This window comes from Felis catus, chromosome A3 (assembly GCF_018350175.1).
Source record: "Felis catus isolate Fca126 chromosome A3, F.catus_Fca126_mat1.0, whole genome shotgun sequence".
NCBI lineage: Eukaryota > Metazoa > Chordata > Mammalia > Carnivora > Felidae > Felis > Felis catus.
The window spans coordinates 30,602,712-30,658,296 of NC_058370.1; the positions used below are offsets into that span (position 1 = coordinate 30,602,712).

Below are 55,585 nucleotides of genomic sequence, written 5' to 3' on the forward strand. Positions count from 1 at the left end.
TAATTCCCTGGAGAGTCATCCAAATTGTATGTATCAGTAGTTCATGACTTTTTATTGCTGAGTAGTATTCCACAGTTTATGGAACCATTCACCGATTGAAAGACTCTCAATTGGTTTCATTTTGAGCTATTATGAATAGTAAAAACATTACAATAGTGATGAACCTTTATGTACAGGTTTTTGTGTGAACATAAGTTCTCTGGGATAAATGCCCAGGAGTGTCATTGCTGAGTCATATGGAATTTTATAAGAAACTGTCAAATTGTTTTCTAGAGTGGCTGTACCATTTGCTATTCCCGCCAGCAATGTATCAGTAATCCAAATTCTCTGCATTCTTACCAGCATTTTGTGTGCCACAACTTTTTATTTTAGCCATTCTGGTAGGTGTGTAGTGATATCTCATTGTGGCTAATGATGTTGAACATGTTCTTTTCATTTCCCCAGTGGCTAATGATGTTGAACATTTTTTTTCATGTGCTTGTTAACCATCTGTAGAACTTCTTTGGTGAACCGCTTGGCCAATCTTTTGCTCATTTTCTAACTGGATTATTTGTGGGGGTTTTGTTTGTTTTTGATTTTTTACTGCTGAATTTTCAGAGTTCTTTATATATTCTAGACACTAGTCTTTTGTTGGATATGTAGCTTAAAAATATTTTCTCCCAGGCTGTGGCTTTTATTTTCATCCCCTTAAAGGTTCCTTCACAGAGTTTTTAATTTTGATGAAGCCCAATTTATCAAATATTCCTTTTATGGATTATACTTTTGATGTCAAATTATGAACCCTTTATCTGGCCTTAGATCCTAAAGATTTTCTCCTAAGATTTTTTCTAAAATTTTACATTTAAGTTCATGATTCATTTTGAGTTAATTTTTGTACAAGGTACGATATTATGTTAAAGGGTTTTTTTCCTTTCTTTCTTTTCTTTTTCTCTTTCTTTTCTCTTTTTCTCTCTCTTCTTTCTTTCTTTCTTTCTTTCTTTCTTTCTTTCTTTCTTTCTTTTTTTGTTATTGTTGTTTGCCTTTGGATGTCAAATTGTTCTAGCACCATTTGTTGAAAAGGCTACCCTTCCTCTGTTGAATTGGTTTTGCATCTTTGTAAAAGGTGAATTGGGCATATTTGTGTGACTCTACTTCTGGGTTCTCTCTTCTGTTCCATTGACCTATATATCTATCCCTATGCCAATACCACAAAGTCTTTTTTGTTGTTGTTGTTGTTAAACTTTTTTTTTTTTAAGTAGGCTTCACACCGAGCAGGAGCCCAACTCAGGGCTTGAACTCAAGACCCTGAGATCAAGAGTCAGATGCTTAACCAACTGAGCCACCCAGGCACCCTGATAAAAATCTTAATTACTATAGCTATATAATAACTTTAAATTTGGTATACTAATTTCTCTTGATATTTCTTCTTTTACATATTTGTTTTATCTGTACCAGGTCCTGTGCCTTTCCATATAAATTTTATATTATTTTCCCCAGGTTCTTTGAGATGTAATTGACATATAACATTGTATACGTTTAAAGTATAAAACATAGTGATTTTATATATGTATATATTGTGAAATGATTACCTGAATAAGATTAATTAACACTTCCATAACCTCATATAGTTATATTTTGTATGTATGGTGAGAACTTTTAAAATCTACTATCTTAGCAGCTTCCAAATATATAATACAGTATTTTAACTACAGTCACCCTGATGTACATTAGATCACCAGAGCTTATTCATTTTATAACTCTCACTTTCTCCTCCTTCTCTTCTCCCACTTCCCCTTCTGCTGCTTCTTCCAGTCTTTGTCCAGTTTTGGTATCAGAATAACACTGGCCTCGTAAAATGAGTTGGAAAATGTCTTTTCCAGAAGACATTGTATAAATTGGTATTACTTCTTTAAATGTTTGTTAGAATTCTGGAAAATTCTGGAAATGTCTTTTCCAGAAGTCATTGTATAACTTGGTGTTAATTCTTCTTTAAATGTTTGTTAGAATTCTGGAAAATTCTGGAAAATGTCTTTTCCAGAAGACATTGTATAAATTGGTGTTAATTCTTCTTTAAATGTTTGTTAGAATTCCCATAGGGACCTGGATATTTCTTTTGCAGGAGTTTTTAAATTATGGATTAATTTTATTTAATGTGGGGCACCTGGGTGGCTCAGTCGGTTAAGCGTCTGACTTCAGCTCAGGTTACAATCTTGCTTGCGGTTTGTGGGTTCGAGCCCTGTGTCGGGCTCTGTGCTGATAGCTTGGAGCCTGGACCCTGCTTCAGATTCTGTGTCTTTCATGCTCTCTCTGCCTCTTCCCTACTTGCAGTCTGTCTCTCTCTAAAATAAATGAACATTTAAAAAAATTTTAATTTATTTAATGGTTATAGGATTACCCAAATTATCTATTCCATCTTGGTAGAAATTTGGTAGTTAGGTAGGTTGATTGGTCTATTTCTTTTAAATTGCTGAATTTATGAGCATAAAATTTTTTATAGCATTCCCTTATTATCCTCCTAATAGTTTCAGGAATGAAGTGATATCCTATTTTATTTCTGATATGGTAATATTTGTCTTCTTTTTTTGATCTTCATCAGTTTTGCTAAAAGTTTATAAACTTTATTAAATTTTTCAAAGAACTAGCTTCTTGTTTCAATAATTTCTCTATTATCTTATTTTTAGCTTCATTGATTTTTTTTTGTTCCTTATTTATTCAGACTGATTTGGGTTTATTTTGCTGTCATTTTGCCTAGTTTCTTGAGGTAGGAACTTAGATTATTGTTTAGAGGCTTTTCCTCTTTTCTAATATAAGCATTTAGTGCTTTATTATTTTTTTAATTTTTAAAAAATTGTTTATTTATTTTTGAGAGAGAGAGAGAGAGAGAGAGAGAGAGAGAGAACAGGGGAGGAGCAGAGAGAGGGGGAGACACAGAATCTGAAGCAGGCTCCAGGCTCTGAGCTGTCAGCACAGAGCCTGACATGGGGCTTGAACCCTCGAGCTGTGAGATCATGACCTGAGCTGAAGTCGGACGCTTAACTGACTGAGCCACCCAGGCACCCTATAGTGCTTTATTATAAAAAAAAATTTTTTTTTAAATTTGAGAGAGACAGAGACAGTGCAAATGGGGGAGGGGCAAAGAGAGGGAGAGAGAATCCCAAGCAGGCTCCGTGCTGCCCAGAGCCCAACACAGGGCTCTAACTCATGAAACCATGAGGTCATGACCTGAACTGAAACCAAGAGTCAGATGCTTAACTGGCAGAGCCACCCAGGCACCCCACCATTTGGTGCTCTAAATGTCCCATGCAGCACAGCTTTAGTCGCATCCATCCCACACATTCTGATATGTTGTTATTTCATTTTAATTTAGTTCAGCCTTAAAAAAAAATATTTCTCTTGTGTCCTCTTTGACCCATAGATTATTTAGATGTGTGTTTAGCTTCTAAATTTTGGAGCTTTGCATGTTGTCCATCCATTATTGATTTTTTACCTTGCTTCCACCATGGTCAGAGATCATACTTTGTTGATACAGTTTCAATTATTTTAAATTGGTTGAGGTTTGTTTTATGGCCCAGGATATGGTTTATCTTGGTGAGTATCCTATGAATTCTTGAAAAAAACGTGTACTCTGCTATTGGTGGGTGCAGTATTCTTCAGATGCCTGTATCCTAGTTGATGATGTTCAGTTTTTCTCTATCTTTAGTGATTTTCTAATAGTTTTATCACTTGCTGAGAACGGGGTTGAAGTCTCCACTTGTAATTGTGGATTTGTCTCTTTCTTCTTTCAACTCTGTCAGTTTTTTGCATCATATATTTGGAGGCTCTTTTCGGCATGTACACATTTAGGATCCTTGTGCTTTCCTAGTGGATGGATCCTTTTATTTTTATGTAATGTTGTTCTTTGTCTCTAGCAGGAAAAAGTATTATCCCCATTTACAGATGAGGAGACTGAGGTGCAAAAGAATTGAAAACTGGGTCTAAAAATGCTGGAAATCGAAAACCCCCATTAGGTAAACCCTACAGTAATAATATTTGCAGGCAAGATCCATTGATGGTTGCTAAAATTAGTAGGTGAAAATTTGGCAGGCAACAAAATCTCAAAGTATCTCCTCAGCATACTTCTTATAATTATTATAGTCATTAATTATAAAAATATCAAAGTGGGGAAACCCTGCAGACACCACTATAATCAAGGGATCGAGGTTAAGATCACTAGTAATAGCCATACTGACATTGCATACTCCTGACACGATGCACTGAGAAAGGCACAATATTGCTTGTTACCTCGATCTAATCATAATAAAATACCAGACAAACCCAAAGTGAGAGACAGTCTACAGAATCCCACAGAGGTGCCTGGATTAGAAACCAGAGCCTCTATTCTTTCCACTTTGGTCCCGGAGGGTATGGAAGCCCAGGATGTGGGGGTCCCTCATTTTTGAGGGGCAATGCACTGCTGGCTGGACAGGTACCTATCTCACTGTTTGGGACTCTTTGCTGGAGTGCTTTCTTCAAAGCATGAAGGTGGTTTGGGGTATGCCGCCCAGAGATGAAAACACTCTCCCATCACCCCTTCCACAGCCCTCAACCAGTGACTGATGAGAGCAGGCGTATAACCATCCCAGCTCCCTTTCCCTCGTGGGGTCGGGGAGAGGTAAAACTGCGGCATGTTCTCCATTGGCTCCCAAAATTCCTCGTGGGAATTGAACTGTAGTTGCCTGTACTGGTAACTTGTTGATAAGGTACCTTTACTGACTGTCTTCCCCTCCCTGTCTTACTTCCTCATTCCCCTACCAATGTTTCCTAACATCACCTCTCAAATTTCTTGCATCCAGTTTTTTGTCTGAGAGTCGGCTTCCGGCTTCCGAGGGAACCTAAATTAAGGTAATTGTTAAAGGGCGCCATTATCCTTCAGTCACGCACTGACTGCGGCCAGCAAAGGCATTATGCAGGGGCAGCACCAAAGTAGGCTACCATGAACAGCTATTCAGGCAGTGCACTGTACAACTACTGCAGCTGTACAAATCGGTACCTGTACTAGTTTGCTATTGCTGCGGTAGCAAAGTAGCTTAAAATGATACACATTTGTTATCTTGCACTTCTGGAGGTCAGAAGTCCCAAATGGGTTTCACTGCACCTAAATCAAGGCAGCTCTTGGCAGCTCTGGGTTCCTTCTGGAGGTTCTGTCTAGGAAAGGATCTGTTTCCTTGACTTTTTCAAAGACTCCTTGAGGCTTTCTGCATTCCTTGGCTTGTGGCCGCCCCTCCATCTTCAAAGTCAGCAGTGTAATAGCTGAAATTTTCTTTCTCTTTTCTCTCCTCTGCTTCTATCATCACATCTCCCTCTCTGACTCTCCTGTCTCCCTCTTTACTTTATGAGGATCCTTGTGACTGGACTAAACAGGATAATCCAGGATAATCGCCTCATCTTAAAATCCTTGATTTAGTCACACCACAAAGACCCTTATGCCATATAAAGCACCATGATCACAGGTTCTGAGAATTAGGACAGGAATATCTTGGAGGGCCATTATTCTGCCTACCATAGTGCCCACGGTCAAGGGTCTAGAATAAAGGGGCAGTGAGTTGGCAATACCTGCCCAGAGGAAGTCAGCACTGTGAGGAAGGGGAAGGTGGCAAAGAGGCTATTACCTAAATTGGAGAATACAAAGAAGATATTTCAGTGGCTTTATATACAGTATATATTTATAGTGTGTGTGCATGCATGTGAGCGTGTGTGTGTGCACACGATCATGGGTGGGGGGGGACAGGGCATGGAGCTGGAGGGAGCTAGATGACTCTAACAGTGACAGGGGCCTCTGGAAGGAACAAGAGGAACCGTAAGGAGGAGACGGGTAGGGTGGGGCTATTTCTGAGGAAGTGACCCTGAGGTAAAAACAGAGGAAGGGAGTGTGGTCCGGAGCTCCAGGCAGAGCACAGGGTGGGTGGAGCCTTCTCAAGGAGTCCGGGATTGGGGGGGGGGGGGAGAGAGAGAGAGAGAGAGAGAGGAAGCAGGGTTCTGAGACCAGGAAGGGGAAAAAGAAAGAGAAACTAGATTTGTTCTGGGAAATAGGACTGTGGTTTTTATATTTGGAAGTTCCTGGGCGTGATGAGCATTAAGTGTAGAATGTAGTAACTGGTTGGGGAAAATTGATAAATTTGCAATCTCTATCAAGCATTTTGTCCCCTATTAAAAGTTCCCTGTAAATTTCAAATGAGATTCATCTGTGAATTCATGTAATAAACACTGAGCTACTGCCAGGCACTGGGCGATGTTTGCTGCACTGGAGATACAAACAGTGAGCAAATGAGGTGAATGAACAGATTCAGAGAATCAGTGTGAAAGAAAAAGAAAGACAAGGGTATGGAGGAGGGAGAGGGGAGTGGGTGACAGAGGCCAAATAAGGGATGCAGTGCGATTTTCAGTATCTTTGTCACATGCGGAGGGAGGCTTGCCCAGTCGCCATCCTCCTTCCCACCTGACGTGGGAAGCAGCTTTGAGGCACATGTTCCCCACTCTCCTCTTCCTTGGAGCCTTTCCCTCTTTTCTTGCTCTTCTTCCTCTCTCCATGTCTTCCTTTTCCTAGAGCTTAGGAGGACCAAGCCTGGAGGAGACAGTAACTGTGGCTTCCTTCTCTTGCCTCCACCTTTAATTCCTATTCCTTGGACCCAATTCAATAAACAAAGATGAATAGAGGCTTACTCTGGCCCTGGAATATACAAGATGGGAGACTCCCATGGCCAAGGGCAATTCTCCAGCAAGGAGGCATCTGGGAGCCATTAGCAGCCAACATGCACAGCAGCTGGGCCAGGGGTGTCCCAGCCAGCAAAGGGGATCTGTGTGAGGCAACAACAGCGGATGATCTCACACCCTGCTCAAGGGAGTGCAAATTGGTATAGGACTTTGGAGAGCAAGGTAATATAGAGTAGAAGGCTCACGTATCCTATGACCCGGCAATTCCACTCTCAGCCATTGACCTAGAGAAACGTTTGCGTGAGCAGGAGAATATGAGTAGAAGACTATTTATTGCAGCGTACTCTGAAATAGCAAGAATTAGAAATAAACAAAATGCTCATCTAAGTTGGATACATTCGCACAGTGGAAGGCAGCAGGTAAAATGAACAAGAATTACAAGTATCATCGGAGTGAAAAAAGCATGCTACCTAACAATATGCATGATGTTGCAATTTATACAAAGTTTAAAAGTATGCAAAATATGCTATGTAACAATATGCATGATGTTGCAATTCATACAAAGCTTAAAAGTATGCAAAATAATGTAGCATTTACGTGTGTGTGTGTGTGTGTGTGTGTGTGTGTGTGTAAACATGCTTGGGAATCCCAATATTCAATGTGAGAGTCCATATAGAGTAGCAGCGCTTGCAGCCAGATTGCTGTGACTCCATTCCCTCTTGTCTGTCTGTCCATGTCTTTATTCTGCCACTTCCTTCTCTTCCTTTCCCCTTTTGCTTCCCTTGACCACCCCCAGTGACCACCTCCAGCCCCAGCTCATCCTCTCTTCAGCCTCCTGCCCCCTTGGGTCCCTACGGCAAAAAGGCCCAGGCTGGAAGGAGGCCTGGGGCAGTTGAGGCTCTCTGGGACCGGGAGCAGAGCAGGAGGTGGACAGGGACCCCTCTTTGTTCCTCCTTTTAGCCTGAAAAGCTCCACTGAGCCTTCCTGAAGGGCAGGCAGCCAAAGGCCTCAGGAGAAGGTAGACTCATTTCCTTATAAATGATGTGGTTATGAGGGCGGGAGTTTCACATGTGGCTTTTTGCATAATCAAGTTATCAGGTAGTTAGCCCATTAGAGGGCTCATAAAGTCTCCAGCTGCTCTGACTCAGGGCGGGAAACATCCGTGAGATGAGCCAGCAGGGATGGAGCTCTGAGGATGAGGCTGCTGACACGGTGTCAGATGGGGATACTCTCTGGGGCTCATGTCACAAAAAGCTAGGCTTTAGAATCCGTCTGAGTTCAAGTCTTAGCCTCACCACTTGCCAGCTGTATGACCATGGGCAAGTAACCAACCCTCCCTGAGCTTTTATTTCCATATTAGGGCAATGGTGGTTTCGAGGTAGAAGATTGGCCTGGAGAAGTGCAGCCGGCCGCTCTGACAGGAGGGCAGTCCCTGGGTGTGGCCACCAATTTCTGGAATCTAATCCCCAGACTTCCCTCAGAAAATTAGAGGTTGGCACTTTGGCAACTGTGGACGGTATCAGCTAGACTCACCGTATCAGATTCCTAGGGCCACCATAATGAAGTGCCACAAACTGGGTGGCTTGAAACAACAGAAATTTATTCTCTCACAGTTCTGGAAGCTAGAAGTCTGAAATCAAGGTGTCAGTAAGGCCATCTCTCTCCAAGGCTCTAGGGTGTCTTCCTGTCAGGGAGGGGGGTGGTCACCATCGCTCCCTTGTCCAAGGTGGTAACTTTTCTGTGGAGGCCAAGGGTAGGGCAAAATGATGCATTTGTCAGTCCTGATGACATGTGGAAGGGTTGGGGGCCCTCACTGCATGAAGAAAGGAGGGAACATTATAGAGCCTAAGCTTATTAAGGGAGGATATTTTGGGCATTCTCATATCCCGTCTTGTCCCCTAGAGATGGCCTGGGTCCTCAGCATCCTGGTGAGAACACCAGGAGTGAATGGGAGCAGAGAACTCTGCCAAGTGCTGCCCCTTCTGGATCTCTCTCTCCCCATTCTGGGGATTCACTCCTCTGCTCATGTCTCTACCACCTTAGGTTAAGGAGGGATGGGGTGCAGAAAAACTGGAGGCAGGGCTGGTGGGAGGCACCTCAGAAGTGGAGAGCCCACCTGAAGAGTCTGTTTGGGGGATCCAGCTTAGTGGATGCCAAGAAGGCTGGGAGAGAGGTGCTCTGTCTTCATTCCCAAGAATTTGACCTCAGACGTATAGGAATTTGGAGTGTTATGGGCTTCCTACAAGCATGGTTTGGTGGTACATAGGGCCATGCCCTTGGACAATGATGTTGAGCCCTGAGATGCCCACTTCCTGCTCTCCTTTCTATGTGTAGTAGTCTAGGTTCTTCAGAGAAGTGGACCAATCCAAAATACATAGGGAGAGGGAATGAACGGGGGAGGGGAAGGGAGAGGTTTGTTCATGTGATTATGGAGGCTGATAAGGCCAAAATCTGAAGGGTGTGCCACCAGGCTGGAGACCCTGGGAAGAGATGATGTTACAATTCCAATCCAAAGGACATCTGATGGCAGAATTTCCTCTTGTTCAGGGAAGGTCAGGCCTTTTCTCTATTCAGGCCTTCAACTGATTAGATGAGGCCCACCTACATTATGGAAGACAATCTGCTTTACTTAAAGGCCACTGAGTTGAATGTTAATGTCGTCTAAAAGAACCCTCACAGAAGTATCCAGATATCCAGAAATGTCCAGAAATATCTGGATGTCCCATGTAAGCCAAGTTGACACACAAAATTAACCTCCTTACTAACATGACTTTACCAAGCAGCAGGAATGGTAGCTTTTAGTCACTGAGGACCTACCTTGTACTGGGGGCATTGTGCTTACTTCCCAGCACTTACCACATGCGTGGTAGATTTTACATTCCTTTCCCAGAGGAGTCAACTGAATCTTGCCTGGTGTCACAGCCAGTGTTGATGCCCCACTTAATCTCTTTTCCCAACCAATGACTCCTGCTCCAGCTGCTGCCAGTGAGGTGGCTAAAAGCTTACATCTGAGACCATCTCTGGAGGATTGCTGATGGGATTGCTTTTTTTCCAGAACCTTTTGGGAATTTACATCCTCCTCTTCCGCTGCCACTGCCCCATCCTTCAGGGATGGACAATGACTGATTGACCCAGGGGAACAAAAGTTTGGCCTGCTTACCTCAAGGGGAGACAGTGCTGGACAACTTACTCCCTAGAGCTCCCCGTGGGATCAGACACCAGCTCAGATACCAGCTGAGACCCCATTCTTGCTGAGCATCTTCTTCTACCTTGTCCTGCTTTCCTCCCTCCCTTGCTCTTGAGATCATTTCCTCAGTAAATCATGTGCCCAAGAATTCGCATCTTGGGTTCTGATTCTAGACAATGAGATCTAAGATACCTGTTAGTGAGGAATTTAGAGCTAGGTCTAGTTGACTTCAAAGTTGGCCCACTGAACCCTGCATTGTCCAGAGTTGGAGGAGGGAAGCTGGCAGGTGTGAATGATCCTTGAGGGCCCCTGGTCTCAGCTGAGGAGTGGAGAAGAGTCCTAGCCTTTAGGAAGTTCTTGGTGACTTTGTCACACTCCCTCCCTTGCTTGCTCGCCCCTTGCTGCTGTCTTATTCCACAAAACACGACACCAGCAACAAGCTGCCCAGGTAGGTGCCTCTACAAGGGCAGGGAAGGGCAAGTTGAAGGCCAAGCTTGTGAGTGAGGAGACCATGGGTCTGTGAGTCTCAGGCCTAAGTCTTCCGAGAGCAGGGAGTCAGCTTTCAGTAGGAGGAGGCCAGATGTGCAGTAACAGGACTGTACTTGAAGTCCTGAGCTGCAGCTTGGGAGAGGGTGTGAGCCAGACCCGGGTGGGCAGGCTGCCTGGTCAGCAGGCTCTGGGCCTAGGCTGCGGCCCGAGGCCCCATGCGCAGCCCCCTGCCTGTGGGAGTGCTGAGTCACCACCCTGGGAAGGTCTCAGCCGGATTTTTCCATAACTTAGAGGTTTGGAAGTGCTCCAGTCATGCCTGCTCCAGTTAGAATTTTGCCTCCAGCTTTCCCAGGAGGCTTCCAGCCCTCTCTGAGAGTCAGCTGCTCCAGGATAGCAAATAAGTGAGAAGCTCTCCCAGGTGGAGATGAGAGAGTCTGGACCCAAGAAGGTAGAGCCAGAGCCTGGCAGAGAGATTACTGAGGGCGGCTGTGGAGTTGGGGAAGGGCTCCTCGCTGGCCCCCAAAGAACCTTCTACTCCACCTGGCCGGTGAAGACAACAAAGGATGGGGTACCCGTTGGCTGAAGACTTCTCTAAACTAAAAGAGACATGTCGGACTGTTCTCTCTGGTTAAAGACCTTTATTACTGCCTTCTCTTTGAAAGAATATAGCATGGGGCCTTTGGTGTCAGGTAGACCTGAATAAAAACCTCTGTTCCATCCTTAAATTCTGTGATTCTGGGAGAGTCACTTAATGTTTCAGAGTCTCAGTTTCCTCATCCAGTAAATGGGTGGCCATGTTCCATATATAGGCTTATTGTCTGGAATGGGGCAAGTCAGATGAAGGAAGTAGATCATCAAGAGGCAGAGATAGGGGTGCCTGGATGGCTTAGTCTGTTAAGCATCCAACTCTTGATTTCAGCTCAGGTCATGGTTTGTGAGATTGAGCCCCATGTCAGGCTCTGCACTGACAGTGTTGAGCCTGCTTGGTATTCTCTCTCTCCCCCTCTCTCTCTCTTTCTCTCTGCCCCTCCCCTGTGTGTGCACCATCTCCCTCCCTCTCTCTCTCTCTCAAAATAATAAATAAGTTTTAATTATAAGAAAAAAGAGGCAGAGGGGTGCCTGGGCGGCTCAGTCGGTTGAGTATCTGACTTCAGCTTAGCTCATGATCTCACAGTTCATGGGTTTGAGCCCCCTGTTAGGCTTTGGGCTGACAGTGCAGAGCCTGCTCTAGATTCTCTGTGCCCCTCTTGCTCTCTGCCTCTCCCCCGCTCATGCTTTCCACCCCCCCCCCCCAAATAAACATTAATTAAAAAAAAAAGAGGCAGAGATAGTCTTGGTGGACTAGGAAGGCTAAAGAAAAATTCATCCAACTTCACCATGAAGGAAATAATTTACTTCTAGAGCCAGGGTGGTGTATATAAGGTCACTGCTTACCCGTTTCGGTGCTCAAGGCAGACATCTCTAGTTATATCTGCAAACTGTAACGCTGGATAGAGCTTCCAGGTAGCTTCTATTGTTTGATCAGAGGTGGCACTTGAGCTAGAACCTGTGTGTCCGTCATCCTTGCCCTCAGGTCAAGATGGCTTGACAGCCATCACACAGGAATCTCTACATGAGTATGTGAGAAGCAATTTAAATGGAGAAAATTTGTCTTTAGGATGTCTTCTAGCTTGAATGCCTGGGGATGGAGATGGTTCTGATTGGGCAGCCCAAAGGCTCTATTGTTTTCAGGCAGCTTGAGTTACTGGGCAGAGATCAGACTTGGTGTGGACCTTACAGAAGACTACTAGCTTGGCAGACCTGGACTCATCAAAGACAGACTCTTAGGCTGCACCTCCACCCACCCCCCCCCCCAGGAGCAGACCCCAAGACAAGGATTACACAAGTCATACAAGTAGCTTATTTGCAGAATAATCCCAGGACCACCCACAGGAAATTCAGGAAGTGAGACCGGGAAGAAAACGAAGCCAGTGCAAGGTGGATTTTGAACTAGGTTGTCATTGTAGGTGACTGGACCTTAATCCTGCTGAGGAAGGCTGGGAGACAGGGCAGAGCGCATATGTGCGTTCTGGCCTTTGAGGGGTGAGGGAGCTGGGGTATTTATATGCCACCTCCCACCAGTCATTAACTGAGGGCTATTGTGGTAAGATGTTAACTCTCTGGTTACAGATAGACAGGATGAGGCCAAGCAATCAGAGAAAGCTCTCAGGAAAAAAAAAAAAATCACAGGTCCTGGCAGCCAGAAGTGGTCAGAGTCAGAAGGAATTATCTGCTTTTCATGTGGCCCCCAAATCCCAAGGAGCTCACATGAGTCTGTTCATTGAAAATCAGATCAGCCTAACCTTTTTCAGTGTGTATTTCTCTTAAAATTCCAACCTCACCCTGCTCCAGTCTGCTCAACCCCTAGGGACATAGAATGCATAATCCCTGGACTGAATGACCAGAGCCCTAGTGATTAAAATAGTAAATATTTATTTTACATTTACCATGGATCAGGTGCTTTGGTAATTGCTTTCTAAGAATGATCTCATTTAATGATCACAACACCCCTATGAAACAGGTGCTATTATTATCTCTGAAGTTCAGAGAGGTTAAGTGGCTTGTCCAAGCTCACACAGACAGTGTTATGGACTGAATGGTTGTGTTCCTCTAAAATTCATATGTTGAAATCCTAATCCCCTATGCGTATCTCACCTGAGTGGCACTGCCCCATGCCAGCCCATGCTGTCCTTTCTGCCCGCCCAGACTCTACCTACCTGCCTCAGGCTGGGCTCCACCTCACCATTTCCCAAAGCCTCATCCAATCTCTGATTGGATGTACTTTTGATTTGCACAGGCTACGAAACAGGGGGCTCAGGCCAAAGTGAGCTAAATCTCTGGGGTGGGGAGCAGGGAGAGCCCTAATGATGCTCTTAGTCTCTTCCAGAATCTGACAGCCAAATAATGAGCTCAAGGTAGAAGATGCCACACTTGATTCTCATTTTAATGTACACCCTGTGTCTCTACGTGTCTCCTGTTTGGTGCCTGTGACAAGGTCAATGCTGTTGGGCACTGGAGGCACAAGTGCAAACTAAAAAAGCCCTACCCTCGTGGAGCTGACGTGCTGATGACAGACAGACAGACAGACAGACAACAAACATGTCAACCAGGAAACAGACTGTGTCAGACGATGGTAAATGTTCTCGAGAAAAATAGAGCCGATAAAGTTGATCTGGCTGAAGGAAGGTAAAGGAGGGAGTCACGTGGACCATAAAAGAGGAAGAACTTTGCATTCAGGGGAACAGCCAGTGCAAAAGTCCACAGGCAGGAGCACCCTTAGTATATTAAAGGAACAAGCACAGTATGACTGAAGAGGAGAAAGGGAAAGGGGATGATAGGAGAGAAGTAGCAGGGAGAGATCACATAGGGCTTTGCAGACATTGTAAGGACTGTGGCTTTTGCTTTGAGTGGGGTGGGGGGGCACTGGAGGGTCTCAAACAGAGGCAGAACATGGTCTTTCTTAGCCTCTGTGGGGTTACTCCGGTGAGAATCACCTGGGGGTGGGGAGGAGTGGGGTGGGAGAGAGAAACAAGGGTGGAAGCAGAGGAGAGGGATACTGCAGAGAGCCAGGTGACAGGTGATGGTGGTCCAGACCGGCTGGCAGCGTGGAGGAGATACGTAGTCAGGTGTTTTGAAGGCACAGATGATGGGCTTGCCGATGGCTTGGTTGAAGGGTGTGAACAAAGAGAGGAGTCAAGGTTTCTGGCCTGAGCAACTAGTCTGGAAATACAGTAACATGGGGAAGAGTGTGGAAGGAGCAGGTTTAGGGCCATGCATGAGAAATTCCATCTTGAATATGGACTGTGATTTTATGGGGAAACTCCATTCATCTGTCTTTCTAGCTGAGGTCTGTGGCTAACTTGGCAGAGAAGTAATCCAGCAGGGCAGGACAGCAAATCAAAACCCTGGGAGGCAATGATGTTTGACTACAGAAAAACTTGTATATTTTTCTTGTATATGAATGTTTACAGGTTTATTTATTAAAGACCAAACCCTAGAAACGATCCAAATGTCTATCAACAAGAGAATGGATAAGCAAATTATGGCCTGTACATGCAGTGGAATAATACTCAGCATAAAAAACACACCAAAACCAAAAACAAAAAACACATGCAACCTGGCTGAATCTCAAATGCATTATGCTAAGCAAAAGAAACCTTGCACTTAAAAGAGCACAAACTGTATGATTCTTTTTGTATGAAGTTGAAGAGCAGGCTAAACTAAGCTAAAATCAGAATGGTCATTTCCTCTGGGGAGGGGGGTGGGATTGACCAGGAGGGGCACACAGGACCTTTCTGGGGTGATGGAAATGTCCTATGTTTTGTTCCGGGTGGTAGTTTCACAGTATGTAGGCAAGTTTTAAAATTTTATCGAGCAGAATCCTTAAGATGTATGCATTTTAAGATGTGTGCGAATTAAACATTCTCAATGTTTTTAAAAAAATGACACGATGAAAAGAAAATGACTTCTGAAGTTGGGGTCTGCTTGGAACACCCAGCTCCTTGTAAACAGATCCTAAAAGGACGGAGTGATGTGGGGGTCCTTATCACCTCCTTTGGTTGCCCAGTATCTGAAACCTCCCCTTATACTTGGAGGTACCTGGCACTATGGGCTTGCTTTCTCCAGTGACAAAGGTGCGGGTCCAGAACCAAGCTCGGCCTCCCTGGAGTGCTTCCCAGAGCTCTGAGTCTGGGATGAGGCCACAGAGAGCAGAGAGCACTGAGAACACGGCCACAGTCAGAGACAGAGGGTGCCAGGAGCGGCAGCGCCTGGCCACATGCTTGCAGTGGTCAGTTCTTCTGATCAATCCCATAAGTCACCCTGTAATCTTCTAATAAATCCCTCTTCTGCTGAGGCCGTCCAGAGCCATTGCTGTGGCTTGAGACCAAGCGCCCTGCCTGGTAAAAACGCTGTGTGGAAAGAGCCCAGGGGTGAGTCAGAGAGACCTGGATGGTGTCCTAAGTCACTCTGGTTCATCAAGTCCTGGTGATCAGACAGCCAGAGGGAGCTTATCCCATGACCAGCCCAATTCATGAGGGAAAGCCAGAGGGCAGGGAGAGCCCCCTGGAAGGGTGGGGAGAGCTGCTGAGGGCAGCTGCAGGGCAAGCCGGCCCAGCAAGGGATTCCAGTTTTAGCTCTGTAGGGACATGCTGTAGCATACCGGTCTTACTGGACTTAGGGGCTTGACCCGAGCCCACAGAGCTGGATCCTTACAGTCTAGACAGAGCACTAGGCAGGCGCAGCTTTCAGGGCATGAGGGGCCCCCAGAATGTTTCCTGGGGTGAAACAGAGCCTGGGCCTCAGGGAGCCCTCAGCAGAAAAGGAGACCAAACCCAAGATGTGAAATATGCCTTAGAGCTCAAAAGTGTATGCATGCACGCGTGCGTGCACACACACACACACACACACACACCTCCTCAAAGAGGGATCTCCTTGCTTCCTTCCTCAAAGAGGAACGCAGGGAAAAGATGGGAGAATGCCCCTGCAGGCCCACAGCGCTGTTTACAACCATGGCAGGTGTTGCTAATCCATCACCAAACTCTTGCAGCATAACTGTTGACAGAGCTGGGATGTCGGCAGGTGGCTGCTGGAGAAAGACCTCTCTGATCTGCAGCTCTGCAGCCCCCCCCCCCCCCCCCCCCCCGGCCCCTGCACTGGAAGGCACACGAGGCCTTGGGAGATGGCAGCGGGCATGTTCAGCTGAGCCCCGTGGTCCCTGCTGCCTACAGGCTGGGCGATCTTGTCAAGTCCTCTGCCATTTCCGGGGCTTGCTGTTCCCCTGTGTAGGAATTCGAATTTTGCAGGGCTGTTAGCTGACAGACTGAGGCACGGTATGTGGAGGCATTTTGTGAACTTCTCGGGGCTGTGCACATCGGAGCGGTTTTATGGCTTGGTTTTGTTTTTCCTTTGAGAGACGTTCGCCACTCAGGGATGGTGGCTACAGGGGACCTATGAAGGACCTAGGAGGGGGCATGAAGGGAGAAAATGAGGACTTGGGGTTCTGTTTGAGGGGGAGGGTTGCCTAGGAGGTGGGAGGGGTGGGAAGATCCAGAGAGAGGGCTTAGCTTTCCGGAGTCCCTCCACTTTGGGGAGGGGAAGGCTCAGGACAACGGCGGTGGAGGGCGGTTCACTCACGGCAGCCAGCCCCGTGCTCTCTCAAATGCTGGGCTCAGAGTCGGGAGTCAGTGGGGGGAGTGTGGTGGGAGAGCTTCGTCTCTCCGCCTGGCCTTCCAACTGCAGACTCCTGGGTGGTCTGGACCTACATCAACACCGCTCCCCACTCCTCTCTTGGCCCTCCTCCCTGCGGCTCTGAAAAGTCCAGTGGCGTCACTTCTTCCAGATGTGGCCTCCAGATGTGGCTTGGAGCAGGTCAGGCAGATCAGGGATGCAGAGGCAGCCACCAAGCCCCTGGCTTTTCCTTCTCCCTCCTTCTCCGAGGAGGCCTGCTCAGTCCGCTCCCTCCCCTGCCTTCCTTTCCCCCCCGCTGGGTCAGTGTACCAGGGACCTAGAGGCACGGGTGGATGGATAAATAAATACCAGTTACGAAGAACCTGAGCCAGACAGTTGCATCTTTATTCATGTTGGAAAGAGCGTATAGCGGGGGGAGTGGAGAACTCTCGAATATTTCCGTTCTGAGCAGTCCCAGTGGCTCCAGGAGGAGGAAGTGAGCTGTCTCCTTGGCTGGGGACCTGCCAGGGCTCTGGGCCCGGGGCCAGCCAAGGCCTGAGAGGAGCTGCTGAAAACCTCCCCCTTAATGGGAACAGCCTGGCCCCTTGTGCCTCACTAGGATGGAGCCCCAGTTAGGGGGGAAAGGCAGCTGTTTTATTAGTGGCAGCCTGTGCAAACCAGGTGGTGCAGCTGGGAGTGAGTTCCCTGCCTGGACCAGCGTGTATCAAAGCGCACCATGTGCTCAAATTCCCTAGGGCTCTTGTTCACATGCAGATTCTGACTCAGTCCATCTGGGACCAGGCCTGGGATCTTTTATTTCTAACTAGCTCTCAGGTGATTCTGACACTTGCTGGTCTGTGGACCACATTTTGAGCAGCAAGGCCCTGGACTGGATATCTAAATCATGTCTATCTTTTTCGACACTTCTCTCTCTCTCTCTCTCTCTCTCTCTCTCTCTTTTTTCTGTAGGTTTTCCTAGATTTCTTTCTTTTTTTCTTTTTTAATTAAAAAATTGCCACAGGGTAGACAGCAAAAAAATCTCCTATCTCTGCCTCCGGCAACATGGGGATCCCTTCCGGTGGTCAACCAGTGCGGTTGGGTTTTGTGTACCTCCCTCCCAAAGATATTTGATGAATATACAAGTAACTGCATACCTTCTCTTCCCTCTCCCTGCCCTGGTACCTGATATGGTGCTGCTTTGCATTTTGCTTTTTCCATTAACGACATGCCGGGGAGGGGGCCCCGGTTCTTTCTCTCTCTTTTGAAGTTGCACACCTTCATTATGTGCCATAACTCACTGAGCAAACCTCTTGTTGGTGGACGCTCGGTTGTGTCCAGTCTTTTGCCCTTGTGGATGGCAGTGCAGTGAACACCTTGGTAGCCTGTTGCTTCCTGCAGGTGCAGTCTATCTGGAAGACAGAGGCCTGCGAGTGGAGATGCAGGGTCAGAGTCTACGTGCGTTTGGAATTTTGACGAATGTTGTCAAACCGACTTCCCCACGGAGGTTAGAGAAGGCCTGTTTCCCTTATTCTCCCAATGCCATGGCTAAAACTTCCTGATCTTTGCCAACTTGATATGTAAGAAATGGTAACTCTTTTTTTGGAAACTCTCTCCCCCGTTAGCTTCTATGGTCCTCTTCAACTATTTATCGGTGAGTCGATGCATCCATCATCTCTGGGCCAGCCTCCCTATTGGGTACTGGGGATCCAGCAGAAGACTCCCGACTAATCCCTGTGCTTTCCTCTAGTAGAGAAGATGAACAGTTAAACAGTCAATAATTCCTTTTTAAAAAATATTTATTTTTGAGAGACAGGCAGATTTGTGAGTGGGGAGGGGCAGAGAGAGAGACGGAGACACAGAATCCGAAGCAGGCTCCAGGCTCTGAGCTGTCAGCACAGAGCCCGATGCGGGGCTTGAGCTCACAAATCATGGCCTGAGCCAAAGTCAGACATGTAACCACCCAGGTGCCCCAAACAGTCAATAATTCCTAATGAGCATGAAGAGCTGGGAGAAGGGGGTGAATTCTCCTGACTTCTCAAACTTCAACGTGCTCATTGCCTCAACCTGAGGATCTCATTAAAATGCAAATTCTCACTCAGCGGGGGGGCGGGGGGGGGGCTGGGGTGGAGTCCGGGGTTCTGCAGTTCCAACAAGCTCCTAGGCGAAGCTGGGCTGTTGGTCCCCAGATTGTGTGTTGAGTAAGGAGGACCCACCTGAAACAAGTTTGCAAACTTTTCCCGTAAAGGACCAGATAGTAAATATTTTCAGCTTTGTGGGCCACCGTGGGCTCTGTTGCAGTCCTTCAACCCAGTCTTTGAAAGTGGCCCCGGACAATAGGTAAATGAGTGGGTGTGGCTTTGTTCCAAGGAAAACGTATTTACAAAACAGGCAGTGGGCTGGATTTGGTCAGCGGCCCTGGTTTGCTGCCCCTTGCCCTACCACACCATAGGCATCCAAATATCTGCTTGTTGGAGTGAGGAGGAAAGGGTGCCGTTGGAGCGGTAGCAGGGGGCTGAGCCTGTCAAGGGGTCAGTGGTGGCTGGAGGAATGGCGTATGAGTCAGAGTCCAACCAGGAAAACAGAAACCAGGGTTTAATAGAGGTCATTAAACGCAGGGGATTGGTTACATAGGTAATGAAGAGCTGAGCAGTCATCCAGGGACAGCCCAGAGATTAGCAACAGCAGGAAGCTGCTACACCCTGGGGAAGAGGTAGTGTAGAGGTGGTGTTACTGGGGCTCAGATTACCCAGGGGGAATGGGAACCATGGTGGGTATACCCACAGGGCACAGGAATCATAGAGGAGGTCCAGCCATGGTTGGAGACACGGGGAGGGAGTATCCTTGCATCTGCCTTTTTCGGGCCTTCCCATCTCCCACCCATTAGCCAAACCTAGTTGTGATCTGACCTATGTGGGAGCCTGCATGGACCAGCCCCCATCATATAGAGCTAAGCAGGGGAAGTCAAGACATGACTTGAGGCCAACAGGCCAAGGCCCAGTCAAAGGGACACTTAGAATGAGACTCGAGTGAAGGTAGTCGACCAGGCACGTGATGGAGGAAGGATGGGTGTTTCAGGCACAGACAGCAGGCGTAGGGTGTGTAGGGGTGAGTGTGTGGGAGGAGGTCAGCAGGGGGGCCACTCCCTTAAGCCGGATGACATTTATGCTTTAGAACAGGGGTTGGCAAACGTCTTTGTCACATAGTTTTCTTTGTTTTGTTTAAAAACAAAATGTAGAAACGTGAAAACCATTCTTAGCCCACAGGCCACACCAAAACACAGCCAGCTTTTGGCCCATGGCAGTTTGCTGGCCTGTTTTAGAAAGTTCTACTTTAGAAGGCTGGGGGTGGATAGGAGGCTGAGAGCAGACAGAGAAGTGGGAAAGGAGGTGGCTGAAGACGCCAGGCAAGAGATGGTAGCCGCCCAACCAGGGTCATCACAGAGGAGAGAAGGGATGAGGTAGAGATTCGGAATGGACAGGACGTAGAATGAAGTTCTAGGCCGGGCCTGGAGGGGTTTTCTGACACCTTGAATATTCCCCTGAGTAGCTTGGAGCCCCTGGCTCCCTTGCTTCAGGGAGCTAAAGAGACACCTGTCATCCTGGCAGTGTACTTCCCTACCCCATCCCCCAACTCCTCCCCAGACCTCTCTTTAGGGAGATGGTGGAGGAGCAGGTCATGCTGCCTCTTAGTGAGCCAGGGGTCAGGGCTGCCCAGCGGATAGTGCCTCACTGACTGCTCATTCTAGAATATTGGTACTGAGTATTTGCGATTCTCAGTTTCTGGACTTGGTGGCCATTCCAGAATGACCATGGGTAAGACCTCTCTGGCTTTTGGGTCCAGAGTAGGGCTGGGAAGCCCCTTAACCAGCTGTGGGTCCAGACACCTGCCGGTAGCCCCCACCATGATCTTGATCACAGGCTAATTGTGGTATAGACAGGGCTGGAATGATGTCTTAGTTTGGGCTCCCCAGAAGGAAGAGACAAAGATTCAAGTGCAAGGAGTTCAATGTACTGTGGGGGAGTGGGAAAGTGAGAGAGGGGAGGGAAGCAGCTCATACCGGGCACATTATGGAGCCAGTTCCAACTGTGGCCAGATGGAACTTAGTTCTTCTGGAGGACTCTGGACTCAGAGTAGAACATGTGCCCCAGAGTTAGCCTGTCTGAGGGGCGAGGAGCTGGGTTATTTATCTATCAAGTCCTTCCTGGTTGGAGGTCTCTCCAAGGCATGCTAACTCCCTGGCACGTACAGCCTGCTACCTGGCTTTCTGCTGCTCAGGAAAGAAAGCTCTCAGGTGTAGACATGAAGGAGGAAGATAGCTGGAGCTTTCTGAAGCGGTAAGGCCCCAAGGAGATGAGCAGGATGTCTGTCACGCTATTGATAATTATCCTCTGTTTTTGACAGATGGGGAAATGGAGAAGCAAAGTGACAGCCCAAATCACAGGGAGCTTTGTGACAAGTGGGCAGGGAGGTGGGGTGGGGAGGCTGGAGCTCAGAGCATGTGGGCCCAGCCCCTGCCATCGGGGGTGTTCTGGACCTGAAAGGCCCTGCCCTTAGTGTCTTACAGGCTGATCTAGTTGCCCCACCTGCCTGTCTTCAGCATTCTCTACGCTGAATATTCCCCACTTCCTTAGTCTACCCAGAGCCTTATCTGGGGAAAGGGGGAGTGGCAGGACACGGACATGTGGCAAGACTTGGCTTCCTTACCAAGTGCCTATACGGGGCTTACAGAGCCGAGGAGGAGGGTAAGCAGAAAACAGAGGGGGGGGCAGGAGTTGGGAGATGGCCAACTGGTCAAGCTGTGGGGGCAGGATGTGCTGAGCAGAGGCAGAGACAGAATGGGATGGAATCAGTGTGGAGGACTCCCAAGGGGACTGTGAAGTGGGCTGGGCAGGTTTGCATAACAGGGAGCAGATGTCGCAGGCTTTAGCACTAAAGTCTGTGTGTGTTCAGAATTGAACATGAGCCAACCACTCAGTCATCTGTTCATTCAAAGATCACTTATGGGGGCTAAGTATATCCCAGTCATTGTGCCAACCTCCTTGGAGGAAACATGGAGGAACCAGGTTATTGGCTGTTCTCAGAACCTGTTGCATCCTGTTTGGGGAGGGGGGTGGTAGGTCAGTTTTCTTCCACCTGAACTTTTCATTGAGTCCGGAGTTGGATGGTGGAAGGCAGCACAGCCCTCAGGGAGCCCCTAGTCTGAGGGGGAGACAAACTTTGAAATCCAAATGTGGAGTTGCTCCTTGCTCAGGGATGCTTAGAAATAATTTTGTTCCTGAAGTCTTTGATACCCAAGAGGGGGTGGGGGTGACTGGAATTTCCACCTGAGTGGCCCAGCAGAACCCCCATGAAATCCCATCCTGTTCCTAAACCTAGCCTGTGACAGATCGTTAGCAAAGATTGCTATACCCTCTCACTCTCTGTGTGCGCCCTCACCCTTTGCAATGTGGCTTTGCAGCTTCTCCCATCAGGAATCTATTCATCCCTTGAATCTGAATCTGGGCTGGTGTATTAGTCAAGGCTCTCTAGAGAAGCAGAACCAAAAGGATCTATCTATCTATCTATCTATCTAGATAGAATTATCTAAAATTAGATAATTAATCTAAAAGTAACCACCACAGTTGGCCTGTCACTTGCTTTGGGCCACAGAGTATGGTGTAATTGATGGTATGTGAGTCCTGAACCTAGGCCTCAAGAAGACTGCCTTACACTCACTTTCTTGGAATTCTGCCCAGCCACCATGTGAACAATCTTGGACTGGCCACTGGAGGATGAGAGACCATATGGAACAGAGATGATTCATGTCAACTGATGTCAGGTCCTATCCAACTTGGCAGCTGACTGCATGTATACAAGGGAGCCCAGCCAAGATAAAATTGCCCAGCAGAGCCCAGACCAAATTACTGACCCACAGAACTGTGAGTTAAATAAATAGTTGTTGTTTTGCCACTTGGTTTTTGGAGTGGTTTGTTATACAGCAAAAACTAGCTGATACACAGTCCAGCTTCTGTAGTACCCTATCAGCCTGCCATCTTGGCTGATAGAGAAGACACAGGCAAACAGAGGGTCTATTTCAGGTCTGTACTGTAATGTACAAACAGTACATTTCAGGCATATGCATATGATAAGGCTCTCTGGGTGTCTATATCCATTGGGGGCATGCATGTAGACATACTTCCACCCTGATATTTAAATATAGCCCTGCCCAAGCACACTCTGGCCTGGCAGGCTCCCACGATAATGTGCCAGAGCAGAAGGAGGGGTGGCAGCTGGCAGCCAGGGAAGTGCATGCTGGGGCGGGGGGGGGGGGGGCAAGGAAGACCAAGGGCTGGTCTCTGTGCCACAGGCCTGGAGGAGCCTCAGGGATGCATCGTTGGATAGAGCACAGGAAAAGTCTTGGAAGCAAACCTGGGCCAAGTTCTGCTTCTATGACTCAACAAGTCTGTCCTGGAGCAAGGTGCCTCACCATGCAGAGCCTCAGTTTCTCCAAGGGCAGAGTTAGGTTCCGAGGGGCCCAAATCTGATGTAAGCTGGGAGCCCTCCTTCAACAGAAGAATACCAGACTAGGATCACAAAATTGCAGGAAGGGGCTCAGGCAAGTGAGCTTAAGCTTCATTAGCTTTGCAGTAAATCGCTTCTGGCTTCCTCGCTGGTAAAATAGAGTTAATAATAGTGATTGAACAGGATTGTTTTGAAGGTCAGATGAAAATACCATATATGCATATGCCATGTATTCATATTATAGTGGGTGTCCTAGAGGGTGGGATCTAGCAGGAAGGCATCTTTGTATGGAGGAAATGGTTCATGTGGCCACTGGTGGGTAGGGATGCGTGGGGATGAGCAGGAGTGGAGTGAGAGGGTTGGTGTGGTATCTATACTCCCACCCAGCTCTCTGGCTTGCAGAGAGGGGATAATGGCGGACACCAGATCTCGTTTCATGAGGGCCTTTGGGAAATCCTGGGGCCTAAGTGAGATTGTAGCACGTTTCTGGACACAAAGTTGGGACATGTCTTTTCTTCTCTGGCATAAGAAGATGAAATGGAAACTCTTGAGCAAGTGATTTTTTGAGGGCATGCTTTTGGAGAAGTATAAACAGGAGGGAGGGGAAGCAGGACAGGGCAGGGGAAGATGCTCAGCAAGGATGGGGTCTAAGCTGGCATCTAGCCTCACCCTCATCCCACAAGGGGCTCTAGGGTGTGAATGGACCAGAGAGTTGTCCCCCCTTGAGGTCAGCAGGGCAGGCTTTTTTCCCTAAGTGTCAATCAGATGCTGGGAGGATGGTGGGGAGTAAAACTTTCTAGAGTCACCCATCAGCCAAGGGCAATTCTCGGGAGAAGGGAGCAGCCTTGTAGCAGCTGGTGGATGAGCACAGTGGCCTGGGAAAGGGGGTCTGGTCAGGGTACCAACAGAACATGCCACAAGGGTTCTCTTCACATTTCTGCATGATATTCAGACCTATCATGGTATGGGGTTGGCAACTTGGGGAGTGCGAGGGGATGAACGGTTGGAATTTAGGAGGGACCACAGTGCTGATCTTTAGGGCACTCTGGCGGGGGCACTGGTAAGATGTTGCTCCGCAGTGCCTTCTAAGGACTTGGCTTTCTAGGAGGAGTCACGGTGCTAAGTTCATCTGGAAGGGCCTGGGGGCTTTCAGAAATAACTGGGGCAAGTTAAGGGGCCCTGAGACACCCGTGGTCTTCAGATGAGGGTAAAAGCCCATGAGATGTGTATTTTTCCTGTTAAGGCAACCTCATTTGTGTCCATGGGGTGGTGAGGCCTGGAGGAACTCTGGGCACATGAGGGAAAGGGCTTTGTTAACTCTAAAGGACAGGATGATTTCCAAGGCCGTGCATGTGATCAGATGGGAGAGAGTTTCCAAGTCTGTGGAAGGACCAGAGATTCATTCCAATCCTGGCAATGGCCCATTGGCTGGTTCATAAGGCAGAGGAGCTAGGGAGGAATGTATAGCAGTTTGGTGGAACTGGGGTCCTGCACCTTGCTGTGTCCTGTAATCAAAGGCAATGTTAGTTTTCTTTGGTGAGATGGGTCTTAGAGAAAAGCAAGTGAACTGGCACATGGTATAGGCTGGAGCATAAAATGGGACAACCGCTTTGGAAAACTGGCAGCTTTTTACGAAGTTAAACATATATCATAGGACCTAGCAATTCTTCTCATAGGTAGTTACCCAGGAGAAAGGAAAACATACCATATTAGTTATCTGCTGCTGTGTATTAAATTATGCCCAAACTTAGCAGTTAAAATTAAAAAAAATTTTTTTTAATTTAAAAAAAAATAAAAGAATTTTTTTACTGTTTATTTTTGAAAGAGAGAGAGAGAGACAGAGACAGTGTGCGAGCAGGGGAGGAGCAGAGAGAGAGAGGGAGACACAGAATCTGAAGCAGGTTCCAGGCTCTGAGCCATCAGCCCAGAGCCTGACGCAGGGCTCAAACTCATGAGCTGCGAGATCATGCCCTGAGCTGAAGTCGGACGCTCAACTGACTGAGCCACCCAGGCGCCCCATAACTTAGCAGTTTAAAAGAACAAAACCCACGTCTCATCTTCACAGTTTCTGTGGGTCAGGAATCCAGGAGCAGCTCAGCTGGGTGGTTCTGGCTGAAGGTCTCTCATAAAGCGATAGTTTGGTGGCCGTCAACAGGAGGGTTGGATGGAGCTGGAAGGTCTGTTCCTAAGACGACTGACTCAGACACCTGGCAAGTTAGTACAGACTGTTGGTGAGAGGCTTCAGTTCTTCTCCACATGGGCCTCCCTATAGGGCTGCTTGAGTGTCCTTAGGACATGGCAGCTAGCTTGCCCCAGAACAAGAGGTCCAAGAAAGCGAGGCAGAAGCTGCAATGCTTTCTATGACCTAGCTTTTGAAGGCACATACCGACATTTCTGTATATCCTACCAACGGCTTGGTAGCTCTGTCCAGTGTTGGAGGGTTCTGCATGACGTCATGAATAGTAGGAAGGGGAGGGTCATCGGGAGCCATTTTGGAGGCTGGGGACGTCAGGGGTTAATGCAGCCCCGCCTCCTCTGTTCTGCACAGAGCACCACATGCAAACCTTTGGTATCTTGAGATTCTAGTGCATTGAGTCCTGAGTATCCCTGGGGGCATCTGTGTGGGGGCTCCATTTCCAGTGGAGCTGTAACAGCAGTAGCAGCAGCAGAAGATTGCAGTGCTCAGCAAGAGGCTATGCAGAGGGGCCGTAGGCTTGGCTGGAGGGTATGGGTTCTTGAGTGAACATAGGCTTGCTCCAGAAGCCAGCCATGGTGTGCAGTGAGGTTTGGTGTGGGTTAATTAGGCCCAATGGGAGGGGACAGAGGAGTCACTTGGTCTCCACTTTTATATACCCTGAGACCAGAGTCCAGGACACCCAAGGCAGCCTCTCAACGGGCGTGTGAAGTTCAAGCAAAGTGGATGAGGGATTTCCAAACCCAAGGGCTTGTCTTTCTCATCCTGGAGTCTCTTTGGCAGGGCAGGGAGTGTGTGAGGAGTCTCTCTGTGCCACAAAACTCAGGCATAGTGCCCGTTTCCAGATTGTGGTCCCACGATACCTCTCCTGCTTTCCAGGACAGGAAGCAAGACTCACCCTCCAACTATTAAGGGCCTTTATTATCTGGCCATGTGCTTTATGAATAGGTCACTTCAACTGAGTTGCAGAGAGTTCTGATTGCTGGGCTCCTCTCCAGGAGTTGAGTCTTTGGCTGAGTGTGTAGGTCCTTAGACCCCAATCCTTTCCCACCAATCCCACCAACTCAGTTTCCTGTCTGGGAGCTGGGAGGTGGGGTGAAGTTGTGTTCCCCTCCCCATCATATGGGCTATATTAGAAGATGGAGATAGGAGAGCAAGATATAGCCTCCAGTCCTTGAGGGCAGCCTATGTTTCCATAATGGATTTTGGGGCCCCAATGGTGGATTTTGAATGAATACAGAAGCTTAGGGACCCCACAAATAAGACGGCTTCTTTTTCATTACCAAAGCCCACAGTATTTAGGGGTATGTGTAAAGAGATGAGAGTGGAATGGGACAGAGAGGCAGTAGTCCTTTAAAAAGGAACCCAGGGTTTGCAAAGCAGTGCAAATTAACATGCAAATGGTCTGCAAAAGTAGACTTGGGACCCAGGGCAGTGGACTTGGATGAACCAAAGGGTTCTCGTGCCAGTGTGCCCAGCCCTGAATCATGGTTCCCTGCTGGATGTGAGAAGAGGTGCTACAGCTCCAGAATTTCTATAAAGGAGGCACTGGGGTGGGGGTTGCAATCTGGCTGGGAAGGCAGGAGGCTGTGGAGCGCCACTGAACTGAGCCACATACTTTTTAATGATTGTACATTTATTAGAGGGCAGCTTTGATTCTCAGTTTCCTATCTCTAATCTGTTAATGTGGTAGCAGGAATCAATGTCACTTCAGTAACTCCTCTACCCAATTATTGGGCTACCTCTTTCCAACTTGACAGTCTATTTTGGAATTTTGTAAGCCAGTCCTCCCTTCATATTCCTTTCCCACCCGGATTCAGCTGGAACGGAATTTGACATTCTTTTCGTGTACTTGCCTCATTTTAAGTTGAATCCAATGACCAATGCAGACCCCTTCCTGGAGCTCTGAACTCAAGTAGCACAGTGTTTCCTAAACAACTCTCTCTGGTTATCTTCCAGGGACCTCAGGCTGAGTGGATTTGAGATAGGATTCTTAGTCCTCCAAATCCAGTTCTTGGGAGTATTCCACACCCCACTCCATGTCTTATTAAAATGGCAGCCCCATCCATCTAGTGTATAAGCCAGAAGGCTGAGGTCAGACTAGATACCTCCCTTACTCCCCTGCCTCTCCGCTCTCCCACCCTGCCCCATGCAATCTATCTCTAAGTCCTAAGTCCTCTTCTATTTCATTGGCTCTTACTATTCCTTTACTATTTCAATGGCTCTTAACTGGTCTCCCATCACCAGCTCTTACTACGCTTGTACCATTCTATCCCCAACTCCTCCAATCTTCACTCAGATGTCAGGGTTATTCATGTCCCCTCTGTGATGCTATAATCTATCCGTGTGATACTCAGAAGGCTGCTGCCCTTCTCTGAGCCTTAGCTCCCCATTGGTCAAAGGAGAAGTTGGTCTGGAGGATTGCCAAGGACCAGCACAGATCAGTTTCTGGGGTGCCATGCTCTGAGAGGCTGGCTGCTTTCTGGGTAGAGAGTAACTCCGTAGTGAGGGGAAGGAACCCTAGGGTTTAGGAAACTACAGTGCAAGCAGTCCTTGGAGCCTTCACTTTCCAGGTCTTACAGTCTGCCTGCCACTTTCTGCCACCAGGATGAAAGAAGTGTAAGACACAGCTGAAATTCATTTGTCTATTCTGGTTCCTCTCCCTCTCTCCCACATACCAAAAATATGTGCTTGTTTCTCTCCCATTCCAGAACTTCAAAAGCCAACACGGTCTAACCCAGGCTGTCATCACTGGGAACTAGTATATATCGATTAAAAAAAAAAAAAAAGCTTTATTTTGAATTTGTTATAAATTCACAGAGAGTTACAAAGACGGTAAGAAAAGGTCTCATGTACCCTGTACCCCTCATCTGGCTTCCCCCAATGGTTACATCTAACCTAACTACAGCACATTATCAAAACTGGAAAATTGGCATTGATACAATGTATGTAGAGTTCTATGTTATTTTGTTACTCGTATGGATTTGTGTAAGCATCACCCATGTCAAGATACAGAGCTATTTCATCACCACAAAGATCTCCCTCTCTCTAATCCTCTGTAGTCATATTTGCCCCTCTCCTTACCGTCCCTAATCCCTGGCAATCACTGATGTGTCCTCTGTCTCCATATTTTTGTCATTCTGAGAAATGTTACACAAGTAGAAGCATGTAGCATGTGACCTTTTATATTCCCCCCCACCATGTTCCAGAGAACCATCTGGGTTGTCACATATACCAATTGTTTGTTTCCATTTTTGCCTAGTAATGCATAGTGTGAATGTACCTGTTTGTTTAACCATTCATTTGCAGGACACTTTGATTGTTTCCTGTTTTTGCTACTTTATTTAAAGCTGTAGTGAGCAACTCTTGACAGGCTTTTGTGTGGACATAATTCTATTTCTCTGGGATAAATGTCTGGGAGTACAATTGCTGGGTTGTATGGTAAGTGTATGCTTAGCTTTTAAAAGAAATTGCCAAGCTATTTTCTTTTTTGTTTTCTGTTTTTATTTTGAGGGAGACAGAGAGAGCGTGAGCAGAGGAGGGGCAGAGAGAGAAGAAGACAGAGAATCCCAAGCAGGCTCTATGCGGTCAGCATACAGAGCCTGACATGGGGCTCAAATTCATGAAACTGTGAGATCATGACCCGAGCCAAAACCCAGAGTCTAACGCTTAACTGACTGAGCCACCCAGTCACCCATTGTCTATTAAAAAAAAAATTGTTTATTTATTTTGAAGGTGGGGGGGGGGGGAAGGAGCAGAGAGAGAGGGAGAGAGAATCCCAAGCAGGCTCCGTGCTGTCAACACAGAGCCCGGTGTGGGGCTCGATCCGTGAACCATGAGATCATGACCTGGGCCAAAATCAAGGGTCGAACACCTAACTGACTGAGCCATCCAGGCGCCCCTTCAGGTCTTTTGCCTATTTTTAAAATTAAATTATTTGTTTTTGTTTTTGCTATTGAGTTGCATGAGTTCTTTATATATTTTGGGTATTAACCTCTTATCAGATATACTGTCTGCAAATATTTTCTCCCATTTTATAGGTTGCATTTTCATGCTGTTGATTGTTTCCTTCGCTGTGCAGACACTTTTTAGTTTTATGTAGTCCCACTTGTTTATTTTTGCTTTTGTTGCCTGTGTTTTTGGTGTCAGACCCAAAAAACCCCAGCTTTCCAGCTGCCCTGCTCTCTAAGGCCACTTTTGTATGTTCGGGACAGGTTCCAAGAGTATCAGGTCATGGAATGATTTCCCTTAGGCCCCCTTGGTCTGGATTAACCCTCACTCTTTTACCTCTTCCCCTCTGCATGTTCTTTGCCAGCCTATAGATTCTATCATGGGGACTCCCACCAGACCTCTGCTGGTGTTTTGTTTGTTTCAAATACATTCTCTGAGTGCATGAGATAGAAAAAAACTACAGTTGATTTTTTTATGTTGATCTTGTATGCTGCAACCCTGCTGAACTTATTTATTAGTTTCAGAAGTTTTTGTTTGTTTGTTTTCTGTTTTTGTTTTTTATAAATCCCTTGGGATTTTCTAGGTAGGCAATCAGGTAATTTGCAGAGGAGTTTTCTTTCTTTCTTTTGAATCTGCATGCGTGATATTTATCTCCTTGCCTTGCCTTTTTGCGTGGGTTAGATCTTCCAGTGCTATGTCGAATGGCACTGGTGAGGATGGAAAAGCATTCACTCTTTCACCATTAAAGATGATGTTGTAGTTTTCTGTAGAGAAAACTTTATCAAGTGCTTTATCAAGTTGGGGACATTTCTATTTCCAATTTTCTGAGAGGTTTTTTTTTTAATCATGAACAGATGTTGGGTTTTGTCAAATGCCTTTCTACATCAGTTGATATGATTTTCCTTCTTGTTAATATAGTGGATGACATTGATTTTCAAATACCAAATCAGGCTTTTCTACACGGATTAAACCACAATTGGTGATGATATACATATACATGTCTTTTAAAAGATATCGTTGAATTCTATTTGTTAATATTTGGTTAAGGACAATAGCATCTATATTCATGAAGGGTATTGGTCTATAGTTTTCTTTTGTTTGTCTTGTCTTTGCCTGTTTTTGATATCAGGATAATACTGGATCCAGAAAATGAATCGGGAAATGTTCCTTCCACTTCTATTTTCTGAAAGAGATTGTCTAGAACTGATGTTAATTCTTCTTTACACACTGGATAGACTCCTCCAGTGAAATCATCTGGATATTTCTTTCTTGGGAGTTTTAAGATTATGAATCCAATGCCCCTACTAGCTAAAGGTCTGCTTAAATTATCCATTTCGTATGGGGGGAGGGAATTGTGGTAGTTTGTGGTTTTCAAGGACTTTGCCCATTTCGTCTCAGTTGTCAAATTTGTGTGTGTGGTCTTCATGGTGTTTTCGTATTATCCTTTCAATGTCTGCAGAGTCTGTAATGACAGCCCTTGTTTCTTTCCTAATATTGGTATTTTGTGTTTTCCCTCTTCCTTCTTTTGTCTGTTTTGTTAGAGGCTTATCTATCTTATCAATCTTTTCAAGGAAACAACTTTTTGTTTTATTGTTTTTATCTATCATTGTCTTGTGTTCTGATGTAGTGATATCTGCTTTTATCTTTATGATTTCCTTCTTTATGCTGGATTTTTTTTTCTTCTTCTTTTTTTTTTGTTTCTCTTTTCTTTTTTTTCAACGTTTATTTATTTTTGGGACAGAGAGAGACAGAGCATGAATGGGGGAGGGGCAGAGAGAGAGGGAGACACAGAATCGGAAACAGGCTCCAGGCTCCGAGCCATCAGCCCAGAGCCTGACGCGGGGCTCGAACTCACGGACCGCGAGATCGTGACCCGGCTGAAGTCGGCCGCTTAACCGACTGCGCCACCCAGGCGTCCCGATCTCTTTTCTAATGTGGGTATTTGGTACTACAAATTCCCTGTCGTTGTTGGTCAAAGAGCACAACTTTGTGTGATTTTATTTTTATTTATTTGGTTTTTTTTTTATGGTGAAAAAAATTTAGACTTCTAAATTTAGCCAGCTGGGCCCAGTTGAGATGATCCCAATTCTGTTGGCAATATCCAAAGCATCATAGTCAGGAGCCAGTTGAACATACGCCTTCTTCTCTCCATTGGGCCTGATCAGGGTAGGGACCTTGGCCATATCAATGTCATAGAGCTTCTTCCCAGCCTGTTTGATCTGGTGTTTGTTGGCCTTGATGTCCACAATGAACACAAGTGTGGACACAAGTCCACATCGGTCGTCAGGGGGAACTTGATGATGGCATGTTGGTCAAGCTCATTTCTCCTGGGGGTGTTTTTTCGAGCATGTTTGGGCTGCCTTTGGCAACACGGTGTCTTGCGCTTTTGGAAGGTGGGTGACATGTAGATCTTATTATCTTTTGTGCCTGTGGCTGCCTTACAGTGCTGCTTTCTCGGCCTTCAAAGCCTTTGCTTTGGCTTCAGCTTTGGGAGGGGCAAGGACTTCCTTCTTCGCTTTGGCACCGTCTTCACCAGTGGGGGGCAGTCTGAGACCAGGATTAGAGGTCCCACTAGGTTATTAGGCTAGGTTGTTACCGCATAAGCTCCCATTTTTGGCGCTGAAACCTGATTGGTTAGGGGTCTGCTTATTGGGGCAAAGGTTTCTCCGAGGGCATCTCACCCCTCCCAGCTTGAGGACTCCTCATGGGGTCAGTGGAGCAGCCACCGGCTGTTTATTTTATTTTTTATTTTTTTTAGGTTATTTATTTTGAGAGAGAGAGAGAGAGAGAGAGAGAGAGAGAGAGAGAGAATGTGAGTGGGGGAGGGGCAGAGAGAGAGGGACAGAGAATCCCAAGCAGGCTCTGTGCTGTCAGTGCAGAGCCCCATGAGAGGCTTGAACTCACAAACTGTGAGATCACGACCTGAGCGAAACCAAGAGCCTGTTGGCTTCACTGACTGAGTCACCCAGGCGCTCCTGGCTGGGATTTTTAAAGCACCATCTCAGCTAGTCAGAGCCTGGCTTGCTTTCTGGGAGGAGCTGCTGTGCTGATTGGCAAGGCTGTGGGGTTCACCACTGCCCCCTGGCGGCCAGCCTCAGCCCCCTCCAGCTCTCTGACTTGGTGTCCTCCTAGTCTCAGGCTGCAACCGCACATCCTGAGGACGGGTCTCACGACTTCTCAGGTGAAGGAACAGGAAAGAAGGCTCACCAGCTCTCCCGCTCTGCCCTCCTTTCTGCTGCATCTTCATCAGGGAAGACCTCAGGGAAGGGCTTGGGCATCCACGAAGAGACCGCCAGCTCCCTAGCCCTCGCTGCTCTCCAAGGCCACTTTCGTATGATCAGGACAGATTCCAAGAGTATCAAGTCATGGAATGACCTCCCTCAGTGCCCCCTGAGTTTGGCGTGACCCTCACTCTTTTGCCTCCTCCTCTCTGCATGTTCTTTGCCAGACTGTAGATTCTATCGATGAGGGAGCCCCAGAGGCCCCCCTGCTTCTGCAGGTGCCTGCCTGGAACTGCAGGCACAGGGCCTTATGAGAGTCAGATGAGCACACACTTTGAACAGGCAGGGGGCTGGGGAAAGTCCGCCATTGCCGCCCCCTCTTTCCCCAAGGCTCGGTGCCCCTCAGCAAGCCTTCCCCAGAACAGCCCTTTGGACATCCTCTCCCAGGGACTGTAGCCATTGCCAACCCACACCCACCGGCAGCTGTAGTAGACGGAGAGGCCACAGGCCCCCATATTCTGGATCACTGATGGATTTATCCCCCAACATGCTCTGACATTGTTTGACAGAGAGCCCAGGAGGAGCAGCCTCCATGGTGGGGGGCATCTGGGGTAGGTGAGGTGGATGTGGGCGGGGCGACAGCTGTTTCTATGCCCGGAAGGACAAGCATCCCAGATAACAAGGCGGAAGTATGTGTTCTTCACGCTTTCAGGCCCATCTGCTTTATCTACAGCCTCTCCCTAGTGCCCAGGAAAGAAGATGTGAAGCAGGTTCTCCCTAGGTCTTGGGAAGAGTCTTCACTTCCTCCTCTCTCTCCTCACATGGCAGAAGTTCATGATAGAAAGAGAAAATTGTGTCTCCACCAGGCCTAGATGCCTCTTGTCTGCCAAGGAAAGATGGAAAGTGAAGATGTGAAAATTATGTCAGTTGATGGGGTTTTACTCAATAAGTTGTCCTTTCTACTGTGTTCTGGGAAATCTTTACTCACAGGAGGCAAAACAGAGGTCCTAGGTCAGTTCCCAGCTCCCCATCTCCACCAGCTGCCTGGGGGCCTTTGAGTTTGGTGGGACGAAGTGGTTTCTGGGGACCCACACAGGCTGAGACTTACACAGAGCCTGGCACTCCCTGGGGGCCCAGTATTGAGTACTGGGTGGAGAGGAGCAGAGGGCAGCCTGTCAAAGAGGTCATGGGAGGATCAGCGAGTCACAGAAGCTCTAGAAGGGCACAGATGAGGCCTTGAAAATGGGAACAAAGGAGCATGGGGTCCCCCAGCTGCTCTGTGCTGGGGCCTAGTGTCTCCTGAATGGGGCGTTAAGGGTTTGAATCACTTCTGAGATTGAGAACCCAGGCTCATAGAGCATTTTGTGACCAGCCCTTACCTACTTGGAGGACTCAAGCAAAGCAAATCTCAAAGGCCAGCAACAGGGACTGATGCTGGGTGCAGGGATTCTGGGATATAGGCAGACTTCTGAGGCGTAGGAAGCCCAGGGGCTGGCCTGAGCTGCGGCTGGGATGCCCAAGAAAGAACATTTAAAAAGCAGAGCAAATTCAAATATAGTAAAGCCAGACTTGGGACAGGAAAGTCCAAACTTGTGGGTAGAGGAGATCACCACCAAGATCAGGTAACCAGAGATACTTGAAAGGCCAGAGGGTGATGGGCTTGAGTCAGGACGGATCTCTCTCTCTCCCTCTCTAGTATCTATCTATCTATCTATCTATCTATCTAGTCAGTTATTTCTTGCTGCATAACAAGCCATCCCAAAACTTAGTGGCTTAAAGCATTAACTATTTATTATTTCTCATGGGTCTATAGGTTGGCTGGGCTCAGCTAATCTTAGCTGGGCATGAGTGAGCAGTTGCTGGGTTGACTGGGAGCTGGCTGGTGTGGCATGGCCCTCCAGTAGGCCAGTCCAGGCTTGTTCACATAACAATTGCAGGGGTCCAGGAAAGCAAGTGAAAACATACAAGTCCTCATGAAGTTGTGATTTGGAACTGATACACTGTCACTTCCACCACGGCCTCCTGGCCAAACAAGTCTCAAGGCTAAGCCTTGCTTGAAGGTGTTCGGAAATAGGCTTTGCCCCTTGATGGGAGGCACTACAAAGTCACATTGATGGTAGGGGAGGGAAACGGGGCCATTTTTGCGATCAATCTCCCACACCACCCATTTACAAAAGACAGAAACCTGGGTGACATCACGATGCCTCCTTTCTACTTCTCCGCCATCCACTACATCACCAAGTCAATGTGATTTCGCCTCTAAAGTTCCATCCAACTTCTCCCACTGGCACCACCCATGCCCGAGGAGCCCTAAGTGTCTAACCGGTTTACTCCCATTTGTCTTCGCTGGGCTTGGATTTCTTCAAAGTGCAAGGCAGATCAAATCAAGATCATATCACCTTTCCTTGCCCAACCCTTCAGAGACCCTGCATCAGTCAGGTCACAGTTGTAAGCAGCAGAAACAGGCTATGACTAGAGCAGCAGAGGAATCTAATGAAAGGGTATTGATCAGCTCACAGGACACCCGGGCAGCTGGACCCAGAGATCACACAGGCACAAGGAATGGTGACTGGACAGCCAGCACCACCATCAAAACCACACTGTTAGAGCATCTGGGGGTGGGGGTGGGACACCGTGGCCCCCACTATCCCTAGCCCCTAGATGTTGCTGGAAGATTCCATAGTTCCCCTTTCCTCGCATCACTTGCTATAGACTTTAAGACCTGTGTGGAAATGTCGGATTGGCTAAGCCCCTAGTTGTGGAGATGGGAGTGAAAAAAAATCTCATTTAAATTTCTGTGCTGATTCAGTCAGTGGGGATGGCTGGTCACAGGCAGGAGGTTCAGATGTTGGACACTCATTTTTCTCAAACTTTATGGTGCTTAGTGGGCTCCCAAAGCCACCAGGAGCTGGGTGGGTATCTTCGCTGGTATGCGGTGTTCCTGCTTTAATAAGCATCCTTTTAGTTAAAAGTCACAAGTCCCTTTTAGTTTGAGTGATAAAGTGGTGAGGATGGGACCTTGGTTTTTTGCAAAGCCATAAAGAGGAAAAAGTTAGCCTCGTCCTCTGGAGAAAAAGAAATAGGTCAAAAGCTAAAAGTATGACCTAATCCCTCTGTAGTCAGGCAAGAAATAGGAGACAGGCAAATGTTGTGCAAGAGATTCCCCTGGGCTCGGCCAGGAGGAGCCGGCTAGAGGATCCAGTGCAGGAGGCCGGGCCTCAGGACCCATTAGACTCTCACGAACTTTGTCAAGCTGCTATGAAAACTCCCAGGGTCTGGGTCTGCAGGATAGGCTCCCCATTCCTACCCTGGAAAGAGCGAGAGAGGCTGGAAGGGGACAGGAGTAAACTGGACAGGGGACTTAAGGAGTCACTTGTTGGTGCCTCCCCCAGGTCCCTTTACAGGCTAGTGCGCCACCCGCAGCTGTAGTGCAAGTTGCCAGCTGCTGGGTCACCCCTGACTTCTAGTGCTTACTAGGCTCTGTGTCCCCACCCCCGGCAGCCCGCAGCCAATGGCTGACTGCCACGTAACAGCCCCGCCCTCTGCCTCCAGGTGAGTCTTGCAGTTGAGGCTTCACTCCAGCCAAAACCACACACTGCCTATAGCTGTGGCTGTGACAGAGGCCCTTCCCACCGTGGATATGAGGGCGGGCGGGGGAGGGGGAGAGGAGGGGAGCAGTTGACAAGCTCCCGCCCCCCCCCCCCTCCCTTGGCCCCTGCCTACCCATCCCAGCTCCGAGGCGGCCTCCTCTCTGCTCCGCGTTCCATTTCCTCCTCCCCGGGCTGGGAGCCAGAGAATGGATGGCAGCACGCCCGTTAGCTCTCTTTTGCCCCCTCGTGGATCTGGTGAGAACTTTGGTGACTCCCGAATCGTTTCTACCCACCCCCCCCCCCCCCCCCCCCCAGCCTACTTGTGGTTCCAGAAGTGGAACACTGGGGCTGTGGAGAGCGGGGGAGGGGTCAGGGTAAACACTTGTAGTTGGCATAATTGAGGGTAGTTTTACAAGCAAAGGGGTTGGTGGGATTAGTGGGGGAATGCATGGTGATTCGACTCAGAAAACGTTGGGATATATGAGGGCCGGGCATGGAAACTGGGCGAAAGTGCTGGTTAATTCCGTGAGTGACTTCTGTGACCACGTAACACCTCTTTGGATCACAGATTCCTCTTCTGTCAAGTAGGGAGAATCCGACCGGCTCCCGTCAGCTGAGGTCACTGGTGGATTTAGAGTGATTACAGATCTGAGAGAGCTTTGCTGTCTCAAGCCATGCGGATCTCGTTGCCTATGAATTTCCATCATATGTCCATCTTAACTATGCGACTTTGTATGTGACTATTTTTTAATTACATTAAAATTTTTCAATCCAAGTTAGTTAACATACAGCTAACATAAAATGTTAATAACATACAGTTAACATACAGTGTAGTCCTGGCTTCAAGAGTAGAACCCAGTGATTCATCTGTTACATTTGACACCCAGTGCTCATCCCAAAAAGTGCCCTCCTTAATGCCCATCATCCATTTAACCCATCCCCCCACCGACCTCCCCTCCAACCGTCCTCAGGTTGTTCTCTGTAGTTAAGAGTCTCTTATGGTTTGCCTCCCTCTCTGTTCTTGCCTTATTTTTCCTTCCCTTCCTCTATGTGCATCTATTGAGTTTCTCAAATTCTACATGAGTGAAATCATATGATATCTTTCTCTACTGACTTATTTTGCTTAGCATAATACACTCTAGTTCCATCCACGTCATTGCAAATGGCAAGATTTCATTCTTTTTCATTACCAAGTAGTACTCCATTGTGTGTATATACCACATCTTCTTTATCCATTCATCAGTTGATGGGCATTTGGGCTCTTTCCATAATTTGGCTATTGTTGATAGGACTGCTACAAACATTGGGGTGCATGTGCCCCTTCGAATCAGCACACCTGTATCCTTTGGATAAATACTTAGTAGTGCAATTGCTGGATCATAGAGTAGTTCTATTTTTAATTTTTTGAGGAACCTCCATACTGGTTTCCAGACTGGCTGCACCAGTTTGCATTCCCACCATCAGTGCAAAAGGATTCCCCTTGCTCCACATTCTTGCCAACACCTGTCGTTTCCTAAGTTGTTAATTTTAGCCATTCTGACAGGTGTGAGGTCGTATATCACTGTGGTTTTGATTTGTATTTCCCTGATGATGAGTGATATTGAGAATCTTTTTTTTCAATATTTATTTTATTTTTTAGAGAGAGAGAGAGAGAGAGAGAGAGAGAGAAAGACGGAGGAAGAGTGAGAGCACAAGTGGGGGAGAGGCAGAGAAAGAAAGACAGAGGATCCGAAGCAGGCTTCATGCTGGCAACAGAAGTCCAATGTGGGGGTCAGACTCATGAACGATGAGATCATGAGCTGCAGTTGGACCCTTAGGCAACAGAGCCACCCAGCCAGCCACTGGGTTATTTGTTTTTTGGGTGTTGAGTTTGGTAAGTGCTTTATAGATTTTGGATACTAACCCTTTATATGATATGTCATTTGCAAATATCTTCTCCCCTTCCGTCAGTTGCCTTTTAGGTTTGTTGACTGTTTTCTTCACTGTGCAGAAGCTTTTTATCTTGAGGTCCCAATGGTTCATTTTTGCTTTTATTTCTGTTGCCTCTGGAGACATGTCAAATAAGAAGTTGCCGTGGCTGAGGTCAAAGAAGTTTCTGTCTGTTTTGTCCTGTAGGATTTTGATGGTTTCCTGTCTCACATTTAGGCCTTTCATCTATTTTTAATTTATTCTTGTGTACGGTGCAAGCAAGTGGTCCAGATTCATTCTTCTGCATGTTGCCGTCCAGTTCTCCCAGCACCATTTGCTAAAGAGACTTTTTTCCATTGGATGCTCTTTACTGCTTTGTCAAAGATTAGTTGGCCGTATATTTGTGGGTCTATTTCATGGTTCTCTATTCTATTCCATTGATCTATGTGTCTATTTTTGTGCCAATACCATACTGTCTTGATCGATGATTACAGCTTTGTAATACAGGTTAAAGTCCGAGATTGCGATACCCTCCAGCCTTGGTTTGCTTTCTCAACATTACTTTGCTATTCAGGGTCTTTTGTGGTTCCATACAAATTTTAGGATTGTTTGTTTTAGCTCTGTGAAGAATGATGGTGTTATTTTGATAGGGATTGCATTCAATGTGTAGACTGCTTTGGGTAGTATTGACATTTTCACTATATTTGTTCTTCCAATCCATGAGCATAGAATGTTTTTCCATTTCTTTGTGTCATATTCAATTTCTTTCATAAGAGTTCTATAGTTTTCAGTATATAGATTTTTCACCTCTTTGGTTAGATTTATTCCTAGGTATTTTATGGTTTTTGGTGCAATTGTAAATGGGATCAATTCCTTGATATATCTTTCTGCTGCTTCATCATTGGTATATAGAAATGCAACTGATTTCTGTGCATTGATTTTATATCCAGTGACTTTGCTGAATTCATGTATCAGCTCTAGCAGTTTTTTGGTGGAGCCTTTTGGGTTTTCCCTGTAGAGTGTCATGTCATCTGCAAAGAGTGAGAGTTTGGCTTCTTCCTTGCCGATTGGATGCTTTTTATTTCCTTTGGTTGTCTGATTGCTGAGGCTAGGACTTCCAGTACTATATTGAACAACAGTGGTGAGAGCGGACATCCCTGTCGTGTTCCTGACCTTAGGGGGAAAGCTCTCAGTTTTTCCCCATCAAGGATGGTATTAGTGGTGAGTCTTTCATATATGGCTTCTATGATGTCAAGGTATGTTCCTTCTATCCCTATTTTCTTGAGGTTTTTTTTTTTTTTCAACATTTATTTATTTTTGGGACAGAGAGAGACAGAGCATGAACGGGGGAGGGGCAGAGAGAGAGGGAGACACAGAATCGGAAACAGGCTCCAGGCTCTGAGCCATCAGCCCAGAGCCCGACGCGGGGCTCGAACTCACGGACCGCGAGATCGTGACCTGGCTGAAGTCGGACGCTTAACCGACTGCGCCACCCAGGCGCCCCAAGGGTTTTTTTTTTTTTTTTTATCAAGAAAGGATGCTGTATTTTGTCAAATGCTTTTTCTGCATGTGTTGAAAGGATCATATGGTTCTTATACTTTCTTTTATTAATGTGATGTATCACATTGATTGATTTGCTAATATTTAAAAAAAATTTTTTTTTAACGTTTTATTTATTTTTGAGACAGGGAGAGACAGAGCATGAACAGGGGAGGGTCAGAGAGAGGGAGACACAGAATCTGAAACAGGCTCCAGGCTCTGAGCTGTCAGCACAGAGCCCGACGTGGGGCTCAAACTCACGGACTGAGAGATCAGGACCTGAGCTGAAGTCGGCCGCTTAACCGACTAAGCCACCCAGGCGCCCCTGATTTGCTAATATTAAACCAGCCCTACAGCCCAGGAATAAATCCCACTTGATCATGGTGTATAATTCTTTTGATATACCGTTGAATTTGATTTGCTAGAATCTTGTTGAGAATTTTTACATCCAAATTCATCAGGGATATTGGCTTGTGATTCTCCTTTTTAGTGGGGTCTTTGTCTGGTTTTGGAATCAAGGTAATTCTGGCTTCACAGAATGAGTTTGGAAGTTTTGCTTCCATTGGTATTTTTTGGAACAGTTTGAGGAGAATAGGTATTAACTCTTCTTTAAATGTCTGGTAGAATTCCCCAGGAAAGTCATCTGGCCCAGGACTCTTATTTGTTGGAATGTTTTTTTTTGTTTTGTTTTGTTTTTTAATTTTTTTTAACATTTATTTATTTTTGAGACAGAGAGAGACAGAGCATGAACGGGGGAGGGTCAGAGAGAGAGGGAGACACAGAATCTGAAACAGGCTCCAGGCTCTGAGCCATCACAGAGCCTGACGTGGAGCTCGAACTCACATACCGCGAGATTATGACCTGAGCCGAAGTCGGACGCTTAACCGACTGAGCCACCCAGGCGCCCCTGAAGGTTTTTTTTTTAAACATTTATTTATTTATTTTGACAGAGAGAGGAGAGAGAGAATCTCAAGCAGGCTTCATGCTCAGCACAGAGCCTGACGTGGGGCTTGATCTCATGATTGCGAGATCACGACCTGAGCCAATGTGAAGAGTCAGATGCTTACTTGACTGAGCCACCCAGGCACCCCTGTTGGAAGATTTTTGATAACCAATTTCTTTTCTGGTTATGGGCCTGTTCAAATGTTCTATTTCTTCCTGTTTGAGTTTTGCTACTATGTGAGGGTCTAGGAATTTGTCCATTTCTTCCATATTGTCCAGTTTGTTGGCATATAATTTTTCATAGTATTCTTTTATAATTGTTTGTATCTCTGTGATGTTGGTCATGATCTCTCTTCTTTCATTTGTGATTTTATCTATTTGGGTCCTCTCTCTTCTTTTCGAGAAGTCTGGCTAGGGGTTTATCAATTTTGTTTATTCTTTCAAAAAACCAGCTCTTAGTTTCATTGATCCATTCTACTATTTTTTTTTTTCATTCTGTATCATTTATATCTGCTCTAATCTTTATTAGTTCCCTTCTGCTGGCTTTGGGCTTTATTTGCTTTTCCTTTTCTAGCTCCTTAACGTGTAAAGTTAGGTTGTGGATTTGAGACGTTTCTTGTTTCTTTTTTTTTTTTTAATTTTTTTTTTCAACGTTTATTTATTTTTTTGGGACAGAGAGAGACAGAGCATGAACGGGGGAGGGGCAGAGAGAGAGGGAGACACAGAATTGGAAACAGGCTCCAGGCTCCGAGCCATCAGCCCAGAGCCCGACACGGGGCTCGAACTCACGGACCGCGAGATCGTGACCTGGCTGAAGTCGGACGCTTAACCGACTGCGCCACCCAGGCGCCCTATCTTGTTTCTTGAGATAGGCCTGAATTGCAGTATATTTTCCTCTTAGGACTGCCTTTGTTGTTTTCCAGAGTGTTTGGACTGTTGTGTTTTCATTTTCATTTGCTTCCATGTATTTTTTAATTTCTTCTTTAATTTCCTGGTTAGGCCATTCATTCTTTAGTAGGGTGTTCTTTAACCTCCACGTATTTTCCAAATTTTTTCTTGCAGTTGATTTCAAGTTTCATAGCATTGTGATCTGAAAATATGCTTGGTATGATCTCAATCTTTTTGTACCTGTTGAAAGCTGATTTCTGACTCAATATACGATCTATTCAGGAGAATGTTCTATGTGTACTCGAGGAGAATGTGTATTTTGCTGTTTTAGGATGGAATGTTCTGAATATATCTGTTAAGTCCATGTGGTCCAATGTTTCATTCAGAGCCTTTGTTTCCTTGTTGGTTTCCTGCTTAGATGATCTGTCCATTGTTGTAAGTGGGATTTTGAAGTCCCCTACTATTATGGTATTATTATCAATGAGTTTCTTTATGTTTGTGATTAATTGATTTATATATTTGGGTTCTTTCACTTTCAGGGCATAAATGATTATAAATGTTAGATCTTCTTGGTAGATAGACCCTTAATTATGATATAATGACCTTCTTCATCTCTTGTTACAGACTTTATTTTAAAATCTAGATTGTCTGGGGGCGCCTGGGTGGCTCAGTCGGCTGAGCGTCTGACTTCGGCTCAGGTCACAATCTCGCGGTCCGTGAGTTCGAGCCCTGCATCCGGCTCTGGGCTGATGGCTCAGAGCCTGGAGCCTGCTTCCGATTCTGTGTCTCCCTCTCTCTCTGCCCCTCCCCTGTTCATGCTCTGTCTCTCTCTGTCTCAAAAATAAATAAATGTTGGGGCGCCTGGGTGGCGCAGTCGGTTAAGCGTCTGACTTCAGCCAGGTCACGATCTCGCGGTCCGTGAGTTCGAGCCCCGCATTGGGCTCTAGGCTGATGGCTCGGAGCCTGGAGCCTGTTTCCGATTCTGTGTCTCCCTCTCTCTCTGCCCCTCCCCCATTCATGCTCTGTCTCTCTCTGTCCCAAAAATAAATAAACATTGAAAAAAAAATTAAAAAAAAAATTAATGTTAAAAAAAATTAAAAAAAAATAAAATGTAGATTGTCTGATATAAATATGGCTACTCTGGCTTTCTTTTGGTGACCATTAGCATGATAAATGGGCCCCATCCCCTCACTTTCAATCTGCAGGTGTCCTCGGGCCTAAAATGAGTCTCTTGTAGGGAGCATATAGATGGATCTTGTTTTTTTAGTCATTCTGATACTCCATGTCTTTTGATTAGGGCATTTAGTCCATTTGCATTCAGAGTGAGTACTGAAAGATATGAATTTAATGTCTTTGTGTTATCTATAGAGTGTAGGTTTATGGTGATGTTCTTTGGTCCTTTTTAGTCTTTGCTGCTTTCCACTCAAAAAGTCCCCCTTAGAATTTCTTGTAGGGTGGTTTAGTGGTCACAAACTCCTTTTTTTGTTTGTTTGTTTGTCTTGGAAAGTCTTTATCTCTCCTTCTATTCTGAATGACAACCTTGCTGGACAAAGGATTCTTGGCTGCATGTTTTTCCTATGCAGCACATTAAATATTTCCTGCCACTCCCTTCGGGCCTGCCAAGTTTCAGTGGACAGGTCTGCTACTGCCTTTATGTGTCTACCCTTGGAGGTTAACCTTTTTGCCCCTAGCTGCTTTTAGAATTCTCTTTGTATTTTGCAAGTTTCATTATGATATGTCATGGTGTTGACCTGTTTTTGTTGATTTTGAAGGGAGTTCTCTGTGCCTCTTGAACTTGGATGTCTGTTTCCTTTCCCAGGTTAGGGAAGTTTTCAGCAATAATTTGTTCAAAGAAACCTTCTGCCCCTTTTTCTTGCTCCTCCTCATCTGGGACTCCTATGATATGGATATTGTTTCATTTCATGCAATCACTTAGTTCTCTAATTCTCCCCTCATGATCTAGTAATTTTCTTCCCCTTTTTTCAGCTTCATTATTTTCTATAATTTTATCTTCTATTTCACCTATTCTCTCCTCTGCTTCTTCAATCCTTGCTGTCACTGTATCTAGTTTATTTTGCATCTCAGCTATGGCATTTTTAAATTCATCTTTTTTTTTTTAACGTTTATTTACTTTGGAGACAGAGAGAGACAGAGCATGAACGGGGGAGGGGCAGAGAGAGGGGGAGACACAGAATCCGAAACAGGCTCCAGGCCCTGAGCCGTCAGCACAGAGCCCGATGTGGGGCTCGAACTCACGGACCGTGAGATCATGACCTGAGCCGAAGTCAGCCGCTTAACCGACTGAGCCACCCAGGCACCCCTAAAATTCATCTTGAAGAATTCTGAGGTCTTTGATCTCTGCAGCAAGGGTTTCTCTGGTGTCTTCTATGCTTTTTTCAAGCCCAGCTATTAGTCTTATGACTGTTGTTCTAAATTCTTGTTCAGATGTATTGTTTCTATCTGTTTTGGGCAAGTCTCTGGCTGTGATTTCTTCTTGATCTTTCATTTGGAGAGAATTCCTCCATCTTGTCATTTTGGCTAAGTTTCTGTCTTTTGAATATTTTAAGAGTGTGTTATGTGTCCTGCACCTGAGAGTACTACTGTATTAAAAAGGAGTCATACACCGTCCGGGGCCTGGCACTCCAGGAAGTGTTTCTGGTATGATGCGTGCACTCTGCTGTTGCATTTTGGCTGCTCTAACCACTAGTCAGTCCTCTGCAGAGCTCCTCCCTACTTGCAGTGTGGAGTGTTTGGAGCTTTAATTAGGTGTGCTTTGATTTGTTTGTTGAAGTAACCCTGGGGGGAAAAAAGCAGTGGGTGGGTGGGTGGGGGAACCTGATCCCATAAAGAGAAAAATAAGAAAGGGGAGAAAAGAAAACCAAATAGAGAAACAAAAAACTGTAAGGCTGATTCCAAGAAAAGAGAAAGGAAAAGAAAGGAAAAAAAAAGCAGAAGAAAAGAGGAAAGAAGGAAAAAGAATAAAAAAGCCTGATCAAAAAATAAAAAGAATATATAATAAGAAATGACAAAAAAAACCAAATCAGGCACTATGAGCCTGATTCCAGAAGAAAAAAAAGTGAGGGTGGAAAAAAGAAAGAAAGAAAAAGAAAGAAAGAAAGAAAGAAAGAAAGAAAGAAAGAAAGAAAGAAAGAAAAATAGAAAGAGAAAGAAAAGGAAAAAAAAGAAAAAGAGTTGTCTGTTGGTGCCTGGGGTGGTTGGCTGTGCTGGTCTGGAGGAGAGGCAGGCTACATTGGGTCAGTCAGTCTTGCTCCAGTAAAGAATCAGTTGCCAGGCACAGAGGTGCGGGTTTTGGTGTAAGCATGTCCTGCCTCCACTGGGGGCCACTGTGCTGCTCTCTGAAGTCCCACCATGTTGGTGTTGGAGGGAAAATGGTGTCACCCCAATCCCTTCTCCCTGGACCAGAGATCTCAGCCCAGGCTGTTCAGGCAGCCCTCACAGAATAGCGTGGGAAGTCAGCTTGACCTGTGCCACTGTTCTCCTGAGTCTTCCCCTTGGCGCTGGGCTGGGATTCAAAGCCCCAAGTCTTAAAGGACCCAGCATAGCATGACTCTGCTCCCCTGCTCCAGGATGGAGCCTTTCCACCCTGCTAATGAAAGGCCTTTGGCTGGCACGCAGGGTCTTTTGTCCTTGAGGAGGCAATACATCCTCTTCCTAAACTACTCTAGGATGGGGACTGTTCTCTACCAGGGCTGCCCTGAGATCCGCTACACCACACTATGCAATTTGGGGACAGCTCCCTCCTCCCCAGGAGTGCACACCATGGCTCCACTCTGGAGAAAGTCATGCACTTCCAAAACCTGGGAGTTTTAGCTTCAAAGGTTGTTTGCCAAAAATGAGCCGGGATACTCAGTACTTCTCGTTCTCCACTCTGTGGTCCAGAGAGGTTTTCCTCTTGTGCTAACTCAATGCTGCACTTGCACAATTCCTCTCTCTTTCTCTCCCTTTTGTCTCCCCACAGAAAGGGTTCCCTCTCCTCCGTACCTCCACCATTTTATCTCCCCCAACTCACATACACGCACCTTGATCCTGCCAAGCCGTCTCCCTCCAACTATGGAGATCCTTCTGCTGCTCCTCAGATCTATTTCCTGGGTGTTCTAAGTGATCTGACCTCGATACAGCTGTGTTTGAGGGACAAGGAAAATTCAGGTCCCTCTACTTCTCTGCCATCTTAACTCTCATCTTGTGGCTATTTTATTTCTTCAACCTCTTCCTACTGGTCTTCAAGCTTCCACATTGCAAATGGCAACTAGAATTCTCTTACTCAACACCATTTGGCTATGACACTAAAAAGCCTTCAAGACTTTCTCATTGCACCTCAAGTCCCATCTGTGTTCTGTGCTCCCCCCGCCCCAACCCTGTGTGCCCTGGAGCTCATCTATTTCTCCAGCCTCACCCTTATACTCTCTTCTTTGCTTTCTCTGGTTCCATGCCTGCCTTCAGTTCTTTCACCGGCCAAGCTCTTTTCCATCTCAGGGTGTTTTCACCTGCTATTCCCTCTGCCTGGGAAGTCCTTTTCTTTTTTTCTTTCTTTCTTTAATTTTTTAAAATGTTCATTTTTGAGAGAGAGATAGAGCATGAGCAGGGGAGGAGCAGAGAGGAGGGTACAGAAGATCCAAAGCAGGCTCTGTGCTGACAGCAGTGAGCCTGATGTGGGGCTCGAACTCACAAAACATGAGATCATGACCTGAGCCAAAGTCAGCTGCTTCACTAACTGCCTGAGCCACCCAGGTGGCCTGTATCTTTCTTTCTGTGTGTGGTCAGCTCCTTTTTGGTTCCTTATAGCTCAGTTTAGCTATCATATCACAAAAGGAGCCTTCCCTGGCTATACCCAGTTTCCCTTTATTTGTTAATTTGTTTTCATAGTAATTACCACAGTCTTACATTATCTTGTTTATGTATTAACTCTCCCCCCCCTCCTTTAAAATGTGTCTTTCTTTATTTTTATAAAAAATTTTTTTAACGTTTATTTTTGACAGAGAGACAGAGCATGGGGGAGGGGCAGAGAGAGAGGGAGACAGAATCCGAAGCAAGCTCCAGGCTCCGAGCTGTCAGCACAGAGCCCAACACGGGGCTCGAACTCACAGACCACAAGATCATGACCTGAGCCGAAGTCAGACGCTCAACCAACTAAACCACCCAGGCGCCCCTAAATGTGTCTTTCTACCTCAAGGGCGTTATTAATCCCCGATGCCTAAAATAGTACCTACTATTCTTCTAACATCAGTTAGGAATATATTTGGCTGCAAGTAACAACAACAACAAACTATGACAAACGATGAACTTCACAAATTTTAGCCACCTAAGAAGAAATCCAAAGGTAAGCCAATTGCTGGTATTTTTCCAGTGACCCCAAATACCGTTAGGTACCCAGGCTCTTCCCATATTTCCCATATTTCATTATCATATTCATAATATTTCCCATTATCCTTAGCACGTTGATGTTTCTCCCCTCATTTATTACCTCATGGTCACAAGATGGCTACTCCAGATGCAGGCATCGCATCCACAAGTAAGCTAGGGAGACACAAAGAAGGATAAGTACTAATCATGTCTCCTTTTGTGTGAGCAAAAGCTTTCCTGGGACTCCCTGAGCAGATTTCCCTTCACATCTCTTTACCCATAACTGGGTCCAGCTTCCCTCGAAGCTAGAAAAACAGGAAACATATGATGGTTAATTTTATGTGTCCACTTGACTGGGCCATGGGGTGCCCAGATATTTGGTCAAACATTCTAGGTGCTTCTGTGAGGTTTTTTAGGGATGAGATTAACATTTCATCCCAAATGTTGACTCAACGGAGCACATTGCCCTCCCTAATGTAGGCTTCACTCAATAAGTTGAAGATCTGAATGGGACAGAAAGGCTGACTCTTGCCCAAATAAAAGAAAGTTCTTCCTACATGACTGCTTTCAAACTGGGACATTGGCTTTTTTCTTGCTTTCAGGTTTGAACTGAAACATCGGCTCTTGTTGGGTCTGGAGGCTGCCAGCTTTTGGATGGAAACCACACTGTCAGCAATCCTGGTTATCAGGCCTTTGGACTTGGACTGGAACAAAATCATCGGCTCTCCTGGGTCTCCAGCTTGCCACCTCACTGCAGATCTTGGGACTTACCTTCTTCCATAATCACATGAGCCAATTCCTTGCAATCAATTGCTCAATCTTATTGGTTCTGTTTCTATGGAGAACCCTGACTAATACAGAATGATATTGTTATGATTGGTTCAAAGGGCTGTGCAACAGAAATATAATGTGAGTCATTTGTGTAATTCAAAGTCTTCTAGTAGCCACATTAAAAACATGAAGAGGTGAAATCACTTGTAATAATATATTTAACCCAAGCTATTCAAAACATTTATCACTGTGACATGAAATCAACATACAGACGAATAATGAGGTATTTTACAATTTGGGCCACTAAATCTTTGAAATCTGTGGTGCATTTTATACTTATAACAAATCTCCATTCAGACCAGCCACATTTCAAGTACCCAATAGCTGCATGTGGCTAGGGTCTACCATACCGGCCCGTGTAGGTTTAGACCATCAAGGTACATTACTCATATGCAGAATATATAAGGAACTCTTAAAACTCAGTGATAAGAAAACCAACAGCTCAACAAAATATGGGCAAAGATTTGAACTGATACTTCATCAAAGAAGAGATACAAATAGCAAATAAATGCACAAAAAGTTGCACTCATTCATTCAACCTAGCTTGTCATTAAGGAAATGTAAATTAAACCACAGTGAAATCTTACTATACACTTACTAGAATAACTGAAATAAAAAGAAAGACCATAACGAGTGTTGTTGAGGGCAAAGGTCAACTGGAACTCTCACACAGTACCGTTGGGCATGAAAATGGTAAAACCATTTTGAAAAAGAGTTTGGCATTCCTTAAAAAGCTAAACACACACCGATCATATGACCAAGCCATTTGCATTCACCCAACAGAAATATAATGTTCCTACAAAGATCTATATGTGAATGTTCATAGATAACATTTGACCAAAGATAATATTACCACAGATAATAATGTTTGACCAAATGTCTGGGTACCCCCACGGCCCAGTCAAGTGGACACATAAAATTATTTTATTATTTGTAAATAATAAAAATTGTAAACAAACCAAACGTCCATCAGCAGATGAATGGGATACAAAGGAACACTTCAGGAATAAAAATAAATTATTGACACCTGTAACAATATAGATGAATTGCAAAATAATTATGGTGAGTGAAAGAAGTCATAGTAAGAAGGGCATTTTAGGTGGGTTCCGAGGTGGTACAGCCATGTTAGGTGGAGAAGGAGGTAAAGCGTTTTGAAGGAATAGCTTTCGGCCTGTGTCATGGAAGGGCCATGGTATCTTTTCCCTTGACGCCTCAGAGGGTTTAGCTGAGCCATCTGCTTTTAGAAGTGGGAACCTCAGCAGGCCGCGTGATGACTTCTCTCGTCCACATGAGGGCATCAGTCACACACCCAACGGTCACGGAGAAAGAGTCATTCCTCTGAGCCTAGCGCCAGTCATGGCTTATGCTGAAACATGATGCCATGAGACACAAAGATAGGTTCATGACCCAAGGCCACGTTAAGGAGGGCTCCAATCCCATACTCCTGTTCCTAAATGCCAACTATTGAAAATTCCAACTTTGGCTGGAAAAATCTATTATTGAAGCTCAGTAGGACTCAGCAAATGCAGCACAAAGCAGCAAAGCTCAAAACACGAGGAGGGAGCAGAACCAGTTAATAAGCTAAAGCAAGAGAAGCCAGACCGTCAGTGGTTGTGGTCATTATCTAGACCCACTTGGTATGCCAGTTGTTGGTGACAACACATGTTGAAGTATTGCGGGATGCTGTGTCATGATGTGTGCAACTGGCTTTGAAAAACTTCATCCCGAAGGTAGTGGGGAGCCATTGAGAGCTTTAGGCAGAGGCGGGACAACATTGATTTGAGCCAGAGAAAAATCACTGGGATATACTGCAGTGGGAAGTGGGAGGAGCGTGTCAAGGTGATGAGTCTTTGGTGACCATCTTTTTTTTTTTTTTTTCTTTTAATTTGTTATGTTTTAGAGAGAGGGAGAGAATGTATGTGAGTGGGGAGAGAGGGTCAGAGGGAGAGAGAGAGAGAACCCTAAGCAGGCTCCATGCTTTGCGTGGATCCCAACATGGGGCTCGATCCCCGGACCCCGGGATCACGATCTGATCCAAAACCAAAAGAGTCGGACGCTCAACCGACTGAGCCACGCAGGTGGCCCTAGGTGACCATTTTAATAGTCCAATGAGAGTTGCAAAAATTCTCAATCTGTGGTTGGGTGGGGAGGGGGAGGGGATGAGGACAAGGGAAAAAAAGAACATGGTTTGGAGCCAGATAACTTGAACTCAGGTAGTTGTTGGCACATCAATTAACCTCCATGTGCCTCGGTTTCCTCACCTGTAAAATGAAAGTGCATTTCGTCTGCAAGAACTTCCATAACAAAGTATCATAAGCTGGTTGGCTTAAACAACAGAAATTTACTTTCCCACAGGTCTGGGTCTGGGATCAAGGTTTTGCTGGGCTTGGTTTCTTCCCAGGCCTCTGCTTGGCTTGTAGGAGGTTTTCCCTCCGTATGCGAGTGTGTTCAAATTTCCTCCTCTTCTAAGAACACCAGTCATATTGGATCAGGACCTACCCAAATGGCCTCATTTTAACTTAATTATGTCTTTAAAGACAAATCTCCAAATGCAGCCACATTCTCAGGTACTGGCAGTTAGGACATCAAATATGAATTTTTTGGCTACAAGTCAGCCCATACAGGAGGCTAATGAGAGGATTTGTGAAAATTAAGTGAATTAGGGCATGTAAAGTACTTACAGCAGTGACCAAAAATGTTTTTCTGTTATTAAATATGACATATTAAATATGACATAAATATGACAAAGGAGGCAGCCATTTCACAGGGGCCCCAAAGCTACTGCCTCCTCCAGAAGTAGTCCTAACTGTTCTCTGAGCCCAGCACCCTCAGAAGCCCTCCCACCAGCTTCTGGTCTCTTCCATCTGAGGTCATGGCTGTTAAAGGTCAGGATCCTCTTTAGCCCCCTTCTCTCCGGAGGAAAGCTTGATCAGGTGATCGCTTGGAAACAACTAAGGCTGTGGTTCTCAAACTGTGGTCTCCAGACCGTCAACCTCACCTGGAACTTGCTAGGAGGGCAAAGGAATCAATTCTGCTGGACTACCACATGGGGACAGCACAGGACCACTGGTAAGCACGGGCTATGTAAAGCATCCACAAATGCAAAAGCCTTTCAGGGCCCTTTCTGCCTCCAGTCTGGCCCCAAACCCCTCTGTTCTCCCCCCACAGCTTGAGGGACCTCTTGAGACCCTATACTCCATTGTGTTACTGGCTCAGAAATCTTCAGCGGCAAGAAAGGCCTTCTCCAGCAGTATCTCCTCTCTCCTGCATCTTTCGGGTTTGCAAATTTCTGTTTGTACCTTCCCTGGGATCAGACTGACCTGGATTTGAATTTCAGCTCTGGCATTTACCGTCGGGGTGTGACTTAGGCAAAAAACATCATTCTGAGGCTCTGCTTCCTCATCCCTGAAAATGGGGGCAATTAATAAGACTCCTGGGGTGTTAGGAGAGAGTGCTTGTTGATAAAGGGATTTTAGCCTAGGGTCTCGCAGACAGTGGGTACTTCATAGGCAGCAACCCCGTTTCCCCTTCTGCATTGCCAGGCAGGACACGCAGTCAGGGTGCACAGGCCCACATTGATGCCATACGCATGCATGCTGTGGAGCCCCCCCTGCCCAATGTTTTCACTTCCGGCTGCTGGTACCCGCATCTCTTGCCCCGGGGCTTCCTCTGGCTGCTGGCATCCACTCTGTCTAGAGCTCTGCACAGTGGGGATAAATAGTACCTATCTCATGGCACTGCTTGAAGGGCCTGGTTAGTGCCCCTTAGAATAGGTCCTCAGACTGTTGCTGTTGGGGTGACCTCACCCCTGCCCTTCTCTTGCCTGTCTCTGTGACATCCCCCCCCACGCCCCGCCCAGGAGTGGCAATATCAGAATATCAGGCAGTGGACAAAGGTTGGGGGATACCTGCAGGGGCCTGGCTCACTGATGGCTCCCTGCTCTACCGCTTCTGACCTCCCGCCCTTGGGCCACTCAGGCTGGCTGGGGCTCACCCCCCTCGCAGATACCTAAGATGCCCCAATTGGTGTCATAGGATGTAAGAGGACACCGGACGCCGGGCACTGCCAGATAACCCTGGCACCTTGGCAGGGGCAGCTGGTGCTGTGTGGGCTCTCTGAACCTGGACCTTCTTAGGCTGGGGACCTGGAGGTGACACAGCCCCTCAGCCTGCAGCCTGCCAGGGCCAGGGACCTAGGCCTTATCCAACGGTCTCGTCACCAGGACCCCCCTGGTTTCTGTGGCTACCTCCTGGGGGTGGTTTGTGCTTGGCCTTCACTTTCTGTGTGGGGCTGGTCCTGCCCCTGGAAGTGGAGGCTTTCATCTACAGGACTTGGTGTAAGGGCCTCCACAAGCACATTCCCCAGCCCCCAGCACGAGTCTCTCCCCCCTTGTGGCTGTCGCTGTCGCACTGTGTGTGCAGGAAGTCAGGGGCAGAGCATTGCCGCCTCGAGGTACGCTTTGCAAAAGTTAGCAGACTATAGTCAGGACCAGCTACACAATTTACAGAGCCCCATGCAACATGAAAATGCAGTTTTTCCTGCTCAAAAATCAGGAAGAGTTTCCAGACAGGGACAAGGGAGCAGTAAGCCAAGTGGGGGGAGGGGGGGGCTGCGTGACGGCACAGGGGGCAGGTGCCTGAAGCCGGCTCTGACTGCGACCCTTATCTCTCAGTGCGACCGAGTTTGTCAGAACTTTCCTTGCACCCTGGAGCGCTCGGGAAGGACGCAAGGGCACAGGGTCGAAATGGGCCCCTTCCCCAGCTTAGGACATCTGTCATCTCAGAGATGCTTCGAGCCGGTGTTCTCTGCGCAGCTGGCCTTTCTCGCAGGCTGGCCCCCAGGTTCCTGGGGTCATGGCAGCCTGTGGGGCCTTTGCTGCCTCTGACCTGCCGTGTTCGCTGTGTCTGCTCTGGGGTGTGGGGTGGATCCCTTGAGGCCCCTTTCCTTGTCTGCGGCTAATCATCAGACCTTTGGATTTAGGTCTGAGCAGCCCCTGGGGAGCCCCCAGACATATTCCTGGTGCACAGGGTGCTCTAGGCTCTCCCTAGGCCCACCCCTCCCAGCTCGTCCACCCAGCTCTGTGTCCCAGGGGGCTGGGCTGTGTGGCTGCCCCGATGGGCTGCCTGCACCCTGCTTCTGGTTGTCACCAATGGGAGCAGGAGCCAGAAACTGGAGGCAGCAAGGAATGGGTGGGGGGGGGGGGCATTTATTCCACCAGCTTCCCCCACCCGGAAACTCCCACCCCCTGTCTGGGTCCCTGTGCCAGGTCACAGCTCCTGTCAGGCAGCTTCCTCCATATTGCCCTCCCTGTCTCTAGGGTCTGACTCTCCTGGCTAACAGCTCCTTCCCCTTGGCTCGCCAGCCCCAGCCAGTGATGGAGTCCAGTTGTCACTACTATTTTTTTCCCCTGAGATGTCCTGATACCCTGCCCAAACCTCTGTAAATAGGCCCTTTATCAAACTCTCCCAGAATTACCGCGATTTGAATTTGCATCTATTTCCTTCTGGGACCCTGGCTGGTACAAGGATCTCTGTTCTCTGTTGCACTCCCAAGTCTGTTTGCAGCTCCCAGTCCCTAGGGATAGCGGGGTCAGGGACTGAATGTCCAGGAACTCAGGCCGGGGTCTACCCCCTGGCTTCTTGGAGAGGTGGGAACCTTCCCTCGTGTTTTCCCGAAGATGTCCGCCAGAGCTCCCATCTTCAGCTAATTGGGAACCAGGGACCTAGAAGTTGTGTCTTCTCCTTCTTCAGTTTCAGGGCCTGATGGAGGCAAGTTGGTTCCCTCAATCTGCACCCTACCCCCAGAGAGATCCCTTCTGATCAGGCGACCAGGTACTCAGACAAGTAGAGACTCAGATAACTAGACAACCAGGTGACTGGACAGCCAGGCGTGCAGACGTGTAGACATCAACACCTGCTGAATGTCTAGCTGCTGGGTCTGCAGCTCTACGGCCCCTACTCTCCCTTCCTTTGGGGAGCCTCTCTTCTCCTCCTGTCAGCCCCCTGGTTTACCTTTGACCTAAACCAATCAGCCAATCAGGCTTCACCAAACTGATCCCAGGACCTTCTAACCAGGAAGAGGTTCTCTCTTGTTGGACCCGCCGAGAGGTCTGGAGGGGCCAACCAGGAAGAAGGCAGCGCTGAGAGGCAGATATTGTTTGAGTCCTGATTAAGCCATTCCTGAAGCTAGTTACCCTGGAACCTTTCAGTTATGTGAAGCACTGAATTCCCTTTTTGCTTAAAGCCAGTTTATGTGGAGTGCAATAAGAAGAAATGTGTGTATTTGGTCTTTGTCTCTGTTTCTGGCCCAGAGCTCCTCAAAACGCTTGTAATTTCTTAGGTGATAGGAATGTCTTTTGTCATTCCTAACAAGTCCTTTGGATCATACGCGAGTTTATGCCAATGAGGTGATTTAGGGTGGGGTCCCTATGTAGCCTCTGGTCGGAGGGGGGAAGGACCCTTCCCCAACTCCTATGAACCTCTTCATCTGGTTGCTCATCTGTATCCTTTATATTAACCTGGTAATGTAAGTGTGAGTAAATATTTCCCCGAGTTTGTGAGCCATTCGACAAATTACTGGAGCCGAGGAGGGGGTTGTGGGGACCGGTTTTACAGCCAGTCAGTCAGAAGTCTGGGCGGTCTGGACTTGGGATGGGCATTTGAAGTGAGGAGCAGTCTAATTTCCCCTAGCCTTATTGGGATGTAATTGACATATAACATTGTTTGAGTTCAAGGGGCATACGCCGTGTTGATCTGATATACTTACATGTAGCAAAATGATTATTACCACCGTTGGCTAGCACTCCCATCTTGCCACGGTAATGATCATTTCTTTCTTTTTCTGTGATGAGGACATTTAAGATTTACTTTCTCAGCAACATAAGTGAGATCACACAGTATTTGCTTTTCTTTGTCTGGCTTATGTCACTCAGCAGAAGGCCCTCAAGTTTCATCCAAGTCCCTGCAAATGGCAGAATTTCCATCTTTCTCATGGCTGAGTAATCTTTCATTTTACGCACACACCACACCTTCTCTATCCACTCATCTGTTGACAAGACACTTCTGCTGTTTCCTTATCTTGGCTATTGTGAATAATGCTGCAGTGAAATCAGGGTGCAGATAACTCCTCAAGATCCTATTTTCATTTCCTTTGGATACATCTCCAGAAGTGGGATTGCCAGATCAGAGGATAGTTCCATTTTTAATTTTGGGGGGAGCCTTCATCCTGTTTTCCACAGCGGCTGGAGCGATTTTACATTCCGAAGCTGGGGGTAGTTTTAACCTGTGGGGTCTGATACTTTCGGGTAGATAGTGTCGGAATTGAGCGAAACGGTAGGGTGGTCGGTGGCCACCGGAGAAATGGGATTGCACGGCTGTGGGAAGACTCCCCCACCTCTGGTGTCTGAAATGTTCTGGGTCTCTCAGACCTTGTGAAGGGAAGGGTCCTGGCTGGGGTAGGAGCCACTGAGCCTCTCCTCCACTGGCCTACCATTGAGTGGGAGGGGGATCAGGACAGAGTTGTACACACAGGAGGCCTCTCTCTGCTTGTAAGAGTCTCTCAGGAGGCCTGGGTTCAACCCTGGGTTTGTTTTTAGTGATCTGGGTCGGTGGACATGTCCCTCCTGCTCTCGGGCCCTGGCTTCTCACGGGGAGCCGCGGGGAGACCTTCTTGCCCTGCTTTGCCAGTGGGTTTGACCCATTGTGAGCATCATTCCCCGGAAGCTGCTGGCTGGGTGTGAAGGCCGGGAGCAGAGCCGACCCAAATCTGGCTCTCAGAGCCCAAGTCCTTGTGGCCTCCAGGAGGGGAGCCAGGGCTCTCCTGCCCCCATTCTTCATTCAGAAAGCTCAGGCTCCCAGCCAGGGTAACAGCCTCATGCGTGGGGGCTAAGCCTTCTGTGCTCTGGCTCCTCCCTCCTTCTCTTTGTTCTTTCCCCAAACCCTGCCCCAAATTGGTGTGCAGGGAGCCGAGCACATGATGTTAATGACCGTTTTATCAGGAAAGCCCATCTGCAGTCATAACTCAGCCTTCAGTCACTGGGACTTGCTTGTCCCAAATGTTTAGAGCTGTGGTTCTCAAAGTAGAGACTTCAGACCAGCGGTGTGAGGGT

General features: G+C 46.9%; 2 long non-coding RNA genes and 1 pseudogene across 2 annotated transcripts; 2 read left to right on the forward strand and 1 right to left on the reverse strand.

The window, feature by feature from the left end:
* The first annotated feature begins 20,460 nt into the window (after nt 1-20,460).
* On the forward strand, nt 20,461-22,501 carry LOC123384205. The gene is made up of 2 exons (XR_006594923.1): nt 20,461-20,886; nt 22,288-22,501. It is a non-coding gene; the product is annotated as an uncharacterized LOC123384205 (long non-coding RNA).
* An 8,682-nt stretch (nt 22,502-31,183) lies between these two features.
* Nucleotides 31,184-31,866, reverse strand: LOC111559889 (annotated as a pseudogene).
* Nucleotides 31,867-46,346: 14,480 nt separating this feature from the next.
* LOC109498568 lies at nt 46,347-47,618 on the forward strand. The gene is made up of 2 exons (XR_002155392.2): nt 46,347-46,624; nt 47,250-47,618. It is a non-coding gene; the product is annotated as an uncharacterized LOC109498568 (long non-coding RNA).
* Nucleotides 47,619-55,585: the final 7,967 nt, after the last annotated feature.